At 35.0% G+C, this 72,089-nt stretch overlaps 1 protein-coding gene across 2 annotated transcripts; it reads right to left on the bottom strand.

Annotated features, from left to right (window-relative positions):
* Window positions 1-16,291: 16,291 nt before the first annotated feature.
* LOC114349939 (uncharacterized) lies at window positions 16,292-56,585 on the bottom strand. Of its 2 annotated transcripts, XM_028300537.1 has the most exons (4): window positions 56,497-56,585; window positions 44,355-45,151; window positions 22,488-22,657; window positions 16,292-19,515 (listed from the first exon to the last, which is right to left on the bottom strand). In XM_028300537.1, exons 3-4 carry the CDS (start codon window positions 22,634-22,636, stop codon window positions 16,734-16,736), a joined length of 2,931 nt encoding a protein of 976 aa, XP_028156338.1. In that variant the 5' UTR covers window positions 22,637-22,657; window positions 44,355-45,151; window positions 56,497-56,585; the 3' UTR covers window positions 16,292-16,733. The 2 variants fall into 2 exon arrangements, with proteins under 2 accessions (XP_028156338.1, XP_028156337.1); XM_028300536.1 differs by lacking the exons at window positions 44,355-45,151; window positions 56,497-56,585 and adding an exon at window positions 37,502-37,586 and having other exon boundaries at window positions 16,294-19,515.
* Between the last annotated feature and the right edge of the window lie 15,504 nt (window positions 56,586-72,089).

Raw genomic sequence — 72,089 nt, 5'->3', positions numbered from 1 at the left:
TTTTATATTTTAGAAGTAGGTATATTAAAAGTTTATTATGAACTTATGTTATTATTTTACTACCTACTACCTTTCATGATTGTAGATGAAAAATAGGCTTACCGGTTAAAACAGCTCAAAATGCTAAGGTGCGCAAACAGTGCACTCACCCGGTGTGTAGTGATGCACACGCACATCCTGCACGTTGCACACCAGAAATAGTATTCATTTATTATAATAATATTGTTATAGTCCATCACTGACACAAAATGGTATAAATTGTTAATGTGTGCAAAATTTCAAAAACTTCACAATTATTTATGCACTGTTCAACTTTTACAAAATCCACGGCCCCACTAAATTGTCTAAAGTGTCCATATGTGGTTTAAGATATTTATTTTCTCAAAAGATTACAAAAATCACTTACAGAGAAAATACAATTCAACAAAAATATTAATTATGTAAACGCGCGAACACAAAAGTGGGTACATATAAAAACATTCACACGCCGAACATTCAACTGCTGATCGAGTTCGATGCAGGCGCTAAGGCCGCGGATACATTAACTCATATACGCAACAAAATTAATTCAACTTAAAAGTGACTGATCCTTTAAGATGTGGTCTCTAAGTAACTTTTTAAATGTTAATTGGGTTTTAGCATCTTTTATATTTTTGGGCAATTTGTTAAAAAATTGTGCACCTTGAAACATAATATTATTTTTTCCATAGTTCGTTCGGGGCTTACTCAAGCAGATATTATTTGATTGGCCAGTTCTAAGTTTATGACATTGTGATTTTTTTATGAAAGTTATGTCAATGTGAATGCTTTTGTCCAAAATTTTTCTAATTAAAAGGCAAGTATTAAATTTAAATATTTGAGCGATATTCATTAACTTTGTTTCCATAAATATTACTTTTGTAGGTGTAAAATAATCATATTGAAAAAGTGTTTTGACAATTCTATTTTGCAATGTCTGTAATTTTATTAGATTGGTTTTAGCGGCTGATCCCCACACCTCGATTAGATAATCTAAGTGAGACTTCACCAGTGAGTTATAAATGGTATATCGAACTTGCTTTGGAAGGCTACGTGCTATANTCAGTTTATCAGGACAGGATCTATTGATTTCAAGGTAAATCTGCTTATGATCAGACATGTTGGATTCTATGATAATCATATTGAAAGTATTTTCAGAAAGATTACTGCATACATGATCCAAAATTGTCGCGGAAGACGCTGTTTGCCGAGTACAGTAATCTCTGTTGATTTTATTTAATATTTTTAGGTTGTTCTCTTTAAGAATATTTCTATATTGTTTTATAGCACTATCTTTACTCAGCAGATCAAAATTAAAATCACCAAACACAAGTACCCTTTTTCTTTTTGATAATTGTTCATTGTAAATGTCCAAGAAGTTTTTTGTGTTGGCTGTGGGCTGTTTGTATATCGCTCCAATATCTAGTGAAAGGTTTTTGAGATGGACCCATAGAAAGTGATTTCCATCATCACTTTGTTCATGTAAAGACTNTCCAAGGATCGATCCTTGGGGCACGCCGCATGAAATTGATTGGGGTTGACTTATTTGATCCTTTATTTTGACAATCTGCTTTCTATTATTTAAATAAGATTTAAACATTTCATAGGCTTTATCAACAACACCAATATTACTTAGTTTCATTAAAAGTATGTCATGGCCCACCGTATCAAAGGCTTTTTTTAGGTCAATAAAAACCCCTAAAGTAATATTCTTTTTATCAATATTATTCTTGATGTTTGTTACTAAATCAATAGTTGCCGACAGTGTATTTGACTTAGACCGAAAGCCGTACTGCTTTTTGAAAAGAAAATCTGTATCTCCGAGAAAATGTTCCAACCGATTATACAACACCTTTTCAAACACCTTTGACAAAACTGGCAGTACAGATATTGGGCGATAATTGCCAGGATCTGTTTTATCGCCTGATTTGAAAATAGGACAAACCTTAGCTATTTTCAGAGAGTCTGGAAAGTATGCTTCTTCAAAACACCTGTTGATACACTTGGATAAGTTGACTGCTATGATATTTTTGACGCATTTAATTGCTTTTGTGCTAATACCATCTATGCCACTACTACTATTAGCATCCAGATTATTTATTATTTTTACTATTTCGTCTGGGGTCGTTGGGTTAAATTCTGATAACTTATTTTTATTTATTTTAGATTGATTTGCGCTTAGAGTGTAAGTTTGGTTGTAATTGTGTTTTTTAAGAATTTTATTTGCAAGGTCAGTGCCTATGGTAGCAAAAAATGAATTAAAGCATTCACATATGTCGATGGTTTCTGTAATTAGACCAGATGGACTATTAAGCTTCAACGGTACCGAAAATGTGTCTATTTTATTATTAGTCAGGCAGTTAATTAGTCTCCACATCCTTAAAGGATCATTCCGATAGTTATTAAATGCTTTAAGATAATACTCATTCTTTGTTGTCTGAATTTTAGAAAGAGTAATCTTTCTTTTTTGCATGAAATCCTTCTTCAACTGCTCATCTTGAGGACTTTGTTTCCATTGGTGCCATAGAATATTCCTTTCATTGATTTCTTTTATAAGGCTTTTATTTATCCAATCCTTCTTTGGTGGGTTAAGTATCTTCCATTTTTTAACCTTATTTTTTGCAATCACTTCCAGTAAAGCAGTTTCGAGTCTTGCATAATCTGAGTCGATATTATGTTCAGGAATTTGTTCAGCGCTCTTGTATAGATTTAAGTAGTCAATTGATGAATATTCCATCCGTTTCAGTTTATCAGGACAGGATCTATTGATTTCAAGGTAAATCTGCTTATGATCAGACATGTTGGATTCTATGATAATCATATTGAAAGTATTTTCAGAAAGATTACTGCATACATGATCCAAAATTGTCGCGGAAGACGCTGTTTGCCGAGTACAGTAATCTCTGTTGATTTTATTTAATATTTTTAGGTTGTTCTCTTTAAGAATATTTCTATATTGTTTTATAGCACTATCTTTACTCAGCAGATCAAAATTAAAATCACCAAACACAAGTACCCTTTTTCTTTTTGATAATTGTTCATTGTAAATGTCCAAGAAGTTTTTTGTGTTGGCTGTGGGCTGTTTGTATATCGCTCCAATATCTAGTGAAAGGTTTTTGAGATGGACCCATAGAAAGTGATTTCCATCATCACTTTGTTCATGTAAAGACTCATGAATCATATTATTGTGAACAAATATCGATACGCCACCCCCTCTTGATGTTGGTCTGTAATTATAATAGTGTGTGTAATTAGGTAGGTTTTGCCTTCGAGCTTCGTTTTCGTCTTTTATCCAGGTTTCCGTCAGAATGATGACATGAATTATTGTATCAAAGGATTCTATTACGATTCTTAATTCATCTAACTTTCCGGGTTTAACTATGCTCCTGACATTTGCATACAGAAATTTTAAGGACTTTGCGTTAATCTTGATTTCACTGTAGTTAGAACAAACTGCGTTGTGTACTAATTTTGCTTTAGTTGTATCCTCTCTGGAATTTAGTTTTTTGGTTCTTGTTTAGTAATTATTTTCGGAATTCCTTTTATATATTTTATAATTAAGCCGCTCTCTCCGTTTTCTTGACGTCGTTTCAACTCTTCTTTTAGAGTCGCCATTTTCTTCTGCTGGTAGGGAGTTTGGTCGGAGTAGATTTTAACAGTATTATTCTTGAGGGTTGACTTTGTCTTTAGTATAGCTTTAGCTGTCTCTTGTGAAGTAAAAATGACTTTTAGAGGACGAGCTTTGTTTGGGTCATATTTTCCTAGTCTTATGATTTTTTCAGGTTTGGGACAGAGTGGGTAAAAACTAGTAATAATCTTTGTTACCTCATTTCTATCAGTGTCTCGTCTCACGTTGATGTCGTCGTGATGTTGCTCAGGTATTCCGATAATTATAATGTTCTTACTACGATCTGCACGTTCTTGTATTTCAGCCACTACGTCATCGCAGGCAATTTCTGGGGATGATTTCTGTAGCAACAATGGAGAAGAAGGTTTATTCTGCTTCAGCTCTTGAACATCATTTTCTAGTGATTTCACCTTTTCCTGTGTTTCACTGACAGTGGTTGTGAGGTTTTCTATCTGAGATTTAAAGGTTTTATTTTCAGCTATCAGTTGCTCCGTTGTAGCTTTAATGTCAGTCAACTGTTCCTTGATAGAAGATATATTCTCGCTTATAGTATCGATAGTCTCACTCTGTTTTTTTCCAAACACTTGTAATAAGTCCAAAACCTCTTTTTTAAAGTCACTAAACTGTTTTGCGTAGTCATCATGTGGAACCTTTCTTTTACGGACATTTATATTATTTGCGTCCTGGTCGCCTACTCCCAGTCTTGGCAGGTCGGGTTGAGAGCTGCTTCCTGCTATGTCGCTCATGTTGCTCAATGTGGTTTTCTTTGTCGGGGATCGAAGAGTGCTCATACTCATATAACAATCCGCGCCCGCTTATCGCTCCGCTTGTTAATATCTGCGTGCCGCTTATGGTCCGATCGGCGATCGTGAACGAACTTGCGCCGCCGCCACCGAGCGCTTCCGAATGCTCGACTCGGCGAGGTCTCGTCTCACACACGGGACGACGTATGTGCACTGTCGCTAAGAAGCACTGTATATTCACCGAAGTAAAGTCTAATTTGGCGTGTCACAGTAAAAATAATTTATTAGAAATTGTGTTCGCACGTCCGCTCACTACGCCAGTCGGCGCGTATATTTCGAAGGGAAGTCCATTTTGAAGCTAGATGCCTTTAGCTTGTAACAAAACTTCAGAAGGCAGTCCATTGCTCGGCGGAATTTACCTCCAAGTAAGTAAATAAAGCACGAACTACTGCTTTTTATCAGCTATTGTCGGCTATCTTCTGGAGATCGTCGGTCTATCGAGCAGAGGATATCCATTACCTACTACGTTTGCTGAGAAAACCCATTGACTTTATCTTACGAATTTCTTCTGCGAAAGATTTTATGTCAGATACATAGATACCTATCCTAAGAGATCAATTTAGCCCCCTTTGTTGGTTATGTCCATTTTTACTCATTACGTATTAATTCAAGACCTAGTCAAATTCTCTCTTCATAATTACAGATCCTGACTTTTAAAGTAGGTAGGTACAAGATTTGTTTTTTTCAGGCTCTTGCTAACAATTTTTTTAACATTGTATTTTTTGAGGAATTGAAGCCAAAATAAGCTGGCTGTACTATTTTCTCTACAATATCGGCGCCGCTCGAGATTGGAAGCCAACTTCGGTCGTATTTTAAACCGACGATGTTCGGTACATCTCGGAATGCCTTAATTAACTTGCAAAATTAATAATTTACACATTGATTTAGACGGCTATCCGATTTCAGCTGGTATCGGGTGAATTTTGATTAATGATTGTGCCGGCTGGTATTTTGGTATGCCGATAAATGTTTTGGGTTTTAGTAGCGACAGAGTCACCATCTTTGTTCGCATGGCTGCAAAATACCGGCGAATGTAATTACAATATCTTTAGATATTGGAGACTGATTGAAAGAGGTCAATATGGATTTAATAGAATAGCGATCTAGTATTAATATCTGTATTCACAAATAATACTATGAGGTCTCACAGTGCGCGTAGACGCACAGGGTGACACGCGAACCAATCACATACCTATATTCAACGCTGTGCGTTCGATTTGCTGCTTCACTTAAGCAAGCATCGTTTGTGAATACGGCCGTTAATAATCTTGATAGAAGTGGCAGACAGATGGTGTTTTATATTTTGAATATTTAAGGGTGGATTCGACCAAACAAGAGTAAATATTAATCTCAGAATAAATCGTCAGTTTTGACATATTTCTCATACTGAAACTGTCAATGTGCCAGTTATACCAGGAGTTATTTTCAAATAAAAGTTTGGTCGAATCGGGCCTAAATATTTTCTAGTAAAACCTCTACTTTGTTCCAACTAGAGAATTGTGTACTTTAGATTTCGACAGTTAAATAAAATCTTTTTATTACAATTTCACCGTAATGAGTAAAAGTTCAATAACTTGAAGCCTAGGCACAGATTACAAAGTTATAGTCTAGGGAATAAATGACAAACGACTTTTTGTTAATGTTTGCAGATATAAATCGTTTTTGATAAAGTTATTTGGGTTCCTAAAATATTTGCTAACGACGGCCCATAAAACAGATGCTAAAACTTAACTATCTTGGGAATTAAGGATACAATTTTTCTTATATTTAATAACTAGCTTTCCGCCCGCGGCTTCGCCCGCCTGGAATTTTGTCTGTGACAGAAACACTTTATCGCGCGCGTTCTTGTTTCAAAAACCGGGATAAAAACTATCATAATATCCTTTCCCGAGACTCAAATTATCTCTATGCCAAATTTCATCAAAATCGGTTCGGTGGTTTAGGCGTGAAAGCGACACAGACAGACAGACAGAGTTACTTTCGTAGTTATAATATTAGTGTAAATTATAGATTTGAGATTGTAGTCTCCATTAAACCAGTAAAATAAAAATTTAACATAAATACGTTTTGCGAACATTTCGGCTACTTTGGGTGTCACAAAGTATTTGGCGCTGACTGTAAAAAAGTTATAAACAATTTTTTTTTGCGATATGGTTTCTAAACGTATCGTCAGTATAGCTTTTGTTCTTACAATGCTTCGGAACCAAAATGTGGGCCAGTGCTTGAAAAAGCAGAGAAGACTACGTACACAGTTAACTACAAAGCTTAATAGACATAATGGTACGTGAAAACAAGCCTTAACCTTTAAAAATTAAGATATGGGCACCCGCGAATTAGATTTTCAATATTTATTTTTCGCGAAAAATAACGCGATTAAGAATAATTAAGAGTTGTATTTTTAAATTGTTTTATAGAGCTTATTAAAATTGGACACTGATAACAAAATCACCTGTATAACATCACCCTACAGCTAATAGGGGCGGATCAGTAAAGAATAATATTGCCAAAACGGTAAATATTATTCAAACTACATTCACGCGTACGAAGTCGCGGACACAGCTAGTTGTACTTAAGTATTCTTTGATAAGTAATGTCGATATCAGAATTCTGAAGTGCCTGAGCGGACTGGAGCCGTAAAACAGATGTTTAAACTTAACGGACTAGGGCAGGGTTTCCCAATTTTTTTTTGCCAAGGAACCCTAGTTGATTATACTTTTCCTAGCGGAACCCCCGTACTACTCCGCCCGCACGCCCTGCCCCTCCCTTGTGCGTCAACAAGTCGGTGCGAGCGAACAACGTCGGTCACGAAACGTGGTAATATTTTTTACGGAACCCTTGCGGCCTTTCCACGGAACCCCAGGGTTCCGTGGACCACCATTCGGGAACCGCTGGACTAGGGTATTAGGGCTTTTACGAGTCCCAGCGTTTACGTTCTAATTGCATATTTATTTCGTTCAACTCTTTCTTTTGTTTTTATTAAGAATCTGACCCTAAATCACTTAGGCTGGCTGGGTTGCACCATCTTACCTACTGTAATATACGTCAAAAATCTGTCAAACTTCATACAAAATACCGGTTATCGTTATAGTTGCCGTCAAAGTTTGATGGTGCAACTCAACCATAAGATTATGGTTTTTGTGTTGTGACTCAATGATATTGATTGACTGATTTGTCATTTGCTGTAGTAGTTGAGCGTTTGGTTACCTACCAACCTAGCGATCGGGAGTTTGACTCCGAACTACACAAAAGTAGAATCTGATGTTAGTGAAATGTATCAGTGTGCTTGCTTACCATGAGTTTAAGTTAGGTGTGCTCGCTAGCGACTGCGTAAAAAATGACATAAAATGAATGACATATTGTGCAGCGTCCCTAGCGGCTATTTTCATAAAATATAATCTTTTGAAACCATATTCTTTGAAATAAATTATTCTATTCTATATGTTTTTTTGACGAACTCGCTAGCGAGCACACCTAGCGTAAACTCATGGAAGCACACTGTTGTATCATTTAACTGTAGTTTCTGTTCACGCGATGCGTCAGCGTTTTCCAATATCAATAGGTTTAATTCTTCTAGTGAGATTGTGATCAGAAGCCAACTTATTTAAATTAAAACAACTCTTAATCATCTATGTTTGGTTGAACATTAATATCATTAAACGTATGCTGAATGTGATATCTGACAGTAACTTGTGTTCGTATCACCCGTGGCCATTATTTGTATAAAATAACGCGTCAATGTTGCTGAAATTCAGCGATGACGCCACAGAGTTGCGTATTTTATATTTTATTACGACGCGTCGGTCTACCTAAGTCACGGTTGAAAGAAAGAGATTAAAATGACTAAAATTGTATATTTTGTTACTTTTAATGATAATAATAATTATTTTTCGCAAGTAGTCATTTGAAAGCGTTTTTACACGTCCCCGTATAAATTAAAATCCACAGGATACACTCCTTATAAAGTTCGCTTATAAAGTTATTTTGAGTCTGATCATAAGGTTGACTGGTAGAGAGTGATATACCTACAGTATTAGGTCTGCCAATATTACTTTCATTCTAGAAAATATCGTTTCAATTCATAAATAAGTAAAAAAATCTGATCACTGTGGCGGCCTCAATACCGCAGTCCATCCAGTGAAACGGCTCGTGTGACGGCTAACGACTCCTGACACCGATTTATTAATTCCACACAGTTTACAGCGTAATATTAAAGCAAATGCTATAACCGACTGTGATTTTAACTATAAACACCGCAGTGGACTGGTTCTAATCAGAATGATTTGTAACAATATTGTTGCTATGATTAAACTAGCCAAAACCCCTGATATTATGTTGTCCCAAAGTGATGATAGGGCAAGCTATATTTGGGACGTGTATAAGTATGTAATTTGAAAATACCCTACAAGCTAGACACTAATAATGAAGAATATGGACTTAAATTCCGCTTATAAGTGGTTATTGCTCATCGTTATAACTCTTATGTCCTCTTTTATAAAAAAACAGCATTTAAAATTAGCTTTTAATAGATTCTCTCTATGGGTACTTAAAATTTTCAAGATTTGCACCCGTTTTCTAATTCTTAAATGTAGTATTATGAAATAATTAAACGTGTCTTGAAATATTCATTGCCCCAAACTAAAACCCACCCATTTAAAATTAACCAGCTTAAATACCACATTTTCCAGAGTCCGTTTATTGGTTATAAAATGCGAAATATTTGGCCAAACAATAAAGTTTTGCACTCAAACTAAACGCTTTCACAATAACAATATCACAATAATTTAGAAACAAGTATAAACATAAATGTGACTGCTGTGGCAATTTTAGTGGTAATGACGTCATTATTATCGCCACTGTATTGCGATTTTAATAATAAATTTTTAATTTCTGTGGCGCTTTTAGAACGCCACCGCAGTAAGTTGTTATGTGTCTTGAAAATAATGTTGAAATTTGGTTTATTTAATAAATTTTATTTCATTCCTTTGGCCGTTTCATTAGTAAAGCAAAGGCAGAAACTTGAGTGACGGATAAAACTCGGTTAGTTAATTGGAACATTTGCACACAGCTGATGGGCTGTACTTACTTTTTTTTTATTGCTAGTCTGAATTTGCTTGTGTTACGAGTGGGTTCACCACAATCCACAATAGTCTCAGACGTAGAGGGGTTCGAACCAGCGTATTTTAATACAACTAATTAACATGCCACAGTGTTTAGTTTGATGTGCAATTTTCAGCACAAAAAGTCCTTGCCTATAAATTCAAAAGTCTGAACCCTGTGGCGGTTTCAGTGGTAAAGCCACCGCAGCAAGTCGTGTGACGGCTAACAGCTTCTGACATCGATATATACGCCGCAATATTGCGATTAATTTTAAATTTACACTCGCTGGACTAGCGAGTGGGCACAACTGAGCATTAAGGCCATGATTTCCCAAATTGTCGATANGTATATTCACCGAAGTAAAGTCTAATTTGGCGTGTCACAGTAAAAATAATTTATTAGAAATTGTGTTCGCACGTCCGCTCACTACGCCAGTCGGCGCGTAAGTTTTTTTTTTTTTTTTTTTTTTTAAATAATTATGTCTACCAATTATAAATGTGAAAGTTTGGATGTCTGGATGTTTGTTACTCTTTCACGCAAAAACTACTGGACGCATTTTGATGAAACTTTACAGTATTATTTTATAACCAAAAATAACATATGGGCTATAAATTTAAGACGATCTGTGACAAACTAAATTTCGCGCGGATGAAACCGCGGGCAAAAGCTAGTAAAGTATAAAACCAAGTATTAGATATCAATCATAACAAACCACTTGTATTGATAAAAGAAGTGGAATTATATGGATTACTAGATTCTAAAAAAATATTTAGATAACTTCCAAGAACTATTTTTATCTCAACAACAAAATTAATCCCAATCGGATCAAAGTACCATTAAATATAACCTAGTCTAGTCCTAATTATCGTATAGTGAGCTCCGCAAAAATATTACATGGAGGTAGATATTTTTATACGAAAACATCTGTGGATTTCACACTATGATGAGGCCCTTTATGAAAATACGTATAAACCACACACGCAACAGAACTCTGTAACACTTTTTATTTGATCTATTGGTACACAGCAAATCAGACTACATTTCAGTTGAAAAGTAGCACCTACCCATTTCAACTACAAAAGAACCTATTCTTGACCTGTCATCTGTCGTCATCATCATCATTTTAGCCACAGGACGTCTACTGCTGAACATAGGCCTCGCTTAGTTTGCAGAATGGCCGGTATGGTGGCGGCCTGCATCCAGCGCCTTCTTGCTACCTTTATGAGGTCGCCGGTCCATCTTGTGGGTGCGCTTTCCGGTATGTGGCCTCCACTCCAGAACTTTGCTGCCCCATCGGCCGTCAGTTCTCCGTACAATGTGCCCTGCCCATTTCAGTGTCATGTGTACATTATTCCAAATAACATTAATATTTAACCCTTCACCAACCGGCTCTGTATTTTAAATACACCACAGACGAATTACGGCAAACCTAGAATGCTCACACCATTTTTCCCTCATTATACGAGTACTACAATTAAATTCATTAAATCGGAAGCGTTAATCCAATGATCCCCTTTTCGCGATTAATCCAACCGTAATAAGCATAATGATGTTGACGAATAACCATAACATCAATTAATTTGGCATGCTCATTCAGTGGCCTGCACTCCTTTGTGTTTCACTCTCCAATTATCCATGAAAATGTTTAATGAAAGTTTCCTAATTGTGCTCACCAGTTGGCGCTACTGGCAAGTAGAGTTCTTTCACTTGCTTTTGATAAGATACTTGTGCCAACCGGTAAATGCTAAAGCGGTAGGAGCATGGTGCTATCAATCGCCAACAGCTGAGCGTAGTCTTTTTACCTAAGGTTTTAAACCTTTGTTTGTCACCTGTCATCCGCTTTACAATGGAGGGAAGTCGAACCTTAATTTCGAACTCCTCCTATGTTCTTCTGATTAATTTCGTTGCGGGTCCAATGACAGCTTAACATTCTCCCGGGACAAACTTGACTTTCATTGGTTGGGTTTTTGTGGCGGTCAAGCTGTAGATCCTGGCTACACAGGAGTTACAGTGGTGGGAACGAGAGGTGGGAATAGTCCCGTGCTGAGCGTAGTCAAGGAAACCCTCTTCAAATAAAATGAGGAACATCTGAAACCCTGTTGTCAGACATTGTGAGTTACCTTAGGCTGAGTTGCACCACCTAACTTTACCAGTAACTATGACGATAACCGATGCTTTTTGTATGGAGTTTGACAGATTTTTGACGTTTGTGAAAGCCCTTAATTTGGCAGACTCATTATTTATCAAAAAATAAAAATACATAGTCGGATTTATGTTCTTAGTAAGATGGTGCAACACAGCCTTAGACAAATTAATAATCGTGTCATTCTTTATAATTTCACAAAAAAACATTCAGAACTGGATAAAAACCTCTTTCAAAGAAATCGTTGTGGAAATCCACAACGGCCGGTCCTGCATTGCCTGCATCCAAGTGCTACGACTGACACCAGATCGTCAATCCGCCGAGTGGGCGTGGGTTGGGATCGCTGCGTACCTTAAAGGTAGGTACTATCGATTTAACCCCCTCATTTCTGATTTCATAATTAATATGAACTTCCTACAATATGGATGACAGGTACACAAATTATAAAGTTGGTATTTAATATCTATGAAACATAATTAATATCGTTTGTGCTACCTACGCAACGCGAGACAAGTATTCTTTGAAGACGTCTCATAGGAATAACATGTGGGTAGATGGTTTCAAAATGAACCGCATAGTAAGCTCATTTAAATAAAGCCTAAAATAAGCTTTGATATGGTATAACCTCGTTTGAACGGGAGATTATTATCACTGCGCACAAAACTAATAGTGTAGTTACATTTTGATTAGTACACAATCGATGTTGCAACAGTAGGGTTACACACATAATTCACAGCGGTTAGTGTGGACTGGTCTCCCACTAGGTGGACCGACGTGGTGGAGATAGGGCAAAGTGCCTGGATGCGGGCAGAATAATACCGGCCGTTGTGGAAATTCTTGGAGGCCTCTTTCCTGCAAATATACGTCATTTGGCTGAAACGAACGAGAATTCACAGGAAATTTTCGTAGCGGCTTGCATTCAGCGTTATCTTGCTACCTTTATGAGGTCGTCTTTCTGCCTTGTGGGTGCACGTCTCAAGCTGCGCTTTCTGGTACGTGGTCTCCACTCCAAAACTTTGGTAACCCATCGGCCGTCATTTCCGCATACTATGTGCCCTGCCCATTGCCACTTCAACTTGGTATTCCATCAATAGTACCCATTGAAAAATTTTGCCGTTTGCAACTTTATTAGCCGTTAAATATAGGCCTGAACCTTCCTGAATGCCGTGATCTTACTGGGTCACCTCCATTATGAAGTATTATCATAATTTCACCGTTCACTGCGGCTCGGTGCGGTTAAATTGCGATTCTAAATACGTCTCGATTGTGAGTTATTGGGATATCTCATTTCAAAAACGGGCCCTCCCTTCAGCCACCACACTCAGGCATAGAAAATCCAGAACAGTAAAAGATTCGTAACTACTGTATAAAATATTGTAGATGGCCAGAAGAATAAACAACAACAAAAACAATCTGGATCTGAAGAGCTTACATGAAATCAGTTTGAATATCTTCTAGATTTTTATTCTTATTCAGCTAAAACCTATTTAACAGCTATTACGCCCGTCATCATAATGTCATTTCCGGTCTTATGCGTCCATTAGAACTAAAAGTTGCTGGAATTCGTTACATTAATTAGAAACATTTTCCGGCATAGGACCGGACCTTACAAAATACCATGGGAAACCAGTTTATCCAGCTGTGGGCGTCTTTTGGATAATTACGATCAAATGCCTGGCTCTTCTCTCTTACTTGCGACTAACAAAATTGTACACTAAATTAACCCCTTGAATAAATTAAAGCCTATTGTAGTAACACCGCAGAATGATTTCAACGCGATCTGAACACAAAAGGCTAACAACGGACTTGTTTTTGATACGTATAGATCGTGTTGGTTTGTCGGTCCATGTAAATTGTAGTTTTGAATGGAGATAAATTTGCATGTGGTATCAAAACTAACATTAGATGATATTTGGTTTATTTTGGATTTAGTTTCAATTAGGAAATCCAATCTAGTATTTTTAAAAATTACAGCATCTAACACAGTTTGAATAATATGTAAATCTTTGTTTCTTTACATTTTCACGGTTAAATATTGAAAATATCTTAAGAGACAACTTTTATCAAACTACACAGGTAGAAGGTACTAAGGCAGAGTTGCACCACCTAACTTTGACCGTAACTATGACGATAACTGGTGTTTTTGTATGGAGTTTGACAGACTTTTGACGTTTGTCAAAGTTAAAGTAAGATGGTGCAACTCAGCCTTAGATCTTCCATTGTGGTTTATTGTGATTTCTCTTTATGAAAAATCTTTGAAGATTGAGGAAAAATCATCTTGTTTGAGGCTTATTTTGTCTATCTTGGTTTTGATTAAATTCTTCGGACACACACGCCACAATGTTTTTTTTTATTTGTGTCATAAAGTAAGTAAGTTGATTTTGTTTGTTTGTGTCAAAAACATGCAACCGAATTCAGAACCACATGTCGGTCGAATTAAAATCAAGTTTACCGTCAGTTTATTTCGCCAAATGCCATTTCTTCGATTCTAATAAAGTACATTTTATTGACCATAAGGAGGTAAACGTAATTTTAAAGGCTTCATACAAAACAGGTTGTAGGTTAGAACGTGTGTAAAAGACCTCTATGCTGAAGACAGAAGACCCATAATTCAAAACTGAAAAACTCCTCCGTGATTTTTGTTCAACCCCTCGCGGTCCCTCTCCGGACCTCGGTCCGTTTAACCCCCAAATAACACTTAACCTCCTGTCACTGGGAAACTAAAAGGGTTAATGTTTCCTTCCTGTCACAAAAGACTATTCATATTTGAGCCCGACCTCGTATTTTCTTTTTTTGTATTTTACGATTCGAATGAAACAAAAATGCATGCAGGAAAAACGAAAATTTAAAAATGTTCATGCATGTTGTAGGTAAGTTGTAGGATGTTATTGTTCTCTTTAATAAAGAGCGGAATAAAAAGGTATAATGAAATATACATATTTTAGTAAATAAACAGATGGTATAAGAGCTTACATTGGATATTAAAAAGAGCCATGCTCTTGCAGTGAGAACTAAATGATTTGGCGATGATACTGATGAGAAAAATTTGGAAAAAATCAGAACAACAATAAACAGTTCAATTGAAAGTTGGATGCAGTAAACAGTATTCATAATGCCAACACTTGGTCAAAGTGATACGGAAAGGGGAATATTCAAGTATGTACAAAACAGTCATAAATATTAAGCTTGAATCTATTCCTACTAAATATCGTTTCATAATACGGGCCTAAAATCGATCATCACTATTAATGAATATTAAACCAAACCTAGAGGCATAAACATGAATATTGCTCGCAATCCTATTTCAGTGTGTATTAAATTATATTATCAGCCCTGCCAACCGTATGACATTACCGCATGTCTATTTCTAACCTATGTGTTAATTTGGTGGCCTGTTCGACCGGACAGCACGGGTGGTGATTGTGGTCGTCCACACGCGCATCAGCGACTTGACAATATGCGGTCGATCGCGACCACTCGGCATTGGAGGGTTATGTCCGAGTGAAGTGATAATAATAGGGAAGTGGAATTATGCAATTAATAATTTAGGTGTAAAAGGTAGAGCTTAAAGAACGAATACAATATGAAGTTAGCTAGCTACGTAGCGGTAAGTACATTCTTGAGAGTTAGTTTATTTGTTGTTTATTATTTTATTTATTTACAACATTCCTTGAAAAAATTAACTTAGTCCCTCGTCGTACCTAAGCTAATAAATAAATGATTGTATTGTAATGGGTCCACCACAATAGTTAAGTGTCGGGGTACGAACCTGCGTCCTTCGGATCTCGAATCAGCAAGCCTGACGCCTTCTATTACAGTTAGACCTTCATCAGATTGATTCCTCTTCTACCAAAATTTAACACAATACTTACTTACTTAATGCCTTAATTGAAATGTTATTAATATTTTTTATTGTTACGTCTATTTATAACGAAAAAATATCAAAGCTGTCAAATGTAAATAATTATGTTGAGAATTAAAAATAGAAACAGAGCCATCTGTCAGTACCTAAAAGAACAACGTGAAACTAGTACCTAGCTAGCAACACAAAGAATGCTTGTGGCACTGACGTTTGATTCAAATAAAATCCAAGAGATGTCGCTACTGTACTTTTAGACTATAATCATAATTATATTACATAATATTAGTAGGATTATGTTTATATTATTTTAATTGAAAGTGTCATTAACCATAAAACAGACTTATAAATTAATATTAAAAATATTATTTTAAAGCTTTTGAAGTTTCTTTAATATTTTAAGGTCTGAAGTTATTATGGGATTTTTTAAATTAAAAAATACAAAATGACATAGATTTTTTTATAAAATTATCGTTTCGTTCGTTCCTTCGTTCGTTTCAGCCGAAAGACGTCCACAGCTGGACAAAGGCCTCCCCCAAGGATTTCCACAAAGACCGGTCCTGCGCCGCTCGCATCCAGGCGCCTCCCGTCCCCAAATTATCGTTTATGATGCCGAAATTAAATAATTATGTAGTCGTCATATATTTTTTACGCATACAAAATAATTATTTGTTTCTTTTTTGGAACAAGAATAAAACTGTACAGGTATGTGAAAATCATTTATTTTTGTATTTACAAAACGTATAAAAATGACAGATTTTATTTTAAATACATACATTAAGCACCCCGCGCGTTTCAACAGAAACACCAACAAATTAGCAATTTTTTTCAACACCTAGTTAGTACTGCGAAAAATGCGAACTTAATTAAACTTAAATATTTTAAAATTATCACAATATAAATTCAGTAGGTTTCCCTCAATTTTCTGACCGAGGATAACGTTCTGAAAATATAATTTGTATTTTCTTACACACATTTTATATAATCTTATATTTATCTGCTGAGTGATAAATGATCATGAATGAATGAATGTCATTTTGCAAGATGAATGTAAAGTGTATCAACTTTTCATATTCACTTCCATTCGACATAAATTGTAATAATACTTGTTGATGATTTTGATGTCATTATGAGTATGAAATTAAGTCGGTGAGTATCAATAAAAGCCTATTCTAATACGTAAACTCAATGGGAAGCCTTAGCTACTTTCTGTACTGTGTCTTCCATACTGCGAAGGTATCTGTTCAGATTATCAGAAGTCGTCTGCAAAATGCTCAGTCCAAGCCTGTATTTGAACTCTACTAGCCGTTTGAGGAAAGAGAAGAAACCACCTTCCTGGTTCAATGGGGGATAAGTTATCACCTCAGGATGCATAGTTGGTCGAGGTCTTTTTGGGGGAGAAGACGGTAGTTTGGTCTCAGAAATAGGCGACGGTGAAGGTGGCATAGTAGACGTCGTCTCCGACTTGAACTCTGTAGTCGTTTCCGTCATCATGTTTTTGAATTGGGTTGTCGTATCAATTTTTCCAGATTCATCTTTACCTGTTTGTAGTTTTTCACTTTCTGTTGGATTGTTTGTAAACACTTCGTAAACTCTAAACGCTTTGGTTGTGACTTCTAAATCGTTTGACATTTCCGTCTCGGTTTTATCATTGTTTATAGGCAATGTTGATACGTTCTCAATTAAGACATCCTGTGTTGGAGTTCCTTCAGTGACAGATTTTTCATCTTTAGTAGGATCAACAGACATTGCGTAGACAGTATACACGTCTTTAGCTTCCGGTGTTGTAGTCACTTCGTTTTTAATAGGTGCTGCTTCTGTGGCTGGGGCCAGGTTCCTTATGAGCAGACCGGGGTTTTCATCGATTTCGTTGCTAATAAAAATGTCCTTATTAGCTTCTTTCAACATTTCCTCAATAGATCCAGTGATTGCTCGCTTACGAAAAACGGCATGTCTTCTCTTCCTCAAGTTTCTTGGACCATGTTCAGGCACTACCGCGGGAGTTGCAGACTCTACTAGTTCTTTGGGTACGTTACCAACGACAAACTTATTGTCTACAGCGTCGGGACTAGTATTTGCATTTTCTTCGTACTGCGTGTCTTCCTGCTGTTCTTCATTATTCGATCCTAAATACATTGATGTTGGTGGATACGTCATTGGGTTGCTGGTGGTTTCACTGTAAATTTTCCCTTCAAATGGATAAACGGGTCTGAAATCACTATCTGCTGATGGCTTTACGCCATAAACTACTGAATTAGATGCGTCATTTCCATACGATGAAACTGCTGATGGTCCTGTTTGAGGCGCTGCATAAATTGGCTCTACAGCGGGATAAGGAGTGTAAGCATTTGGTGCCTTATCATAAACGTATTTGCTTTCAGTCGTATATACGTTTCTTGTATCATATTGCTGAGGCCCGTAGTTTATTGGCTTTGAATACACAGCGCCATGGGCGATACCAGTTTTTTGCTGAGGATAATGAACATTATAATTTGGTTCGTAACTTGTCGTCGCTACATGTCGGTATCTGATGTCTTGCTCTTTCTTCACAGGGTATCTGCTTACACTTACATGTGTCTGGCCGGCATAAGGGTTCAGTTTCTGCTTTGAATGAGCCGGCATTCCTGCAAGAACAGTCCCAAGCATTTCTTCTTCTGCTTGACCATTGCCTTCATTTGCATATTCTTCTGCGTTATTTTTGTACAGGTCATCTCTTTTATCAACTTCGAATGTGCGCCTTACGGGTGTTGAGAATGGGTATAAGAAATAGCTAGCTAATCCTACTAAGCTAGCTAAACCTATAACACCAACACCAACAGAAGGCATTACTTCTCTAGAAAAGTAATTGTAGATTTGTGTCGTTATTGGTCCACTTTGTGAGCTGGGTTTTTTCGCTGGCTTTACAGATTTTGTTTTGTTTGCAGTTGTTTTAATTTCACTAACAGCTGTTTCTGCTTCTGGCTTAGGTTTGGAGGTCTTGCGTTTTTTTGTCTTATTCTTCTTTTTGGTAGAGGTCCGTTTAGGCTTCTTAGTTGTTGTTACTGGCATATTAACTTCAAGTTCAATTTCTTGTTCTTTAGGTTCCATAGGTAGTAAAGCTGACTCTTGAATGGGAGCTGGAGTAGTGGAAGTCTTTGGCTTATTCTTGTTTTTCTTCTTGGATGGCTTTGAAGTGACTTTCACTACTGGGATGATTGCTGCTGGAGCTTTAGTAGCAGTTTCTCTTCTTGTAGTTGGAACTTCCGTTGTTGTGGTAGATGTAGTTGTAGTTATAACTGTGGTTGTGCGTTGCGTAGGGGTACTCTTGTTTTTCTGTACATTTGACAAAACTGTATCTTTGATTTTATTAAACACATTCTCATTTATAGCTGAACCGCTAGCAACTAAGTCAGACTTGTTGGTGCTTCCAATGACTGGCCGTTTTCCGCTATTAACCTTGGTAGATTGTGGTCTTTTTGTTTTGTTTTTAAATACGACAGGCTTTTGCTTCTTTTGACTATCATCAATTTTAGTGGGTTCGGTAGAAACTGTGTCATTTTCTTTGCTTGAAGGATTGCTGAGAAGTATCCAAGTGGAAATGCCTTCATTAGTAGTTGATGATTCACTCACTTTATTTTCGGATTCTAATTCTTCCATGCTCATGGGAACAGCGACACCAGCATGAGCATTATCCATGGGTACATCTCCATCTTCATTTCTTGTTTTAATTTTATGCTTGTGACTCAGTTGATTCTTAAGTTTTGGTGGGATTCTTGTATCTGGTACGATTGGCGCATCCAATGAAGCATTTGAAGGTTTTTCAAGAAGTTGGTTAGCAACCATTTTGATTGAGTCTCGTATGACTGGTCCTTTATTTTTGACATCTCGAGAGGTTTCTGATGTAACAGACGGGACGGTTGAAATGTCTGCTGGTTTTGAAGAATCTTCCTTCACGCTGGTTGCCTCCTGAAGTTCTGGACTGCTACTTCTGAAAATAAGAAAAAGTAAAGTTAGAGAACTGTCAGATAATGTTCCACATGTTTTACAATATTTTACAAATAATATAATAATGTTTAATGTTTTTTCTCATTTGACACAATGTTTTAAAAATAAAGTAAGTACAAATACAAAATTATCATACATTTTAAGCTCAATCTTGTCGATTTCGTAACCTTACATTATTTACTAAAAGTAATAAAACACATAATAAATTAAATGATTTATTTTAATAAGTTAACAATGTGTTAATAAATTATAATGAAAGTTAACAATAAGTGTGTCGATAAAATAAATATTATTTTATGTACCTATATTCACAAAATAAAAAGATTTACTACCATACTTGTAATAATAAATAAATAATTAATAATCACATTGATATCATTATATTTAATTCAATCGCATTATAATAATATACTGAAGAGGTGAAATAATCTATCCTATTTGTAAAAAGTTTTTTTCATTAGTAAATATTTATTTTCAACAACTAGCGGCCCGCCCCGTCTTTGCACGGTTGCAATGGAATTTCCCGGCATTTCTCTTCTAATGCATGTTTTATAGGTATCTAAAAACCTTCATCTTGAGTCACTTTATCCATTAAAAAAACCGCATCAAAATCCGTTGCGTAGTTCTAAAGATCTAAGCATACATAGGGATAGACAGCGAAAAGCGACTTTGTTTTTACTATGTAGTGAAAATTCAACAGTTTGAATTTTAATTTTATACGTTTGTATGGTTACCTAGTATCTAGGTGTATTAAGTTAAGTATCAAACTCACCCTTATTACAACTAAGTAAGAAGCTACAGTTTAGCTCGACGTGCCGTCATGTGTACTTAACTATACCTTCGTAATATTAATCTTTTTGCCCATAATTGATATTTTATTGTATTTTTCTTCGAAATTGCAAAATAACGTTTTTATTTATTTCACAATATTTAATATTACTTAATCAAGAGCGATAAAATAATTTACAATACCTACTTCTATACATAAATATTTCAAGTTACGAAGGTTTTATCTTTAAAAATCGTTGGTTCCAATTACTTTAGGTACATCAGACGGACAACTTTTATGATACGTTATAATTTTATTTTAATTGCTTTATTACTATTCCTTACTGTGTACTTTTTATGATTTTTAGTTAACACTGAAACATTTATCGATGCTGCTATTTAATACGAATCGTCCAACTTTCACGTTTCTTTCTCTTATTTTTACGATTGTTATTTATTGAGACTTGAGTTTTATTATTACTTTGTCTTAAAATGTGTGTTGTAAGTTTCATAAAGTCTTTTAATTTCTCAAACGTAGACGGTCTTGCAGACCCTGAATTTGTACTATCCACTTCACCACTGTCCCTAGGTAGACTAGGACTCCATCTTCTGTTATTAGGAAAAGAATGCAAATGCCATGTTTTTATGTCATCATCCCAATGCCAATAAGGTCTGTAAACATGGACTATTTTGGGTGCTTGTCGAGCTGAGAAAGCCCAAGGAGCGAACAATGCAGCTATACCTGAAGTGCCTGCAAAAAGAAACACTAAAGGAGCTAACAGAATTGAGAACAATCCAAAACTCAAGGGGTTTATTGTAGCTAACCAGCCTAAAGCACTTATGGCTGGTTTGAAAAATTGTATTATAGATGATAAGCTAAATGTGTCGTCATCGTCTTTGTGAGGACGACCAGGCTTAGAGATTGAAGATAACACTGAACTCGGAGATCCATAGCCTCCAGGCTCAGCAGATTCAGCTTCAGAACCTGAGTTATAATTGGTCAGTGCCAGCCCTTCAATTGAGGCACTTTCTACCTGCTCTTGATTCTCTTCAGACTCGTAGCTGTGCTCGTTGTGTCCTGTCTCATCACCAGATTCATCACCAAACGGTATTCCAAATGGGTCTGAAAATATTCCATCAGTCTCTTCTTCTTCTTCTGATTCAACGACAACGTTCTTGTTAATAACATTCGTGTTAACAGCAATATTCAAATCAGGGCAAGCCTCTTTTCCTTGCCCTTGAAAAGTATTGTTTAATGTTAGAAATATTGTAGGACATTCATCGGGCGAGGCGGCATATTCTTCCGGCCTAATTACTATTCTGTCTGTGTACGCATTTGCTGGTTGGAAAGTGGTGACCTCAAATTCATGATTTGGGTGCTGTGGATAGTTGTGATATACTGGGTTGTGATAATTATAATGATTTTTTATCGGTTTAGTAACTGTGACAGGTCTCGGTGTAGTAGGATTTTGGTAAACGATTTGAAAATTTGGCGGCCTGGACCACGGTTTTGGGTTTCCTACGTTAGTAATGATTGGCGTAGGCTTTGGAGTACTAAACACATAAATAGGTCTTGTAGAAGGATAGGGGTGGTTGGCCATAACGTAAACATTATCAGATTGTACTTGCATTTCTTCAGAATCTTGTGGTTTTGGTCTTCTATTAATTTTATTTTTTAGCTTATTAAGTAATAGTTTAATTGGTTTACGGTGATTTTTCTTTGATATTTCTGTTGAATAGTCAATTATACTCTCAGTACTACTCAGTTCTTCAAAACTTTCTGTGTTTACAAAAGTCAATTTATTACTTTCGTCTTCTTTAGATAACGTTGTCTCATAGCTAAAGTCTAAATCTTCATATTTTGTGTTGTCCTTCCATTTTGTATTAACTTTTCTAATTTCTGGTTTTTTAGTAGTTTGCGTTAGAGGTACTCTTTGTGTAGGTTTGTTTGTTTGTGCAAGATGAGAGTTATTATTTTTTTGGTTTTTATTTTTAGAGTTTGAAATTATTTTTCTAGTTGTCACACGACTTTGCCTAAATGTATGAGAATTATTAAGACTATTTCTAGCTAAATTATTTGTAGGTGTTGGTTTATTTTTGTGATGTAGAGCGTCTGAATATACATAAATACTTGTAACTAAAGGTAACTTAAATCTAGAACTTAAACTATCATTCCTATATCTATACCTTAACGGGTTTTCTGTTGGTTTATCTACATGTGCACTGTCAGAAACACTGGTGGTTGACGCATCTTGAGGACGCGAATATACGTACTGACACAATAAAACTACCGTTAAAACTAATGTCCATTTTGAAAAAACACATTTTCGCCTCATCGTGGAGAACGCGTTCGCTACCTGTAACAAGAGAAATTATTATTAGTTATTTAAAAATGTACACAAAAAAACACTTTCCGTTGTCTATAAAAGTCAAGTTTTCAGTAAAAAAAAAATTCACAAACTTATCATAAATTGCTTAGTTCGGGTAATTATTTATCGTTCAGGAAAACAATTTTTCTTCAAACAATTAAAGTCCCATTAGCGCCTTTCACATTTCTACTGCGAAGTGTTATTTATCAATTAATAAAAATTGGCCATTGTATTGTCCATAATGATAGCTCAGACTGGGTCAACATAACTATAGAAATATAAAAATAAAACTCTCGGAAACCGGTAAATTAATATTGAAAGAGGAAATAACGATTCCGTTAAACTATCGTTAACCTCAGATATGAGGTGAGCAAACCGTTATCGAATTTATACAGAAGCACGGTAATTTGTTATTCCAAGGATCGTGATGGACATAATTATTAAGTTCCGAAAGGAAATAATAACAACCCTGGATGAAATTTCACATTCTCTGTGCAGCCTTTAACATAATCTCTACTATGTAAAACACATTACAAGATCCGTGCTAGTTTAAGAGACAGATGCCCGTTTTCACCATCAATCCCTAATTTTTAAGTGACCCCTATGAAAATAAATTTCCTGATAAGTGTTACCATAGGGGTCACTTAAAAATTAGGGATTAATGGTGAAAACGGGCATCTGTCTCTTTTATAGGTATAGTAGAACTCAATTTATTTATGTATATGTTACAGGAAATGTATGAAATCCGTCATTCTATACAATTCCTAGGATTTGTGTATAAGTCCTAAAATCACCCGGAAATGTGTGATGTAAATTATATTAGACACATTTCCTAGGAAATTTACACATTTCCTAAACAGCAATCGGAAATGTAATTAAGATTTCTTTTTTTTTCCGAAACTTAAATGGCGCTTCGCGCCGCGGCCGCTGTGTATGTGACAAGGTCGCAAGTCTAACCTAACCTAACCGAGACTTTGTTATCCAGCTACAGGAGTACTAAAACCTTCATGCCAATTATAGTTTCATGAAAGAGATGTTAAAATTAGAGTTTTCCAATACTTCAGCGTAAATGCGTGATGCCGAAAGAAAGGTATGCCAATAGGCGAATATTTTTTTCNGTATATTCACCGAAGTAAAGTCTAATTTGGCGTGTCACAGTAAAAATAATTTATTAGAAATTGTGTTCGCACGTCCGCTCACTACGCCAGTCGGCGCGTATATAGTCGTCCCTAGTTAAAAATTTAGTTACATCTAATTCAATTATATCAACGAAAAATGTTTACTTAAAAAATACCTACTCTAGCCTTAAATCTACACTACACTTAAAAATGTTTTTACTTATAAAATATTCTAATACCTAAAACCACACACACTAAGTACACTTATATTAGAGGAAAGTAACTAAATGTGGGTGGTATATGTTGTTATTTTAATAAAAATAGGGTGTAATAAAGTATCAATCTATGTTATTAGTAGGATATGAGGTTAATTTAATGTTTTTGGATGTTTTACTTATTTGCTTCATGTTATTTTAAAAATACAAGGTTAAAATCTTAATCATGAATTTTGAATATGGGCTATGTTTGGGGTCTTAAATATAGGCTAGCCCATATTTAAGTATCGATACATACAGCGCTAGAGTACTCTTTAATAGTGCTCAATTTTATTTTTTAGAATGGCACCGACACAGTCAAAGCATCTCAGAAAGGATTGGGATGAAGAACAAATGGTTAAAGCCATCAAAATGGTTCGTGAAAAGAAGATGGGTACCCTAAAAGCTGCAAAAACGTTCAGTGTACCAAGAACAACTTTGCAACGTTTAACCCACAAAACTGACCTTACTGCTGAAGAAGCGGCTGCCACTCAATTAGGTAGAAAGACAGTGTTAGGTACACAGTTGGAAAACGTGTTAGTTGAATATGTTTTGACAATGGAGAGTAAGTTTCATGGATTAACAAGGTCAGATCTTCGTAGAATGGCATATAATATGTTGGCAAAACGTAACAATTTGCCCAATCCATTTCAAGAATCTGGATTAGCTGGTAAAACATGGTTAAGACTATTCCTAAAACGACACAAAGACAAACTTTCTGTTAGAAAGCCTACAGGAACGTCATTTGATCGAGCATTTGGGTTTAATAAAGACAACTTTCGGACGAGATTTACGAAAAAAACAAATATCCTCCAAATCGTATTTGCAACGTAGATGAATCCGGCTTAACAGTTGTGCAAAGCAGAATTCTGCAAGTAGGTAATTGGACACCGACGAAAGAGACAAATAGCTGCACTAACTTCAGCCGAAAGTGTAACGGCTCGTTAAATTACTCAACTTAAAACTATTACAACTTAACTTAAAACTTAAAACTACTTAAAAACTAAACAAATATAATACAAATATATCTTATTAACTATATTTACATTGAATTTAACAACTAAAACTGTACATGTTGTAAGCTTAGTCCGGCGCGAGCGCAAAGATGTTATTTAAATTATTTGGATTGCGCGCTCAGTGAACGTCAGATTATGACCTTGCGAGTGAACGCTTCCTATGCATTCAATGCACGGGAGCAACTTACGACCGGCTCGGCCCGGCGCTTATGTCACTCGCAGTCCCTGCGAAGCTTCTAAACGCACGGACGTACACCTCGCTTAGAAAAATATTACTCGCGATCCACGAGGTCGAACTTTTTAATACTTATCGATTTATTTAAATTACTTGTTGTGCTTCCCCAGTCTCGGGTGAGTGTTGTAATTAATTTTAATACCTATCCCACCTAGTTTTAGTGCTTAACTAGTTGCCTAGTAGGTAAGTGCTTACGTAGATATAAGATTATGCTCGTGCTTTGTCCTCGAGATTAGAAATAAGAACTATGTAGTATCACGTACGGTGATGCCAGTTTACGCACTGTTAGTTGAGGATATATTTTTTTTTTTTTTGTGGGTATATCTCACTTTACATCTTATTTGACATTGGTATCCGTCGTCAGTCACGATTCAGTGCTCTGCCAGTTCGCACTTCTTCTACTTAAATACGTACCCAGTGTTAAAAATAGTGTTTTTGTGTCGTCAAAATGCCGAACGAAAAACGTCAAATGAGGATAAGGAACATTTGCTGAAGAAAATAAATAAATTGGAGCAGAAGATATGGGGTGCTGAACGTCGTTCAAGCGGTTCAACAGAAGATCATCGTTACACATTACCATAATGCGAACAACCATCCCGGGTTGTCTCTTTATGCCAGTTGTGTTTTTTGTCTGAGGGTTTGCGGTTTAACGTTTGAGTTCTACTCCTACCAGAAATATTGTGCGGCGTTCGGGTGTTTAAATTCGAAGAGAAATTACCGGATTTATCTTTTTTTTTCGCTTCCCAAAGATGCTGAAAGGTATGTTGGCCATGTAGGTAATCAATAATAAAATTCTAAGGATAGTATAGGATTCTTTTTTTTAATCCTAATTAGGTATATATGAAATGTTATTTTTACTTACCTACATACGTACCTCATTACAAATAAGTAGATTAATTATTTTTTCACTAGACAGCAACCCTAACAGCGTAAGAAGAGTTCAGAGGCACGCGATAGAAAGAGACAAAACTTGTAGGTGAATAAAATTGTAGGTACGTAGTGCTGTGCGAGCTGAATTCCACTGTATCGCGTCGCAGCAAGACTCGCATTTATTTAAATCGTCGTGCGGAGTAATCCTTCTGTACCTGTACTATTACTTATTCTGTGCCAGAATATTATAATTTTGTAGAGATTTTGATAGCTCGAATAAATGACAGATTTGATTATCTAGAGAGTAAGGAAACTTTTATTTTATCAACAACACTAGATCCGCGCTATAAATTGCGTACGTTCTTTCTATAATCCACAACCATTGAGGCGAAAAGAATACTTACCTCCTTAATTGCAAACGGGGATACACATGTTCCTGTAGAGCGTGTAGAGTCACAAAAAAAGCAAGATGAGACTTTCTCAGGTACGAGGGGCGGCTGAAAAGTTTTGAGCCTAAGTATCTTCAAGTGTTATTATTGACTCGCACTAAATTTGATTAATTTGCCAATAACCTCCTTAGTATATGTACAAAGTTTCATTTCATTAGCGTCATCACGTTTTTAGTAATTAATCCGTAAACATCATCATGTCTCAGTCATCCGCGCAATGTACGAAATTGAAGTACACAGTTGTCATAAAATGCCTCACAAAGAAGAACAAAACGCTGACGGTAATATTTGGAGAGATGTCGACAGTTTATGGGGAGTCTGGGCCTTCATTTGCCACCATGAAAGATTGGATCCGATAATTCAAGCATGGCAGGGAGTCGCTAAAAGATGACCGCAAGTCAGGGCGGCCAGATTTCGCCATTAACGAATAAAATAATGAAAAGTTAAAGAATCTTGCTCTAGAGATCCGCGAATTTAAGCTGTGAACGATAGCTAAAGCCATAGGCATTAGCAAGGAACGTATCGGCGATATTTTTCATACTCATTTGCACATGAAAAAGGGGTGTGCGCGATGGGAGTCAAAAATGCTCACGCCACTCGACAACCAGCATCGAGTCACAACTTCGCAGGAGTTTTAGAACATCTTTGGCCATAATCCTAGCAATTTTTTTCTCTCATTGTCACTATTGATAAATAATAGATCCGGCAGTACGATTCAGAGTCAAAACAAGAGTCAATGCAATGAATTGAAAAGGGAAAACGCCGCCGCGGAAATTCAAAGCGGAGCGATCGACACCCTAGCTCATAGCCACTATTGTTGGGATTGTGGAGGAATTTTATTTATTGACTACCTACTTAAAAAAATTACAATAAACGGGGATTATTTTGCTGTACTGTTGATAAGAGTGCGTCAAGTGGTTGTCGAAATAATAAGAGGCAAACTGGTGAAAGGAAATCTGTTATTGCCAGACAATTCGCCCGTGAACACCGCGCATGTTGCAAGGCTTGCCCTGGGTAAAACTGGATTTCAAGAAATTTGTAGGTACNATTCTGGTAAACAAATTTCTGGGAATAACGATTCAATATCCATAGTGCTTTTGGTAAATCAGCCAGTTTCAAAGATAAAATTCTGAAAAAAAATCACAAGGTGTATAGGGACCCCCAGATTACGAAAATCGCTTAATCGGAAAACTGCTGCTATGGCTATTGCGGCTTTATTCCAGGCACCCATCGATATATACACATAACTAACCAGAATGAAACGTTTTTAAACAAAGTAGTCAAGTGATGACGTAGGTTAGGTACCTAAATATAAAATTGACAAAAGAAAACAAACATCGAATAAAGTAAAATTTTATGATTACTCCTTAATCCATAATTTGAAAAAAAAAATATTTTAAATTATCCTGGTCATTAATCTCATACCGCAAAATTGAATACCTTCTTGGCTCAAGTTCAAAAATTTTAGTTTTGGAATTGTTTTGACGTGACACTTTTTTGGTAATGTTTAGCTGAAAATAGCCTTATTTTAAAGCATAAATATAAATAACAGAGATGAATGGAATGGAGTTCAGATAAAGAATTGTGAACCATTTTACAATACAACCACCAGAACCACCTAGAACCTTGAATGTAGGCGTGAACGATGTTTTCCTACAAGTTGCACCTAATCAAACGTTTGTGTGACTTTCGATATTAATTACTGTGTGTGATTGCAGTCCGATTAGATTGTATGTAACACACGACTGATTTAGCAACGTCGCACGACTATTGTATGTTCCTGTATTGTTTATTTACATAGACGATTTACTAATTTTACCGTAATCTTAACGCGTTATGTTATGTTTTTATGTCGATGATTATCGTCACGCCATTTAAATTATGCTTGTTTATTTTGCAATGGCATATTGTATGGAATCAATGAGTCAGTGTTTATTGTTGTGAAGTCGTGGTATGGCAAACTATACTAGGACTTGTAAGTAAAAGTGACCAGAAAACGGTCATAACTCTTAAAAAATTGAAATTTAACTGGAATAAATTTGGTATAAATAAATAAAAAGTTATATTGCATGTAAGAAAGACATAAATGTTATGAATATTCAGAAGAACGTTCGCCCTTTTTCGTTTTTTAGGAGATTCAATTTACGAGAAAGTTTTAGGGTCACGGTTTCCGATCCTTTTTATTAAAGCATTGTGTTTGTACTGAACTGAAAATCAGGCTATCAAGATCCTTATTCAAGTCAAACAATAAAAAATCCGAAATAAAAAAGATAGAAAGATATTCATAAATAAGTAGGTACTTATTCTCCCTTTTCATAAATAAACTGACAATAAAGATCATGAATCGCCAATACAATATTACGATACATTTTACGATAATATTGTGTTGGGAAAAATAGCCCGAAGCGTAGCACCAGCGTAAGCGCAACTAAAAGGTGAACGACCCCGCGGCCCTGACCGTCACCCGCGGTCCGAATGCTCAAAGTCCTCGCATCACTGACACAGTTACCCAAAACTGGCTTTTTGACTCTTTCCATTCCGTTAAACCGAGTTTAACGAATTGGGTGAATCGTTTTGCAAAGTGAAGAAAGTCCTTAACCTTTCGTTTGCGGTCCTTGAAGATGATTCATGTCCATTTGCATAATTGGATGAGTAATAGAGAATGCTACTTGCATACCATTTAAGGAAACCACTTTCAAATTATTTGCGTCAGAATATTTTTTTTTTTTAAATAAACGTTATGAATGCTAATGTTTGTTTTTATATTCCTTTCTCTTGCATTGAACATCATTGCTCAAGTCGATATTGGGTCAATAATAAAACAAAGATCGTCTCAAAACTTTAATTGAGTGCCAATGGAATCAAAACGGTACCCTTCCTTTGTTTTACTCTTTACTTTTTTTCATTTCGTAGCCTCAAAAGCCGCTCTGCCTTGTTATGAACCGTTTCAACGACCTAGAGTAGCCTCTACAATTTAAGGCGCCACTTACTTAATGAGGGCTGTGCTTATGTCTTCAAGATAAACTTCTAGATCTAAAGATACATTTAATGAACTGTAATTACAATTTGCTGTAGCTTCATTAGAAAACTTGTCTGCCTCATTTTCTAAAGCCATAGCATTTTCCCCGGTAAATATAGAAATTCTGTTACTCCTGTTTCCTACAGCTTGTGATGGTTGACCGTAACATTTAGCTTGATTATAGCGTGCAAGGTGCATTCACATCAAGTTTTAAGTGATGAGATGATTGGTGCTTAGTGTGTCTATGCCACTATTTTCATTGTAGGTTGATATAACTGGTGCTAATTTTAAGTGGTATGTTGAAAAAAATATGTTTTTTCCTTTGTGACTCTTATTATTTAGTTCTTGTTTGGCTCTGAGTGAGTTGTACATTATTGAATTCATCATCATTTCAGCCATAAGACATTCACTACCGAACATAGGCCTCCCCCAATGATTTCCATAATGAACGATCGGTAGCGGCCTGCATACAGCGCCTTCCTGCTACCTTTATGAGGTCATCGGTCCGCCTTATTACTGAAGTAATAAATATTAATTAAAAGAAAGTGGACATACTAATAGAAGCATGTCAAGTAAAACTGAACAATTTGATTTAATTGTAATAGATGCTATTTTGCAAAAAAAGATCTAATGTCGCCGCTTGTCAACTGTAGCATTTTAATTTCACAATTTCCATATCACTGTCTGTACTGTGAGTGCATGATTGATTGATATTTCTATTAGTATATTTTATTTAATTGTGGAAAAGTATAAAATATTGTCGATATGTTTAATATTGTTTATTATGTTCTCGCTTTCGCCTATAACTTACAAATAGACGCGCTTGATTGTTATGATAATGCTATAACAGCGACGCGTGCGCATCGGTATGTGATCTCGTTTCTAGCAGACGGAACAGGGAGAAACGTACTGGTTTTATTTACTCTTGTAATATCGTCAAGTCAAATTAACGATAAACTAAATTAGGTATTGAATCAATGAACACTTCAGAACAGTAGGTAAAAATGCGACAAATGATACAAAATTAGAAGATACGAAAAATACAGTTCTATCGATTAATTACGAAAAAGTCTTCATACTCTAATATAGGCACTTTTCTAAGCACATAAACACGCATCAAATAGACGTAGACTGCCCTACCGAGAACATATCGGCAATAGGCTAGTTTCCTAAAAAAATTTTTAGTCCGTCATGTTTAATATCAAAAAATATTGGACACATATATTTTTATTTGTCAATCTAACAAATAATTACATAGTTATGATGGTGCGTTGAAGTTCCGCACGACGTCACAACGTGCGGCACTTTTAAGCACGCATTGACGTCACGGGCCTCTTCTTATGAACTTTGGCGCGCTTTATCTCTTTAAATTTTCATTAGTTTGAAAAAGTGAAAAATACGTGTAGAGTATTTTTTGATAAGTTAACTGATGGACTAATTAAAACTCTTGCTTTTTGGCCCAGGAAACATCCCTATTCGGCAGGTGCTGAGAAAATTGTTGCAGATGAAACTCAGTCATCTTTGACAGTCTCTTAAATGAAATACATAAATTGTTAACTGAATTTTAAAATAATTATGTACTGATAAAAGATCATTGTTCTTCGAAGCTTTTTATTTATCTTCCTTTGCCTCATTATTACAACCTAGTTGAACTCTGGTTTAAGTTGTCATTTAGTATGGAAACATTTTAATCCAGAGTTCATCCTAGGTGTAAGGGTAAATGTTTAGTTTAATTCTGACGATAGCTATAGAGCTATGTCAATAGTGACATCTGACAAGAAAAATCAGCGTCCTTCTATCCAAGGCTAGAACTGTTTACACATAAATTAATATTCGCATATCTAGGTTCACATATTATAATTTTTACAACCAAAGGTTTAATAAAATGATGTAATTCTTCCAACGTATTATACCAACCCGTAACATCATAATAGCCAAGTCACAACAAATAACTGCTTGTGCGCAACACATCCTCGTAATAGGAAACGCTTTCTTTGTGTCATTTTTGCACGCATTCGACCATAAAATACACTTAGTTACCATCAGCTGCAAGGTATAAATAACCTGTCTGCTCCTAAATTAGCCTCGATATGTGACATTTTTGCAACAAGGTTTTTATATTGACGCTTGTCTGACTATAATTTTCATGTGTGTAATTTTTGTGGTCTATTTCCTATGTGTTATGGTCACGTCTTATAAATTGACAAACAAGTGTGTTATAGTTTTTAACGATTTTTTATTTACACTAAGAACAAATTGGGAATTGATTATTATTGATGAAAATCTTAACCAAAACATTTTTGGCTTTAATGATTTTAAAGCTTGATAATATACCTTGATCACTTTTAAAACTAACTAAGAAATATATTTTAGTATTCTTTCGTACGTTTCAGGCAGCCGAACGAGGTCCACTGCTGGACAAAGATTTCTCCCAAGGATTTCCATATAAAGACTGGTCCTGCGCTGCCAGCATCATCAGCAGTACTTCGCGCGACCTTCAGATCGTCGGTCCACCTGGTGGGAGGCCTGCCCTGCCCACAATACGTTTATTACTATTTAGGTAATTGATAATCTACTATAAATTTAAAATACACTATCACCTATTATGATGATGTCAATCTCTAGGTACACTTTTCTATTGTCTTCTGTTGTCAAATTCCACATCTTCAATGGATTAAGACTAAGCACCTTCAAAAATTGAACAATACACACCCATTATGTTATTTTCGAACTATGTCACAATGTTTGTGTACCTATTAAGTCCCGTTGCTGATTCGTGATCGGTATTTAGTTTAATGGGACATAGTGTTTGTCCCACTGTTCTTGAAAGGACAGTCCGAACCATTGTTTTGTTAAGATGTGGGTTAGGCTCTTAGCATGTGAGAGTAAAAGGAAAGCCTGACAAGTTAGGTATCAGTCATTATCTATTGAGTTATAATAATCTTTAATGTTAGATGGGTATTTTAAATAACTAAGTAGGTACATTAAGTAATTTTAAGTAACTAAACATCATAAGCAATATTCTGCCGTGCTAGCGACATCAGCAATAACTCCATTTTTTGGCAAAATTATAATGAGCTCTATTTCAGAATTTTCAGATGAGCTGACAGGAGTTTTTTTAAAAGCTTAATATTGGAGTTACTACAGATATCGCTAGCTATTAGGAAAAACTCTCAACATTTTTAAGGAATTTCCTTTTTTAATCCTACAGAACTCATAGATAAAGAAACAAATGTTTGCGAGAATCCAAAAACTAAAGGTTTAGAGATCAACGTAACTAAACTCTCAAATTTTTTGTTTACCTAATAAATAAAATTGACGATTTCTGATTATATTTGGCTTAGTTCATGAGACAAAAAGTTATGCCCAGTTGATGACATTTCAAAAATAATTGAATAGAAACCCATTTTAAAAGTTACAGTTGTAATAATAATTAATGTTAACAATCTACAAACGCAAGTGAAATTCTACGCTAGCCAAGAAATCGATACAAATCTGCACTCAGATGAAAGTGCCCTTAAAATGGTGCAGAAGGTTTGCAGCGAAAGTGCCCTTAATTTCTAGTTCTAGCACTAGGGCTTTAGATAGTAACAGGTTAAAATTGAAACTCAGGTACGTTAGATACTTAATTTCAATAATAGCTTTACTTATTAGACTGAAACCATCAGTATTTTTTGCCACAAATTTTCACAGGAGAGCTTCTTGAATTCTAAATTTCTTTTCAAATAACCGCAGAATTTTAATCAAGATTTTTGTCTGTAACTCAGATCATAGACTAAGATCTGAGGTCTGTAATATGTTGAATGTGACCATAAGTACTGATCATTAGTGGGAACATAATAATTTGTAAAATCTTATTAGATTCTCACTGTAAGTACCTATACAGCCCTAAGTACCTAAGTGTGGCGCCTGTTTGTTGTTGTTGAGTCTAAGTCTTCACTTTCACCTGAACCCAGTAGGTTTACCTTGATTCTAGAACTATCTTTCTATATAAAGTCAATAAAATCTACTATATGTATTTGTTTCGCCTTATTGATTAAAGAAGGGGTTTGATCTACGTTAATATTTACACAAAATATATTTTAGTTATAGTTTATTTTTAATCAAAGACAATGCCGCTGTTTCTTTGATGCAATCAAAAGATTAAAGCAAAACAAACAATAGTCACAAACAACTCAAAACAATCAACAATGTAGAGTCCACAACAATTTACGTTGTTAAACTATGAACCCAAATCAATTAATAACTTTGTAAGACTTACATAATGTAGACGTTAAAAATCTTAGCATAAAATATTTATTTCTGAAATAAAATTCTTATTTTGTAACAATGTTAGGTCGAGGAATCACCGACTCTAAAAACATTTTTTTTTCGATTTGAATATTCAAACAAATAAACCCTGGACTATTCAATTCCATCCCAGTAGATTTGTTTCTTTCTTTTCCTTAGTTTATCTGGTAGACCCAAAAAGCAATCTTTAATTAATTTTAGAATATTCGCTACAGTTACTTACATCCTTCTGAATAATTTGATTTATTTTACAACTCGTATCTATCTTTTCTGTAAAGTGGAAAAATTTATAGGTCATTCACATACGAAGCCAATAACTCCGGAAGAATTGATGATACAACTGCTATAGAGCTAATAATTTCATAGAAATTACTATTTCTACTCACTTACATTTTTCAATAAGCACTTTCGCAGTATTGTTTTTGTAAATAGTAGGTAAGTAGTACACTAATACAAAATAACGTTTTTAAGTTCGGTGACATTGTTTGCTTACGTCAGTAGTAGGTACTAAACTTTTCATTTTACTCAGAGGTGTAAATTTTATGGTACTACGCACTTCATACCCTACTTACAGAAACGAGTCAAATATATTTGAAGTGTATCCGAATTCGTTTACGTTTTTTGTAGAATGTGTCGAAAAAATACTTATAAACCCTTTAGTTTTTGTGACGTGTGTTATTAACAGTTGAACGATAAAGTAAACACAAAAATTAGTAACATATTGCAAACTGCAATATAAACAAATGTACCAAATGATTTTAAGTACCATTGAACATTAGTAAAAGTAAGTAAACATCTCAAAAATTGCAAATCATATTTGGCAATAGTTTGTACATCGATAATGTTTATTTAGAATGGGTATATTGGGGGTCGTATCAGAAACACAGAAAATGCAAATGTCAGTACCAAAATGGCTCTAATGGCATATTATTACGACCAAGTATTATAGACCAAGTGACCTGATGAGGTCACTTGGTCTCTACTACCTGTACTTATTGAGCACAAACCACTCTAATTCTCCAGAAGCAAATGGAAGATTTGGTGTACACTGCACTACACTTTGATGAAAACAAATTCTCAAATTATGGGATTTTAAGCAAAAGGTGATGAAACAAGTTGAGCAGATCTGTGGTGTAATATTATTATGTACGAGTAACATTCACCAGCATCATGATCATCATTTCAACCATACGACGTCGCGTTCGCAGCTAAAAACACACCTCCCCAAATGTTTTCCATAATGACCGGCTGGTAGCGGCCTGCATCCAACGAGTAACATTGGTGCTTGATAATACCATGAAGTGTTATATCCAAATTAAACAAATTAAGCTTTTCCAAGTGAATTTAGTTTTGACAGTTCTCAATCCACTGCAGTCTACCTTGCACCGGTACAATGTCAAGAATTCAGTGCGTGCGCGCACGCTAGATAACCGTAATGCTCACGTTTCTAGACAACGTACTCTGACGATATCAATATGGCCGAATATAATATTTATTACTACTGGAAAATCTATATTGGCTCTTATAGAGCTGAACCATAACAAACGAAAAATGATATGAAGTTTTTTGGTAACTAACGATTTGCAAAACGAAATAGGTATTACATTCAATACCTGCTCAATAATTTATTGCAAAACCATAATGGAAATGTGGATGTAACAAAATGAGAGTAGCATCCATCTTTATTGAATCATGTTCTTATTATGGTTTGCAGTATTATGGAAGATTAGCCTCTGAGATAATACATTATACTTCTATCATGATAATGATTTTCAACAGGTTTACTTATGTATTCCTAAGTGAGTTCTGTCATGTTGACCATAATGATACACCCACCACTCTTGTAACAGTTGAGATTGAAACTCCAGAATTTAAATAAATAAATTTATCCTTTATGTATGTATCTAGACATAGATAAGGTAAAATGATAAGTTGTGGTGGTAAAATTAAATACAGGGTGTTGATGTTTTCGATGAAAAATACCATAGACATAGATTCTGAAGAGTGGATAATTTATGATGATCTATGACAACACCCACAAGGTGGACTGACGACATCATAAAGGTAGCGGGGAAGCGCTGAACGCAGGCCGCTACCAATCGATCAACATGGAAAGCATTGGGGGAGGCCTATGTTCAGCAGTGGACGTACTATGGCTGAAATGATGATGATGATGACAATGTCAGTGCAGCTGAATTGAGATTAATCTTAGAAAAAGAAGTTATTTATTTAACAAAACACATTACATTACATAGCAAGCAGTATGCACATGATACGACATGGAATAGAAATGTAGACTTACGAAGAGTACATATTTTGTAAAAGAGTGACAAGTTAGGTATCTGCGATTGATCATTTTGGCAGTGAACGGTAGTAAAGTTCCTTTACTGGTAATAAGACAAATTGACAAGCTTCTATCGTGGCAAATGCTGTACCAGTGTTGACTTGAAGAAAAATATTCAGCCTTTAGCCTGTGGCAAAAGTCCTCATCAATCTGTGGCAAAGTCCTCATCAATCTTATAGTCTTAGAAGCTGAGCTTAGGTTCTCCATACACATAGCAGTACTTTCATTGAATACATGTTTTTCAATTCAAAAACGTCGCCACAAGAAATAGAGCAACAATAAAGACTAACGCAACGACCGTTAGCAACGCTCCGTTACCTTAATGACAACTTAGGACCTGCGTGGAAGGTATTACCTCAGGCTATAGGAACTACTTATAGGAAGTTCTAGACGTATTTTACTACCTGTCGTATCAAAGAAGACACATTCACGTTTAAGACGTAGTTCGAAAGTGTAAAGTCTAAAACGTAGTTATTATTTGCTCAGTGGATTTTAGGGCAGAGCTTATAGGAAAGAAACGTATTCTAGGTACATAATTCGCAAGCCTAAATTTTAAGCCTAAAGCCTAAGTTTTGAGATTGTCTTTCTCATATTCTTATTTTAGGTCATATAATGGAACAACAATAAAATTCCTAAATAGAAATTCATTGGTATAGGTCAGTACTTTGGATTATTCAAACAAACAAGAAGTTTACGAAGCTTATAAACACAACAATTTAAAAGAATACGTCAAATTAATAACAGTACTTATAAAGTAGGTAAATCGAAGCTCACTGCTGGAGAAAGCTGAAACTTAAGAAAAAGGTTGTAGTTTTAGTTTTGTTTATCTTAATACAACCGGTCTCGTCGGCGAGCTCTTTTTGTAGAGCTTTCTTCCGATGCGACAGCTTTTATAAACTTTTGAAAGCTTTTACATTGAAACCGTTTTTATTTATGTATAATAAGTATTTATTTACAATAAAAAGTATTTAAGTATGTTTATATCCGTTGTCTAGTACCCATAGTACAAGCTTTGCTTAGTTTGGGACTAGAAGCGTAGTTTAAAATGTCCAAGGATATTTATTTATTTATTTCAATTGATTGATTGAGTTATAAAAATTGACAGTAAATAAGTTTTTTAAATTCACTAATGTATTAAAAAAAATCGAAAAGCGCCACTGATGTATCTAATTCTAAAAAATATGGAACGCTTTTGTCCAGCAGTGGGTCAAAATCCAAATTAAAAAAACAAACTTACCGTGATCAAAAACAAAGTTCACCCCCTATAACGATCACGATAACTAAGACAGAGTCGCGCGTCGTTCACTAACCGCACGGACAGACTGACGGACTAAACGGCATAACGGGACGGTGGTCTACTTCCTCGAGTGTTTTCTTGTTATACATACGTATAGCCACAGTGTAGACACAACCAGTATATTAGGTGTGACAAATTGACAGTGAACCTGTCTTTTCACTGCGCTATGCGTATGTAAATTCTTTGTGATTGACTGAATGAGGGCGAATATAACAATAATACTGTCTCATGTACACCTATATGAACACGTACTATAAAATATACTAGCTTTTACCAGTGGCTTCACTCGCGTGAATAACCGGCCTATCACTAAAAGACTTTGTGTGTGTCTCCCTTTAAAAAATCGGGATAAAACTATCCTATGTTTATGTTGAATTAGGTATCTACTATACCATTTCATATAAATCAGTTCAGTGATAATCAGAAATGGGATTCAAAAGTGACCCAAAATTTCAACATTATGATCATATCAGTCTATAAGAACTGTATTCATTTCTGGTAGGAGACATGTCATTCAACCCATATTTTCATTTTCAACTCAAGCTATGCTTTAAAATGAGTGACATTTTACAAGAAGTTCTTACGTTTATGTAGTCATATTATCTCTAGACGGTAAACTCAATTAACAGGTCTTTAAAATTATGCATGTACACGTAGGTTTTACGTGTAATTCGATTTGGGCACGTGTCAGAGCCATAAATAATACCTAAAGATATACAAGTGTATTTTATAGGCAATATAAGAATAATGGTGGAATTGCTTTTAAAACAATAATGTGAAAGAAAAATTTATTTCCAAATATAGTATCTGTTACCTTTTTAAATGCTAATATTTTATTTTTAAATCATTTTCAACTTTATCAATAGTTAATTAATTAATTTCGTACCTTAATATTTGCGGTATTACGTTGTGTAATGCAAATTGGTAAAAGTTTGTCAGGTACCCTTAAACTTTTAATGAGCTTTATTATGTTAAGTTCAAAACCTTAGGTACCTACTAGATCACGGAACTCCGTCAAATCTGAAGATAATACCAGTGTATTATCTTATCTTATTCTATAAAAAATCACTACCAGATTATATGCCAATTTTATCAGTTTTCATTCAATTTAGACTCACTGCTCTCCACTACACTGTAATGCACCTATACAACGTCCGACGCCCATCTCACCAGTACGTCGCGTCGGCGCGTACGCAGGTTCATCTCATCAGGATGTATTTGGGATGTTTCCGGAATGTGGCATTTATTTACAAAATACATACGAATTAAAACCGTAAATTAGTTAACTGGTTAGATGGGCTTGTTTATTTGAGTAAGTGAATGTTTTTGTTCATTGTTTAATGAAAAGATTTTATACTGCATTATGATAGGTGTTTATTATTTTGATTTATATGCAGATTATAATAATACAGTTAATTTTATTATTATGACCTAACTTTCCGCCCGCGGCTTCGCCCACGTAGAATTTTGTCTGTCACAGAAAAACTTTACCGCGCGCAAACTTTACTGTTTCAAAAACCGGGATAAAAACTATCCTATGTCCTTTCCCGGGACTCAAACTATCTCTATACTAAATTTCATCAAATCGTTTCAGTGGTTTATGCGTGAAAGCAAGACAGACAGACGGAGTTACTTTCGCATTTATAATATTAGTATAGAAGTATAGATTAATAGATTATTGACATCACATACTGTCATAACTCTATCTTATCACTCCGATAAACTCCCATTTTATAAAAATTTATCCAACTGGACTCTACCTGTAGCACATGAACCCTCAGATTACTTTAAGACCTTACCCTCATGAGGTACATACATAATACGAGTTTAAAAAATCAAAAAAAGAATAATTTTCAGGTTAAAATCTCAGTAAAATGCTTGTATGAATACCCTCGTAGAACTCTACTTATTTTATTTATTTATTTGCTTGTCATATTTTAGTATGGTTACCATTGTGTACATGATTAAGCTACTATTAAGTACCTATTTCCAATTACAATCAGCGAGAAACTAACAAAACACTCGTTGTGTGATGGTTGAACTTGGGTTGTGAATGTTTTCGCTTACAAACATGTAAGTATGCTTTACTGCCACCTAGCGTCGACATCACGCACTGCTTCAATAGCATTCACAGCAGCTCACGTCTTGATATTGGTACGCAATTAAGTTTCAAGTTTGGTGGCTAGATGGCGCTTTAACGTTTACGCGATATTTTACAGATGACGTTACATCTCCATCCTTAGCTCTATGTCCAGATTTTATGGAAAAGTATAAATAATAAAACAAATTGTAAAATAATTCAATAATTCACTAAATTGGAACGTGGGTCACAAACCGAGCTTTCATTTTTTGGGATATTGTTAAAAAGCTTTTAAACTTTTAGATATATGCATCTTTGTATAAATAAATAGGTTCATGCTCAGTTATGTGAGTAAAATAGAGGTATCTATCTAAATTAGATAAATTTTATTTAATTAATTTAGTAAAAATAGGCTGAACTAATAAGTTATGTAATAATATTTATTCTATCATAAGTATTTATTTACTTAAAATAATTCCACGATCGCAAAATAGAAATGTAAAAACTATATCATGTTTATTAGGTTAGGATATTGAAAGAGATTTTATCGACTAATTTCCAATATAGGTTTTCATATTAGCAGCGGGTACCGACGGAATTAGTATTATCCACTTCCAAAAGCTTATCGCAAATTATCTCCTGCAACACCTAATAGATAATTTATTTATAGCCATTGAGTTATAATGTAAATATTACTTCAATGTTTATAGCGTATGTTTTATGAACTCGCTTTTTCTCAATTAGCTTGTACAAGCAATCCAATTAGGTGCAAGGTGGAAACCTGTTAAGGCCAATACTTTCATCTTTGATTAAAAACTGATTTTTAATTTTATTATCCTTGGGTTATTGATAATAATATAACAGAGATATTTATAATATGCAAGCAATAGCAGAAAGTCAAGAAGATTTACAAACGATTAATTACTATCTAACATTCAGAAGCTGAGTTGCACCACCTAGCTTTGACTGTAACTTTAACGATAACCGGTGCTTTTTGTATGGAGTTTGATTTTTGACGTTTGTTAAACTGCTGGATGGTGCACAGCCTGAGACTGTTGCAATTAAATCTCTCTACAACTTAGATACGACTTAGTTCTCTATTGGTGACCACGGGCTGGAAGACGTAGTGTGGGCAGGCCTCCCACTAGGTGGACCAAAGATCTGGTGAAGGTGTGACCTTAAGTACCTACCTGGATGAAAATCCTTGGGGGAGGCCTTTTTTCAGCAGTGGACGTCATTTGACTGAAGCGATCTACAGATAATTAAAATTTCTCTAAGCTCAAGGTACTATAAAACGGGACTATTCCCACCTCTCGTTCCCACCACTGCAACTCCTGTGTAGCCAGGATCTACAGCTTGACCGTCACAAAAACCCAACCAATGAAGGTCAAGTTTGTCCCGGTCCCGGTTTGTCAAGATACTATAACTTGGAAAATCTATAAATTAATTCTGTGATGTGACAATTCAGGATTTTGTGTAATACAAAAGTTAACGTTACACTTAACCCGCTCACCACCACAAACAATGTAACCATTAAATCCGCCTAACGATCACATAAACATCACCATCACATTCCCCGATGGTCGCAATCGTGACACAATAAAAAGCAAATTACTCCATGAAAGCGAGTAGAATCCAACCCAGCACTTTCCATGGAACCGGTTGACATTTGTTTGTACCATTTTTCACAGTGGATCAAATATTTCGCGCAAGATTTTTTGCAGTGATTTTTACTAATTTGAACTACCAAAGTAACTACGAGTCTGTTTTAAATCGAATTTGTATCAGGCCATGATGACAAATGCATAAATACTGAATTGCATTGGAATACCATGATACAATAAATACAGTTTTCGTTAACATATTAACATTATACCAGTAAATGGGGCTAAGGTAATGTGTTTAGGATGTGGCTACAAACCATATAATAAGGAATCTACCTTATTAAATTGGTTTGTAGCCTCATTACTCGTTAATTAATAAGTACAAATGGTGCGCATCATTGCAATTACCGCTCTTTTAATAAATAAGCCTACATTGTGTTAAAAGTATTGCTTGATATTTATTAATGATTCCAACTAACCTACTAACATAAAATGTCTAGCAAACGGCCAGCCGCCGTAACATACATAAATGTTTTAACGTCTGTAACTCCTGGTTTTCTCGTAAATGGCCATGCTCATCGTACTAACGTGGCTTTCAACGGATTACAACGAGAGCTTATTTAGTTCGTTCGTTCATATCAACCAGTGATATCTACTGCTGGACAAAGGGGAATACTTTTTTGAGAAGTAGATATCACTCCTACTCCACTAATCCTTTGACAACGACCGGTCCTGCACTGATGGAAAATAAAGCATTGGGGGAGGCCTATGTTTAGCAGTGGANAAAAAAAAAAAAAAAAAAAAAAATGCTCCGAGGAACCGGTCTCAACCACCACAACCAGCGTTATTATTTCTGCGCTCCCCGCCCCCTTCGTCTCGCTCTCCCGCTCGCGCTGCACCCCGCATCGCGCCGTGTCGGCGTACGGTATTCAGGGTCCGCACAGGGTTGCTACCCCATACCGTCCGGCACAATGATGATGATAATGATGATCCTGCACTGAACGGGTTTGACGCAGAATGAGCACTTCGCAAAATTTTCACTTTTCTATGTATCACTAAAATTATTGTACAAACAAACTTTTCAGATTTAACTATGGAAAAGTGCGCATTTTTGGAAGTGAGCATTTTGAAACGTGCACAATTACACATTCTGCGTCAGTCAGGAACTGACACAATCACACCCTGAACACATCCAGGTGCTTCTCGCGACCTTCACCAGATCGTCGGTCCAACGAGAGCGGTTTAGGTAGAAAAAAGATATAAAATATCTGCCTAAACTGGCTGATTATTGCGCACGACTGAGATTTAACCTCTGACTTAAACTTGGCAACTATCACAAACGCAGAATAAACATTGTTTAGGAAAAAAACTAAAATATTGCTAATAAAAGCGCCTCTTTGATACAAAATTCCGTACATATTTTTTGTTATTTTCTGAACATTTTTTGGAATTATTCAGAATTTAAATCTTCTGGAGATTTAGGGCTGATTTTTCAATCGTCGGATAACTTTTATCTGAAGAATAAACTTGTCATTTTGACATATTTTCCATACTGAAGCTGTCAATGTACCAAACTTATTCTTCAGTTAAAAGTTATCCAACGATTGAAAAATCGGCCCTTAGAGTAATAACGACAAAATATTATGAGTATTGTAAACTAGAAAATAATTCTTAAGCGACAAAGATGTATTGGCAATAGTCGCATTTTATTTTAGTATGCGTTCATTTGATTCAAGTCAAATGGATGCCTGAACGAAACTAATTAGCTCATGATTAGTTGGTAAATTTATCGAATTCAGTTGCTTGCACGCAGAATTTATGTATTCTCTTGATTTTACTCGCGGTCAGTCGCTCAGTCTGATATAAAAACATTACTTATTTCGTCTACGTAGGTACATATTGTGATTACAAACACTCTACATTTTTGTGCTGTATTTTGCCTCTTTTTGAGATTTTAGTAATTTATAAGCCTCTAATAGGATCGACTTATTTCCTAGTTTTATTAATTGGAATTAGTTCGTCGTTCAAAATGTAAAAAACACAGACTTATAAGCATTCGCGTTAATAAATAATGGTAGAATCAAAATGAGAGTTTTGAAAACCATATTTGGTTTTTCAGTTTGCATAGTTAAGCTCAATATCAAACTAGTGATTTTATGAATCGTCAGTTTGAAATCAAATTAGCTGGAACATAGAAAGTGACTTTACAATTCTATGATCGATTTGGGCACTTTTTGCAGTCAGCTAAATTGTCAGAGTTTTTAGGTGTCCCTTCGAGATTGTGTAACTAAGTGTAACTTTTACTTATTTTGTTAAGCAGGTAGGTACTACTGACGTTTGATGCTCCGAGAGATAAATCGATAGAACAGATAATTTTGTTTGATAGCTTCATAACAAACATTATTATACTTTAAGCTTTTTTATCTTTGAATAGTTACTGCATTACAGAAATTATTAAATTACCTATTAGACGCTATTATTACGGTACTCATAATATTATTCTCGATTTCGGTACAGTAGTACTGACCATAATGTAACCAGATGAACTAAAGTAAACTCAAAAAAATTCATGGTGTAACTCTCGATACAAATGTCACTAACATTTGATTGAACCATGGAAGTTAAACAGACTGGTGAAAATGAAATTCTCACATCATGAGAAAAGGACGCAAATGATCTACTTTCCAAATGATAATAAAATCTCAACTCAGGACAAATGTTTCTTCCAACTGATTATATCTAAAACTTTCTCAAAAGCATATCTTTGAAAGTACTCGTGAATTTGAATTCGTTATTATGCACTTGCTGACAAAAATAAAGCAGTTTTGGTAACATTAACTATTGCGACAAGACTTGCAAAGCTACTAAGTAGAATGACTTGTAAAAATAGTTAATATGTTACATGTTATATCACACATTGTAGATTGTGTACACAATAGACAATAGACGTAATCCTAAGGAGATGCTAGGCTACATTAATAAGTAGGTTTGTGAACAAAAACAATAGAAAATCCATTAAGTATTTAGATCTGCAGGCGCTGTTCGCTCTATATTAAAATTTTCGCAAAATAAGCTTTATTAACGAGGAATAGAAATTGTAATCACTTACCAGTCAAACTCATTTGTCCAGCCTTCAACAGCAATTCGTGACGAATCCAGCTCTTTCTTCTTCAGACCGTGACGTCATTAAATCTTGAACTATGTTCCGAGCCGTAGTCCCATTCTTGGTCACGTTCCTTGTAAAAGCGCTCATTTCAAATTACAAGAGCACCATGTTTAATTTCCGCATCTCATGCTTTAACCTTTCCAAAGGTTCACCGAACATTTTAACTGCCGTTACAAAATCATCAATTCCGTTGACTTCAAATTTTACATCTTTTATTGGTCGAGCATCCATTTGTTACTCAAATATGCGTTTCGTAATCTTCCCTGGTGATTCACGGATAAAATTTACTTTTCCTTTCATCTAATACCAGTATGGTTCTTATGGTAGTATGTGCTTTAATACGTAACACTCAATTTTATTGGAGATAATTGACACGTTCACGCACCCAATTTGTAGAAATGACTGTCTTTTTCAAGGTTCGTTTATAATTTGTGTATTCTTGAGGGACATCACTCGTCACTATTCGACAGCATTGAATTTTCACTTGCTGGCCTCTCTGATAGGTCTATCAAATTATTCATTGCAACAAATTCTTACATAACCATGTTAATTGTCTCATTCCTTATTCGCAATTGTCATAAACTCGTCCAGTTTATCGTTGCCATCTTAATGAGTTTCTTCAAACGCCTCATACAATGAAATCACAGTGAAAACATGCGTGTAATTTGTATAATTTCCTTTTGCGATTTGCTATGTTTTTACTTTCCACTTTAGCTGTCTCTGGTGATGTATTGGAGTGGCTGTAATAAAAGAAACATAATATGATCAGTTTTACTTTCTTTTGTGTATTCATCATCGCAAAGCTTTTCGTATTAATTTCATAACAAATAGTTACAATTTGATAGTATAATTAATTAAAATCCATAATTGCAATACGAGTAATTATAATTAAGTTCGTAGGAAGTTTAGTTTCAAATAAATTTAGTATACCAAATTCGATTATTTAAAAATTATAAGTCATATTAATAATTATTATGACGTTAATTGTTGTATAATATTCTAAGAACGAAACGTTGAAAACGTTTCTAACTTTCAAAGTCGAAAGATTAACTTGTTTCGTGATGATAACCACCATTATCTAGATAATGGCCGCCGCAGTTTCTATAAGAATAGCATCTGTGTCCGTATTGTTGTTTTCAAAATAGTCCAATTTGTACAAATTTTGCTTTCAGTTATTTTTACTGCGAATGAATGAATGTGGGAATATTTTTGAATGGATCTAACACTTTGGTTTTTGTACGCGTAATAGAATTTTCGTATTCTCAGAGTTACTGCAAAATTGACATGAATTTGAGACTAAAAATGAGTTTCTAAAAAGAACTAGACAGCTTTTTTCGAAATAACAATCTCTCCTTTCTTACTGCGAACGATTAATTATTATCATTATTAGAAGTTGTATCATTTATGAAATGTATGTAATGTAATGTAAGTACTCGTATTCAATACTGTCTCTCATAAGATTGAGCTATTATAATCCCCACCCCATATAGGATGTATAGCATAATTACTATAATTACAATTTCTGATTTGCTCTATCTAATAATTAACCAGCCAATTATGTTTATCATGAAACAGTGTAGTCAATTAGCTAATCATGAGATCTAATTATCCGACTAAGTTTTAATACTTTAATACTTGCTTTTTCTCATCAAATTATAATGATAGAGACATTAATGATATTTTCTATATTGTAAATATTTTCGTTCATTGTTTGTTTTACGTCTAGTTGCTTTGTCATATACGTTTTAGCATCTGGGGCAGCGAACGCACGACTTGCTCAAAATTTGGGTCAAAAATAATCACTTTTAAAAGAAATCGAATATACTGTGGTGTTTTAGTCACGAGGATCGATTAAGGCTCGCAAAAAGGTGTAAGTGATGAAAACATGATAATCATATTGGCTGTATCAAGTCTGTGCGTCGAGACACTAATGAGGGTTTTGATGGCAAGTAATAAAAGTTGATTAAGACGTCCGCTCATTTACATTCAATGCATTTTATGGCATTGGTTATTATTATTCCTCTTAGTTATTTCCTGTTTAAGGTGAAATTTTCAGACCGCACAAGCAATTTCAAAAGTTTGTGTCCGTTTCTTATCTTCACACTAAGTAGTGAGATTATTTTTTTTACGAATACCGCCTACCAGATACTTCGGTTTATTTTACATGAATTTGTAAGTTTGTACATAAGAAATACAAACAATTTTTATGTAGAGTTAGAGTCACATCCTACTAATCCCAACTAATCCCAACTAATATTATAAATGCGAAAGTAACTCTGTCTGTCTGTCTGTCTGTCTGTCTGTCTGTCTGTCTGTCTGTCTGTTACGCTTTCCCGCTTAAACCTCGCAACCGATTTTGATGAAATTTGGCATAGAGATAGTTTGAGTCCCGGGAAAGAACATAGGATAGTTTTTATCCCGGTTTTTGAAACAGGGACGCGCGCGATAAAGTTTTTCTGTGACAGACAAAATTCCACGCGGGCGAAGCCGCGGGCGGAAAGCTAGTATATTATAAATGCGATAGTTTGGATGTCTGGATGTCTGTTACTCTTTCACGCAAAAACTACTAAACGGATTTTGATGAAACTATACAGTATTCTTTTTTATAACCCAGATTAACATATAAGCTATAATTTATGACGATCTGTGACAAACTAAATTCCATGCGGGTGAAGCTGCCGGCAAAAGCTAGTAAAAAATAAGTTATAAAATTAAGCCCCCCCCCCCCCATTCCAATAGGAGGGGGGGCACATATGGGTGCATTTTTGTCGATAAAATTGACATTTCAACATCACCTTAAATTATCGCTAGCCCTATCCCAAACACACTGTATAAAAGACATTCCAAAACAACGACTTACAGTTACTAATAAAGCCAGTACATTGTCGCATTTATCTAAAAGAGCTGTATCTAAACAACTTGTTCTGCGGTCCTTTCACTGAGCATTATGGTAACAAACTTAATATGCACTTGGCGCAGTGCATCGTCCCACTTTGCAGCTTTCTAGGGACACAATGGGACGGAGTTATTTCTTGATGGGTTCTTCGATTTTAGTATGCATATTTTATGGCCGTCATATCGACCCATGAATCTACTGGATTGTTATTTTGCCATAATTTCTGAAGAGGTTCTCAGAATAGTACCGTAGATGCCATGTTGTTGAGAAGAAAATCAAATGATGGAGTGACTTTTGGATTGGACAATATTCACTTCGAGTGGTAACGATATTGTTAATTTTTAAGTCGAATGTAGGCAAAGAAAAACAAACGTCTTCACACAAATGGTAATCATCGTCTTACTTCCAAATTACCTACTTCAATATTAGTAAAGAGAAAAAAAATTATACGGCTAAACTAAAGGTATGTTCACAATTTTATTTTTCCATGGTGTTGGAAAAAATTGTAACATTTATTATCAGTCCCACAATGAGACAACAGTGGCCTGAGGATGCCCCAGCTAGACCGTACCTCATATTATATTATGTCCCACGCCTTGCGCATGGCATACATAGGTACGAGTCATCAGTGTAAATAGTAATGAGTTAAGTATTTGATATAACTCGTTGGTTCAGAACAAAATATTATGCTAAAATTACGTAAAATTTTAAATGTTTATAAACTGTTCGATTAAAAACATTTTAGTGTCGCAGGAGAAATTTTAAGCTTCATTAAGTTACTAATGAAGAGAGACATTTTGTTACCAAATGGCATTTATTTATTGTATGCTTAAATACATTTTTTTTAGTTATTTTTGCATCATTTAAGTGGTAGTTAACAGTGTATCGTTTAATGGCTATCTTTATTTTCTTAATTGATTTGTTATCTTAATTAGTTGAAAGCAATATCATTTTATTCGATTCAACAAATGTTACCAAAAATATTTGTTTTTAATAAACCAAATATGTTTTTATAGATTTTTATCGTTTTATTGATATTGTGCACGTAATTTATTTCAATAAAAACGTTGCTTATTTGCAATAGGGACAATATTATTTGATCCTCTAAAAACTAATTGATCTTTTTTGTATGTGCACTTTTAAAAATAAATGATGTTTTTTATTATATTTTATCTTTATATTAATTATTGGGTCTATATTAGTTGATCTACGGATAAATTATGAATAATCTTCATTAAAGGTAACATAATATTCATGTTTAATATACTCTTTTAATATTCGGTAAACAAAAATAATATTTGATCCTCTTTTTTAGTTATTGATCTTTAATTTTGTTAATTTGATGATTTTTATATCAAGTTTGCCTTTTAATATTGATCACCTAATAAATACATTTCGATCTATGTATAACTTAACTTTAAAATATATTTGATCTAACAAAAAATATTATTGGTTAATATTTTTAATTAAAAAATATCTTTTAATTTACGCGGTACTTTGTGGTTGAGTGACAATCGTCCGTCATTGGTTACTGAGTTGGCCAAGGGCTTAGCGGCCAATAAGCAAGCAGAATGGTACATTGCCATGTTTGTTTAAATTACAAGCTTTGCTTAGTTTGGGACTAGAGGCGCTATGTAAAATAATTTCTTACTTCTGACATCCCTGAACCCGACATCATAATTTTTACCTCTTTATTTTTTTCAAATCGCAAGGTTGATTTTCTCTTAGTATACCGATCTCGACCGTGATCAGTGACCATAAAGTCATCTGTCAACGGGTCGATTAGACACGATAAAAGCACTAAACGATATTTGTTTACTTTTAGTGCGACATCGGGTCGTAAGGACCTGATAAGTTTTTTTTTCCAAATATTTACTGTGTTTGACGAAACAATTGCAAAACAATATTTATATTTCGTACTACTGAAAAGACCGAATATATCATCCCGCACCAACGCATCCAGCACCTAAGGTCAATTTGACCCGATAACGCAGTGTGAACGTGTTAAGTATGCTTTTTTAATAATAAAAAAATCTTTAAACATCAAGTGCCTTTAAATAGTTTCCATCCTTTGACTACAACTTAATAAAAATAAGTACCATAACATAATTATTTTGAAGATTATTTGATATAGACAAAAAATAATTTATACAAATCGAATTATTTAAAAAAGTATCACAATATTGAATATTTGGTGCTCATTTCTTTTATTTTTGAGGACCAACAAGTAACGATCAGATATAATTTTTACATCTCAATTTTTTTTTGCGTAGTTCAAAAGAGGTTAAAATATCGATCGATTTCATTTATTTTATGTCTCAAAGAAAGAGGATCAATCATTAAAATAGATGACCATTTAGATTTTTTTATTTGCCGTTTTTGTTAATTTAAAAAGATCATTTAAATACATGCCTTTGCAATATGTTAGTTACATTTTAAACCAATAATATTTTTGTTGTATGTATAACATTATTTTCTTCTAGAAAATTGATTGATAAAGTATGTATTTGAAAAAGATTTTACTATACCTTTGTTATATTTTAATGGGTGTCTTTAGATTTTAATTTTTTATTTATTTATAGAATCCTACTGTGAAAAATTTAAATCTTTTCCTATTATTATGATCGGTTATTTTAAAGTTAAAGTTGCGTCCAAGTAATTTGGCTTAAAATATTTCTTTTACAGGTGTTCTATTAAATACAGAGTGAAATTGTTAGAAAGTAATTTAATCGATTTACGTAAATATTTTTTTTTTTCATATTTAATTATTTTTTACGCTGCGCGCGGTTTCCTTAATGTCACACGTGGATAATTTACTTTTTTCTTTAAAAAAAATACGTACACACAAGTAACTGCAAAGCTTAATAGACATAATGGTGCGCGAAAATAAACCTTACTCTTTAAAACTTAAGGTATGAGAACCCACGAATTAGATTTTCAAATGTTTTTTCGAAAAATACCACGAATAAAAATAGTTAAGATAAAGTAGTATTGTTAAATAAATTGTTTTATTTAGCTTATTAATAAAATTTGAACAATGTTTGCAAAATCACCCTGTATAACACAGAATTAAGTCAAAAATTAAGTTACGTTATGTCTAACGATACATTCTTTAATACTTTATTACATCTCATTAATTTATTGGTGTCTTACTTTATTAAAATATTGATATAAATATACTTAAAATTAATTATACACCTGTGCTCTTTTCTAGTTCTAGTATACATAAGGTTCAAAATAGGACACAAACTAACATTAATAATGATATTCTAGACTATAAATTTCTCGTTACTTGTCGTTTAGTTCGAATATGAATGCGTTTAGCGTCAAATTAGCGATTCTAAATTTATACATCAGAAATTCATGAGGGTATAGTCTATCGCGCAAAAAACTCTAGTATGCTTGCTGAACAGCTTATAAAAAGATATTGATGTATATAGTCGGAAACTTGAAGGGGTTTGAAATTATAACAAAAAGTTAAACTTTCTTTTGATCATGATACAATCAGTCACGATATAAAGGTATTTCTTTTTACTCGTATTTGACTTGAATATTTTTCTAACATCACCTAGTCATCTTTAAAAAAAAAACTATTGGAGGACAAGCTCTGCTAAAGGCTAAAAGCTCTTCTAAGCTGGGAAACTCTTTAATTGGCTTAGATTTAATGCTCCTCAAACCAACACTAAAACTGTAAAATAAGCTGTTGAGAGTCTAAATAATAAATGCTAAAGCTTGGAGTTTTGTATATGAAACGATGTATTTAAAATTTAAATTGTTCTATCTTATCAAAATATTACGATTGTGATTTTTATTGTAATCGCATATTTCGAAAAACTTTAGTCATCATACTTTACGAACCACTCTACATTATATTTGTAACTTTCTATAAAAAAAAACTGGCAGTAAATTTAGCTCTCACTTGATTTGCATTCGACTGTACTAATGGTAATCGGGTTGAATATACAGCAGAAAAATTGCATATTCCGATGCAGTTATTCCGTGTGAACAAGAATACAATGCGGTTTATACCGCTAATGTGAATGGATGGTCAAGCCCGAGCTGCATTTTGTTTATATCGATTCGAAAGATTAAGCGATTAATCAATCATCATCATCATCTCTGCCATAGGACGTCCACTGCTGAACATAGGCCTCCATGCTGCCCGGTTGGTAGCGGCCTGCGTCCCACGCCTTCCTGCTACCTTTATGATGTCGTCGGTCCACCTTGTGTGTGGACGTCTCCCGCTGCGTTTTCCGGTACGCGGCCTTCACTCCAGAACCTTGTTGCCCCATCGGCCGTCAGTTCTGCGTACTATGTGCCCTGCCCATTGCTGCCCACTTCAGCTTGCTAATCCGTCGGGCTATGTCAGCGACTTTAGTTCGTCGATTAATCAATAAAGATCTCAAAACAGACCGTCCAATTAATCAATCGAATCATTATATTTTTACAAACAAAGAGCCAATTATGATGCAATATTTGATTGCTGTCGTTTTCAATATCAATACTTGATTAGGATTTATAAGTCAATTAAATATCATCTTTAATGTATTTTGTCACGGCTGTCAAACTTATTTCTATAGTCGAGTCTACTCTCTACGTACAAAGTTTTTGATCTGTCTCTCTTACTCGTTGCATGAGTGATAGCGATAGACAGACAACAACGGTAATGATCGTCAGTATATCAATATTAGTTCCAAGCGATTAAATAAGCATGTAATTTTATACAGTATCTTATTAAGGTACGTTTAAATGATAGCAAAATATGAGTACTCATATTACGCAAGTCTAAAGGTATATTTACATTCGACCCAATACAGAGACAAGCATACAGTGGTACCTAGCACTTATTAGGCTATTTATTTACCTATGTGAATATACCTTTAGCGGCCTTTAAGCGGGCGACGGCTTATTCCCAAAGGTCCGCAGCTCTACTGTTTAGTTCATACTTTGATTCCCAACGGGTCCACGACAACAAAAATAGCAAGCATTTTCTATGAACATTTTAAAATTTTCGGACGACATAGACAAATGACAGCTGAGAAAGACGAATGACAGTTAAAAGTACGGATTTATTACTCTCTTTTCTTCATACTGAACCCTAATCCAAAAGAGGTATCACCCCAATATACACATAGGTACTAATCACGGATCGCTAGTAAGTAATTAGATTTTGATGTAGTAGCTCCATCTATGTTGTATTTTTATTGCACTCAATTGCTAATTTCTACCTTAGTTAAGTGCATTATTGTGGGTAATCAATTTACATAGACATCATTCTTTAGCTGATAATTAATAACTAATTACAAGTCTTAGTAATATAATTAGTGCTTATCTTGTAGATCATAATCTGTAATCTAGCTAAAGTATATGGAAGAGAAATGGGAATATGTACCTATATGAGTGTTCAGATATGTATATAGCAAATTGATTTAAATATCTAATATACGTATTACAAGTTTTGAGTCATGTACACTTATGAGTCATTTTTGCTATTGTTTTTGATTTAATTTCTCGTTTTTGATTTAAATTATTGTTTTTGATTTTCGGCTTGATCGTCACTTACCATCAGGTGAGATACAAGCCAAGAGCTTCCTCGTTGTGGATAAAAAAAAACAATAGGTATAAAAAATCATTAGACTAGCGAACCGCCCCGGCTTCGGTTAAAGAAACAATATAAACCTTCCTCTTGAATCACTCTATCTACTGTTGAAAACTGCATTCAAATCTGTTGGGTAGTTTAAAACGTTATAAACGCATATAATTATTTTAATAGGAGTTACTGTATTATCCGACTTCTTTTACTATAACTAAAGATACCTACTTAATATTAAAAAAAACATATGAATTGAGCACCTCTACTTTTTTTAAGCGAACTTAACCTTTTTCTAAGGTAATTAAAGTTCACAGTTGGAGGCCTATTCTTAAAAACACCACGATATTAGCTTCTACATTGCCGTTAAAAATACTACTTATTTCAGAAAACAGCAACTTTTTTGCTTTAGCATTAAATTAAGATTTTATTAACAAATCATTATATTTCTTTACTTTCTACTTCTTAAATTCAAACGAATGAAGTAATACTACTACTGCTTGATTTCATGTAAAAAACTGTCGCGAAAAAACTAAACGTTTGCAATAGATTCTGTTTACGCATTTTTATATTTTTTTCTGGAATCAGGAGGCAATAATAATCGCATGTAGGAATTAAAATAAATTGTGTAAATAGTTTTTTTAAATAATTGTATATTTGTTTGTAAATTAATTAAAATTGGAGAAACCAGACTACTAGTGACTAGTGTTTTTTGTTTTTACCGTTTTTCAGGATAAAAAACATAATGTACTGTTATTACAAATGTAATAAATAAAATAGAATTATTGCAAGTTTTCTTTGACAACTCATGTAAAAGTAGAGGCACTCAAATAATTGATTGGATTTAAAACAAGCTATTAATGAAGTGAATATTACTCTCCGAAAATAAAGAAATTTAATTACGGTATACAACGTAATTGCGTCTGAGATTTTTTTTACCTTTACTACTCTCTATGTTTTTTTTTTCTAATAGTTTAAAGTTTATTCCTTCCATCGCTTTTTAAGTGTATTGTCTCAAGTTTTTATTTTTTTATCACGTATCAAAATAATCTACTACTCATGTAGGACATAATTTATTACTTTATTCGTACATAATATTAGAATGTATTGTGTATTGTACAAATAGGCTCGCAATTATGAAATGTACCTACTCGAAAAATTATTTTTATATGTACTAAAAAGCGCTTACTCTGCCTACGTCCAAAAAACTACTTTGTTAACCCCTCGGCACACGTTGGTTTTCTAAAACAAGTGAAGATCGCCCCAGAATAAACTGGGCCGGTAAACCGAGGCAGCAATTATGGGAGTCGCTCGCTATTATTACACGATACCATCGGTGCAGTGGCTCGGAGCGTCAACTGGATCTGAGAGGCATGATGCACTTTTGCTCAGTGTACCTACCATGAGTTTACGTTAGGTGTGCTCGCTAGCGAGTACGTCAAAAATCTCTATGAAGATTTTGTTTCTTGAAAGTAGCCGCTAGGGGCGCTGCACAATATGTCATACAATTAATGTCATTTTTTTACGCAGTCGCTAGCGAGCACACCTAACGTAAACTGATGGTAGGCACACTGTACTGGATATGACATCACTATAATTTGTTTAGTAAATAAACAAGGTTGCTAGAAGTGACATGAGATTGCCAAACGGTGTGATTAGTAGGTAATTAAATCTTTTTGCGTAAAATGCTTTTGTTTTTTCATTTCAATATCTTGGAAGTTGTTCTTAACATTTTAGTGACATACAGGGTTATGATTCCTTGATATTTTGATTATTTAGGTAGGCAATGAAAGCAATTTACTGTTGTAATTTTAAGCTAGTAATAAGCTCACCCTAAAGTTTTTTACCAAATAAGTGTATCGTCGCTAGTACTTATTTTGTGACTTGCTACTAACTACTTAATTAGTAAGCAAGAACAGTTATGGAATAAATGTTGTAATGGAAAGACCATCTACTTTGAATATTTCTTTAGGATTCGCTTAGTAAAAGTCATCATAACGATAAAAAATTGCGAGTCAAGTATGCGTGATTCACAAAAACAAAATTTCTCAAAACCTAAAAAAGCTACACTGGTTAACAAGTGAAAACAATCAGTTTGAGATGGAAATCGATAGATTTAACTTGTAAATTAAACCATTGTAGCGGTAGTACAATGGCTCCTTGTTATTCATTGTGGGTAGCTAACGAGAAGAAAGTGGATGGAAGCCATGTTTATTTTGGCGAAGTGATGTCAAAAGTCATGGCAAACTACTATACATGCCTAATAAATGATATAATCAAAAGAAATCCATAGGCATATTTTAAAACGCAAGAAATCATGATAAGCTATTTAAATGACATTGAAGCCGCATGGTTTTTTTTCAATAATAATATTTTATTTTATTAGTTAGAACAACCAACACTAAGGCTGAGTTGCACCACCTAACTTTAACGGTAACTATAACGATAACCGGTGCTTTTTGTATAGAGTTTGACAGATTTCTGACGTTTGTCAAAGTTAAAGTAAGATGGTGCAACCCAGCCTAAGTTTCTTGCGCTTCTTCTCAGCTCTGGCCCATTTATTGTCCTGAAGCAGTGGTTGGGTTAATACTAGGACGAGTAAAAGTGCTTTTTAAAAGCCTATTTGCATAAATAAATGAGTTTTTTAACAACACAGACACAAATACAAGCAAATAATTTAAATGCTAGAATAATTATCATAAATCTAGTTGCAAGGAAAAGATTGTAAGTTCAATGCTTACCTAGGGCAGTCGGTTTTCCAGTAAAAATTAAGTAAAGCGATACTTATTTTAATTTGTATTGAAATATGAACACGATATAATTACAAAATGATATGAACTCTTGAAAAATACTAAAATACTATTGCACAGACTGTTTTCATACGTAACTATAAAATAAAAACGTGAAGTAGGACACTTTATAAAATTTAACTTTCTCACCCAATAAATGTCAGATCAAAATATTTCGTGATTTTATACATAATTTTTCGAGATCGTGAACTAATAATTTTAATTAATTTACTATTATTTGTTGCTTTCAGCACCAAATCTTGATACAGCAGTAAAATTGGATCACATTTAACTGGATGTTATGTATTGAACGTTTAGTTTTTCAGTGATGAAAGTTAATAAATATTACGTACAAGGTATTGTGATAGTTCTCTTTTAAATTATTGTTTGAAATAAATATTTTGCTGATATTTTTAAAATAATTGAAATCGACTGCGAATTAATATTACGTATGTGTAGAGTCAAAAGAAATTAATGATGACACTACTTCTACCCTTTAATAAATGCGCATTATGTTATGCTTATTTTGTATCGTAAGAGTTATTTGATTTATGAATTTATTTTAATTATTTATTGATTTTTAGTTTATGTAAGTAATTAGTCAAATGCATGACATAAAGATCACTAGATCGTATAATATGGAGATTTGAAAACACCGTTATTTATAAACACTTTTATTTATTATTGAATGTCTTCTTTATGTTTTAATACGATTTTGAACTTTATCTGATAATTCCAAGTGGAATTTGACAAAATAGTTTCTTGATTTAAAATATAACCAAATTAAAAATAGACTGATGAAATACTCACATTTTCTATGGTTTCACACACACAAAACTTTTTTCACACACACTTGCACTTTTTGTTTCAAACGCCAAAACAACGACTGAACAGTTTCGTCGGTGATGTCGCTATGGTAGACTGTTGAGCATCGGCGTACTGTACACACTCACCTTACATTGTAAACTGAACCGTAACCCTAGCTAAAAAGGTTGACTTTCATAAATGCTTGGTCATGTAAGACTCGGTAAAAGTAAAGTTTTCTTTTGATATATTTTGATTGCAGACGAAGGTCCGATACGGATTAAAGGGCTATTGTCGTTTGAAGCAATTAATTTCGCTCGTGCTATAAAAAAGATTTTTCTTTCACTGATTGTTTGTAGACTCGATACATTAACGATGTTGAATGATAATAGCCACCACTTATTACACCCTGAGATGACATCTTGGAAATTGGGAAGAAACCAGTAAATGTAGAGCTAAAAATAAGGCAGATACTACACTAAAATATGTCAATGTATAGTAAAATTGAAAATCTGTGATTGAATAAACGGTTTTGGTAGTTTTGTTCCCTACTTCATACAAATCTCCTCATTCAATTGTTTTTTACGCATACTTAGAGTAGGCGCACACCGCTGATTTTTCGTCGGCCGCTAGTTTAGTCGGGCAGTTGATCAGTATGGGCATGTATGGGAGTGCGCACACTACGCCGATTCGATTTGGCCGATTCTTCATACAATTTAAAATCGGCCAACTAAAAATCAACGGTGTGCGCCTACTCTTAACAAGGCAGGTATATGACCGCGATCGCACCTGGTGGAGATGCAGTCTATGATGTTCATATCTGTCCTGTAAGTGCCTATTCACTCTTACCTTGAAAATCTAACTGTCTAAACTAGGACAGCCCTCATAAATAATATTTACTATAAAATTGAACATAGGAATCTAATAAGATTTTTAGACCGAAAGGAGTGTTCCTCAAGAGAAATTCTTTAGTAACGAGGTATAGTGTTAGATTTAGAGATAGTCTGAGGCCAGACTAGGTGCAGGACGACCGATCTGTAGGATTAACGAATTATGTGTGTAACGGAATAGTGGGATGACGGATGAAAGATAGTTTATGATTTGAAGGTTGAATGATGAGGAATGATTGGTCCATGGAGGAAACGTTAGGGATGAATGAGGAACGAGGATTGAGAGTGAGAATAGTAGTTATTAACAACATAATCAGGTCATTTATTCTCCAATGCTAACTCTTGCTAATTTCCAGAGGCAAATGGAAGATTTGATCAATCTATCTGGTAGGGCCCAAAAAATAAGGAGACATATAAAGTGCCCCATAAGGGCTACCTCTTCTTTTTTATATTTTACGTTCATAAGTGCCACTTGTGGTCTAAACTGAATAAATGATTTTGATTTTTTTTTATGAGGAGTATGCGCCAGAGGGATTAGAAGAGGTATCTGCTATTCGTACCAAATTCATAACTGCCCCTTTTAAGAGACAAATAATAGCTTGAATTAAGTATGCGCTGATGTGGTAAAGCAATAAATAAAATTAAATATTGCCTTTACGACGTCCATGGAAAAAAATGCAAAGCCTTTTTTCTGACATAATCACAAGCTTTTTAATACCATCAAGATTTTGGTACTAATTGTTCAGATATCCACGACTTAGCGTATCTAAATGCAAAACCTGTCCTTTCTCGATTCAATTTGTTCAAATGCCAACTTACTTAACCTCTGAGAACGCCCACTGTTTAATTGTACTAATTGCCCAGTAATTATTTAGTTACATATCGTGTGATTTATTAAATTTGCAAAAATAATGTGGGAACCAAACTACATTGTTTAGGGTATTATAAAATAGTTATGGGTAGAAGACTGACTCTAGGGCGTTATTAATTGTGCTACAAATTAAAATACGCCTGTAAGTATCGTTCTATAAAGTTAATTGATTGATAGGTATTTACTTTTAGTTTACATTATAAAAACTGTGGGTGCTTTTTATGGGATAGTGCTTGAGTTTATAAACTATTTTGTACATAAGAATTAAGTCATATTTTTTGTACTTAACTTATTGTAAGTGACAATAATTTGACGTCATCATCATTCATTATTTCGACGTCGACAAACGTCAAAAATCTGTCAACCTCCACACAAAATATTTTTTGTTAACACCGGTTAACGTTATATTTACGGTTAAAGTTAGATGGTGCAGCAACTCAGCCTATATTTGCTCTACCGCAGCTCTACCACATCAAATTGCATTATTAAATTGTATCTAACGTGTTATGAGAAAGTGACACATCTTATGGGAAAATTCCATTGTTCGTCTGTGGATTTTTTGCGAATTTCGTCTTCACTTGATGCGCTATTAATTGTGGTTAAACCATTACTTATAAGGTTATAATTTACTTGTAAGCTGAGATACACGATATTAAAAAGACATTTTGTGTTTTATAGCTATAAAATGATGTATTTTTACATCACAATAAGCGCATAAAGTAGCTACATTGTATTGGTGTAATTAATTGTTGGTGAACCAAATAAATAAATAAAAATACATGTGACTCTAAGTGTCTAGACAGAAAATATGTATGTAATCCAAACATTGTTGTTTGTAACGATGAATTGGATGTTTTCTATGTTGTTTAACCGAATATAATAGGTACTTATTATTTACAGAGTGAACAATTTTGTAATTCATAATAAATAATTTAATCCATTTTTTATTTTATTTTACTTATTTATTTTATTTGTTTAACAATGTTTCAACAGCATTTAATTGTACATAAATTTGCAGGAAGATATAACTTGAACATAAGCCAATAAAAGAAACACATTCTACTACTAAAACATTTTTAAATAAGTTAACGTGGGTAGGTAAGTAAACACTAAAACAATTCAAAACATAAGCACATTACCTAGGTGAACTCGGTATTAAATTCCTAGTCACTAATCAAATAATAATTATGTATTTATAAACTATAAATGTGAAAAGAAATATTATAATTATTTGCCCGCTTTTATTTGTTTTCTGTCTAAACTTGTGATTGGCTCTCCTTTAAATGTTATATTTATTCAACTGTAACTTAAAAGTTTTATAATTAAAAAAATAATTAAAGGGGATGTTTTAATTTCAGATGTTTTCCTTAACATTACATTACATAGTAGTTCAGCTGAAGACTGAAAACTAGTAGATACATGAGGCGTCGGGAGGCGCCTGGATGCGAGCGGCGCAGGACCGGTCTTTGTGGAAATCCTTGGGGGAGGCCTTTGTCCAGCAGTGGACGTCTTTCGGCTGAAACGAACGAACGAACGAACTCGTTCATATAAATCACAGGAAGAGTGTGTAGGAAACCGATAAATCACAGTCTTGAAAAATACGGTCACTTATGTAACAGCTAAGCAAAAAATATTAGTTTAATTCGTTGATTTTGTTCTGTTATTGTGTTCAATACTCAATACTCAATACTTTTATTGCATAACCACATTAGCATTCACATTTATAGGTCTTACAATTTAGGCAGTTATACAATGTTATATTAATGTGTTACATTAATTATTCAGTTATTTATTATAATAACAATGCAGAAATGTTTTATTATGAAAACAAGGAAATCCACATTGATAAATGCGAAAGTTTATTGTATATTTGCGTTTAAATTCATACCAAAATCACTAAATCAATATTGATATACGAGTAAAATATTGTCTGGATCTTAGTACAACCCGTTAACAAACACAAGTTAACAAAACATAAGTTAACTGCGCATCTGGCAGCCGTGACGTCACATCGACGCTCTGGTACGGACCGGGCGAACGCGGGGAGGTGTGCGGGTGAGTGCGAGGGAGAGGTATTCCAGTGAGATGCGCAGTTAACTCGATCGGTTTGTAAGTAAGCTAATGACTAGTGAGTGAAGTCTAAATATAACTCAACGGTGACTGACTGACTGATATAGTGATCTATCAACGCACAGCCCAAACCACTGGACGGATCGGGCTGAAAGGCATGCAGGTAGATGTTATGACGCAGGCATACGCTAAGAAAGGATTTTACGAAACTCCACCCTTAAGGGGGTAAAACGGGATCCACGCGTACGAAGTCGCGGGCGGCCGCTAGTATAGGATAAATTCAGTTTGTTTATTTTACAGTTGACACATCACACTATACTTTTGTTGAAAAATAGCCTGTATTACAACGAAATAAGACCCCCGTGAGTTTAACTTATTGTGCGGTCACCAGTACATCCTACATATACATTGCTTCTAAAGTAAGGAACAATCTAAAGTAACAGTTTGTTTAAAATAACAAATTGCAGAAACAACAAAAGATGAAGTTGGTACTTACCACGACTCGGCAACAGTGAAGAATGCATACCTGCTCGATGGACCGATGACTGTTCCTCACTTGTAAAAGAAAACTGAAACAAATACATTCAAAATTTATTGCCTGCAGTAAAGTTTATTTTGCTCCAAGTTAGGTACTAAAAGAACTTAGGTTCTTATCTATTCAAGTTACTTTCTTTTTAGTTCGTGATCTATGGATACGTGTGTGGAATAGGAAAATCTTAGCTAGCTATGCCATTTAAACGTCCTTGACATACAGCTCGAATTATTTCTGAAATCTGTACCTACACAAACCACAAGTAGGTAGTTCAAAAAGATTTTAGTTCGCGGAAGGATTTTTTATTGGAACAATTTTGAAATACCATCGTTTAATGAAAGAGATGGATAGTTCCCTGCATAATCGTTAATCTAAGAAAGTGGGTTCCTATTATAAATTAAAAATTAGAGAGTCAACATGATAAGGTCTAGATTCTAGACCTTTTCTTAGCTCTAGAAAATAGTAATATCTTGTCGATCATGCTTTACATGTATCGTCGTCAACGTAGAATGCCAATAAGTGGTGTGTCACTGCCACGGACTAGTGTATTACTTGTGTACCTACACGCTGCCTCAGGGTATGTTCACATTAACTAGTATTATGTTATCTGTGACATTAGTAACATGATAGTTGCAATAAGTACTAAAATACAATATTCTGTAGTTGCAGGGTACCTAGGACACGCAACATTTCACTGGTTTTTCCCGCGGCTTTTGTTTGCGAAAAGTATTTGGTCTGCCAAAGGCCAGATAAAAATTAAAATTCATAAAATTCATTAATTTTTGCAAATAGGCTTTAAAAAAGCGCTTTTACACGTCCCAATATTAACCTTTAACTGGTGACAAGCGGTCTCACAGGCCGGGCGGCGTCAGTGAAACATTGTTTCACCCCCTTCCCCGTACTTCCAATGTTTCACCGCTTCAGTAGCTTCAAGTTTAGTTGTGTCTACGCCGTAGATAAGGATATTTCCATCATTCAGCTCCAAATCGGCAAGTTACATCGATGCAAAGTTCAGCAGCGGTCTCTCAGACCGCATGTCACCAGTTACGTGACATTTTTTTCATACAGTTTTTTCGTATTTTTACAGTTTTTACTTGAAAAAAAGAAGCGTTGGATCATTAGTTGGGAATATAGTGCCATAGTTTATGAAACGACTTGAAAATTCGCCAGTTGAAAAATGTCCGGAAAAGGAAGACTCAATTGGGTCGGAAGCCGAATATGTTCCTGAAAACATCGTTCTGGAGCAAAGTGACCATGATTCGGAAGCCGAAGAAAGTGTTTTGAAGATGAAGGACCAATTGACGAGAATCAGTCAGAAAGTGAAAATGACGGTCCACTCTTATGCCAAAAAATAAATGTCCTGACAGCCAATAAAAATTACAAAAGTTTCACCACTGCCAGTTTTCTAAAATTATAGGTTACCTATGTGTGATAGGTTTTTTTAAATTGATTATCATTGGAACTATAATAAAAAATACTTATTTTGTTATAATTTGTTAATTTAAATTTCTTATTTGCGATTATCGATCTCATCTCTAGTTTTTTTATTTTTATTACTACATATAATTTAACAGCAAGTTCTGCATTAAAAATGATATTTAGAGTTTATTATTTTATTTAAATTTAATTCTTCTATATGCTAATAATCTGTTTTTAAAGATTGTGGTATGCTACCTTACCTAGTTTCTATGCTACAGTCTTGATACGGTAGCGGCCTCTCAGACCGCACGTCACCAGTTACGTTACACAAAAACCATGTCACCAGTTAAAGGTTAACCCTACCACTGCTTCGGGACAATAAATGGGCCAGTGCTGAGAAGAAGCAGCGCAAGAAACTCAGTCACTATTAATTGTCAGCCTCCTTTTCAAGGTTTTACAGTCTTTAAAATATACAAATTATAGTCATAAGTATTCATGCGAGCTAGGTAGTTAAACATTCCAAACATTTTTATCTTTTATTATAATCATCAACTTTATAGTAGATCTCGTATAAACAATTTATTTGAGAGAAAAAAGTTATTTTTGATCTCTACATCGATCCTCCTAATTTTTAATCACCTATTTCAAGTTCAAGTTGAACTAAAATAGTTAGTAAATCGCATTGATATAAACTTATTTTAGTTAGTGTATAGAGTCCTCAAAAGTGTAATGTTTTTAATGGTCATTTAACTAAAACCACAAGGCAAAGCTGACTAGGTGCTTCGTTTAAGAGATGACAGTGTCGCTAGTCCCATAAATAAATAAAATAATAAGCAATTTGTTTAAGTTGTGCCATTTAACACTTTCACAGTAAATTACAAACGCAATATTTTTATAGGACGGCAAACCACAAGTTTTGCAAACATGTTCACGACTGTGATAAAGCGCCATCTTGTAACGATTTCAAGAATCAGTAATCTCGTGATAACGTTGCTTTTGTAAGCGTTCTATTACGCGGTGATTGAAAGAAAGTAAGTTAATTCTAAGCTCAACGGCTAGATGTCACTTTATCCAATTTTAAAATTGAAAAGCTTTGTTCAATGTATTTTTCTTTTACTTCAAAATCATTTTTCAGTCATAAAATTCCCTTTTTACTCGATATTTTGTATCTACTGACTAAATTCAGAAGAAAATAGAGTTTCTTCAATATATTTTTTACCTTGTCCTGTTTTAATAAGTCTAAATTAAAAGTCTACTTAGCGCAAATATTATAATATCAGCCCTCTAGACTAAGAGCTACTGAACGCCAGACCTACGTTATTTTATAAAGGCTGAAAGTTTGTCAGCGCATGCTCCCAACATAGCTAAGAACCATGGCCAAACATGAAGTTTGGGTCATGGTGGCTTTGGCAGACAGACGGTACTAAAGGTGTGTAAAATACCAACTTAATTACGTCAAAGTATAAAGGCTGATTTTTCGATATTTCCTTCAAATTGTTATTAGAAATGACGTCATTAATTGACAGACACCTACCATGGTGGCAGCCCTTAGCCAGACGCCTTAAAGTTCATGAAAATGTAGTCCTACTTACGTCATACTATAAAGGCTGATATTTACATAAAATATTTGAACTATCATTTGATGAAGTTTCCTCATCAGCCAGACACTTCTGATGGTTCCTTCGCCTTACCAGACAGCTTTTAGGGTGGCTGAAAGTGCGAACGCGAGGCACTATAAATATTGTTTTTTGTACTTTTTCTTAAGTTACTCAAGTATTTGAGTCTGTAAATCATCATCTCATGTTGATAAGCTGATGATGGAAAGTAAGTACAACTCCTTAAGGCTTAGGAGTTGGAGGACAATTCCTTAACCAGTATATATAAGTATAGTTTCTAAAGCTATTTGGGTGTTTGCATCAGCTAGCATCATCCCATGTTGATGGAAGGTACAACTCCTTAACGCTTAGGAGTTGTAGGATAATTCACGTCATGCTCCCACGGCGGAACTACTTTTGATTTAACTAGTCTAGTGTAAGTTTCTAAAATAAATCTTTGAAATGTCTATAAAATTCTAGTCCTATTTAAAAAAAAATGATGTCACAGGTTTCGCCGTATTTTGTTATTGAAAGTGGTTGCGCTGCAGAGTATCCTACCAGCGTAACCATCACGATATATCTATTACTATGCATAGTATAATCAAATTTATGGTATCAAATAATACTATAACAATTCTATATTGAATTAGGACCCCCAAATCCTCACTAGAATTCATATACGCAGAAAATGTGGTGCCGCAAATTTTATCTTCAAAATAGTTGCTAAACGCCTTGAGTAAAGTTCTTAGCAACATTAGCATTAACATAGGTAATGATAATGTTGCTAAGAACTTTACTCTAGGCAACTTTCAGAGGTAATCACTTTAAAATTAGGGATTACCTAAGCCTTAAGGAGTTGTACTTACCTTCCATCATCAACTCATCAACATGAGATGATGATTTACAGACTCAAATACTTGAGTAACATAACAAAAAGTACAAAAAACAATAATTACAGTGCCTCGCGTTCGCACTTTCAGCCACCCTAAAAGCTGTCTGGTAAGGCGAAGGAACCATCAGAAGTGTCTGGCTGATGAGGAAACTTCATCAAATGATAGTTCAAATATTTTATGTAAATATCAGCCTTTATAGTATGACGTAAGTAGGACTACATTTTCATGAACTTTAAGGCGTCTGGCTAAGGGCTGCCACCATGGTAGGTGTCTGTCAATTAATGACGTCATTTCTAATAACATTTTGAAGGAAATATCAAAAAATCAGCCTTTATACTTTGACGTAATTAAGTTGGTATTTTACACACCTTTAGTACCGTCTGTCTGCCAAAGCCACCATGACCCAAACTTCATGTTTGGCCATGGTTCTTAGCTATGTTGGGAGCATGCGCTGACAAACTTTCAGCCTTTATAAAATAACGTAGGTCTGGCGTTCACTAGCTCTTAGTCTACTCCAAAAATACTCTGCGTGCCAAAGTTAATATTCCATTATTTAGAACAAACAGCGTTCCCTACCTTGAGAAAGCCTACTTTTACACAGTGGATATTAAATACAGCGGGCTTGAGTAAGAATTTAAAAGATTTAAATGAAGTTAATCTAACATAATAAAAGGTTGTATTTTCATAAGTCAATCTTGTCTTGTAAAATCCATGGTAAACTATTACTATCCCCAAATATAACTATAGAAAGTTGTCTGCGAGGTGTAAAAATACCTAAAAAGAGCCGAATGGATTTGCCACACTGAATGCTTTTTGCGGTTTGCGGGATCAGCTCAAAGTGAACGCAGCCCGCATCATGTTAATGAGAACAACATCGTCCGTCTGCGTTCATTTGACCTGACCGCAGACCGCAGAACACATCAGTGAATTACAGTGTGACAATGCTTTAAGATCGACTTAGGCCCAGAACAGACGGTGAAACGCAACTGCAACGAAACTGCAACTGCTAGTTACTTTTGAGTTGCATCTAAGTTTCTGCCATAGCGTCCGTTGAGAGACCACGCACACATGACGCGACCATTTTGAAACTTTCAGTTTCAGTTTCAATAATCAGAATCATCAGAAAGTTGCAGTTTCGTTGCAGTTGCGTTTCACCGTCTGTTCTGGGCCTTAGTGGAGGGATTTCCCGTGCTCCTAGCTAGATAATTTTACGAGTCTTGTAGCATAAATTAGAACAGTCCTTCTGAATCTAACTGCATTATGCTTTTATTAAACTTTAGAGAAGGGGACTTAATTAAATTATTTGTTTTAATATTGTGAATTATTCTTTTTGCTAATGGCGCGAAGCATTTCGGTAATGGATACGTAGAATTAGACCCGAGAATGGAAAGTTGAGTCGTTAAGAGCGATGTTTAATGCAGAACACAGGGATTTCTTTAACAATAGTACTTTCTGGAAGTTTTACAGGGTGCTGCCGTGACTGGCACAAATCTTTTTGTCTAGTACTTATTCCAGTCCAGTTTTAACAACTTGAATCTTATTTTCTAGAAAAAAATATAGTTAAGTAAATAAGTAGTACTTATGTAGGTGTTACAAATATTATTTTTACGTACTATATAAAAAAGGTTTTTTCGATAAGTATAGGTAAATCATAAACACGTTGAACGCCACGTGGCTCGCCGCGGTGAGCCTAGAACAACATATAATTTTTATTGTTTCTATCTAGTATCTAGTGTCACGCCGTTCAATAACTAATTATTTTACGTTATATGCCTATTTTTCTAGGTCCTCCATAAATCGAACATAAAAAAGTTAATGTTTTCATTTCCACCAACAGAAAGTTCTCGAGTGGCGACCACGGGCTGGAAGACGTAGCGTGGGCAGGCCTCCCACTAGGTGGACCGACTATCTGGTAAAGGTCGCGGGAAGAGCCTGGATGCGGGCAGCGCAGGACTGTTCATTATGGAAAACCTTGGCCTTTGTCCAGCAGTGGACGTCATTTGGCTGAAACGACGAACGACGAACGACTACCACCAACCTACTTTACTTTTAATATTATTGTGTATCATTTTGTGAATCGAATGTTACCGTCTGAGGTGATATTACGAGAACCTTTTACGTTTGAGACAGCTAAACGTTAGGGCGTGGCGCGTGGCTCAGAATATCTAGTCTAGAACACAATTTGCCATTTGAAACATTGATTTGATTGGTCTTAGATGACTTTTTCTCTTCTATTTCTCAAAAAAATCTCTTTTGATTTCATTATACCTAGTTGTTGCATTTCACGAAGGCGAGTGAGCTTTACATGTGTGATGGCTCGCTACTGTTCTTTTTTCAATCGTTTTGACAGACATTTACGCCCGTTTTCACAAACGATACTTGCAGCAAATCTAACGGACAGCGTTGAATAGAGAGAGCTCTGTGATGGGTTCGTGTCACCCTGTGCGTCCACGCGCATTGTGAGACAGACCTCATAGTAATGTTTGTGAATACGGGCGTTACACTATTGTTGTGTGCATGTACACTTATACACACAAGAAAAGCTCACTGGCCTTCGTGAGTTGCAAGAACTTATACGTTTATATTAGTTCCATTCCTGGCAGTAAAGGCTGAAGAATTTCCAACTTTTTTCTATAAACCAAACCTAAGTATCTCATTTTCGAGATTTACTCATGTGCTAAAATTAGGTTACTCACAATAGGACGTTTTAAGCGTATTCATGAATATCTAAGCACATTAAAAACAACTCAACTGAAAGGTTTTTCCGACCCAAAGAATTCAGGATGTCCCCAAAGGACGGGCAGATTAGACACAATGGGGTGGTGAATTTTTGCAAAGGCAATTAATTATAAAGACAATGGACACACGTCAAGCCTTGTTTTTATACAGAAGGCTTTTACGGTTCTTCTGTTTTTATTTTCGAAGCCATTTTGCGGGGGACTGCGTGTTTTGATTCATGTTGTTTTGGATATAGCATTTAGCTAAGCTATCTATAGCTAGATAGGTACTAATTTTCCTTAGAGCCTGTTTCAAGACTTGGTGATAAAGTCCTTGATAATTTATATTAGGAAGTTATCTCTCAGATAAAATACAATATATAGCCTAGTTACAGAACGTTTCCTTCCTCATGATATTTCAGATATAACTAAATTGCAATCCAACAAATAAAAGTAAGTTCGGAGACCTGTAAAACCAAAACTTGTATAGTATCTATCAGATAAGTTCGTAATAGACTACCTAGCCTAAGAACTTCCTATATTATGTTATTTGATTATGGATTTGTACAAACATTTGGTGAAACAGGCTTTATCATTTTTTTTTCTATCTTTAAATCTACCTTTTCAAGACACTCTAACTACTTGTAATATTTTCTCAGCTTTAAAATAATTTTGAATTTGGGGATCAAGATCATTCCATCTTCCAAATATTCGTTCTCACCACTCTTTTCCTGAACCTTTTTTCTACAAAAACAAAGGAAAAGTTAAGATAACGTCGCACTCATAGCAAGAGGACTCGTCTCAACTCCGCTCACGTGGAAACCCCATGATAGAGGCTTCAAACAAATAAAATCTTTTTTCTTTTGAATATAAATATTAAAGGGTGAAATGCTATAGCTGTATGAACAAGGGTTTAGTAGGTGGTAGTGGTAATATACAGGGTGTTAGGTAAATGGGTATATACCCATTTACCTAACACCCTGTATATTACCTAAGCTAATGGCTAATGGCATAGGCTAATGTCGGCTCATATACCCATTTACCAAAGACCCTGTATAGTTGCAATTCAGTAATCATCAAAAACAATTTTAGACACATAAATTCTGATGATGCTCAAAATTAGATTCTTAATAAAGCTTGTCATTAGTCTAAGGCTGGGTTGCACCATCTTACTTAAACTTTGACAAACGTCAAAAATCTGTAAAACTCAATAAAAAAACATCAGTTAACGTTAAAGTTACGGTCAAAGGTGGTGCAACTCAGCCTAAATGTTGAATCATTGCTTGTTTTGAGTGTCAACATTGCTTTGACTTTGACAAGACCAATGCCAAATACTATCATAAACCACTACCCAAAACTGTAAATACAGACCTACAGTTTCAAATACCAATACAGGGTTAATTAATAAACAAAGCTGCACTAATAAGACGAGTATAATCCGCTCGTCTTTGAAATTACATTAATACCCACTAAGCCTCTTTGCTCTAGGCGCCATCATTATCTCCCGGTTAAGGTGAATCGTTAAGTTATCAGACGGTAGTATGATTTGGTACTATAGATAGCACTAATGTCTATTTTACCATGAGGATAGTGACTTTTGTTAACATTCGGGCACACGATGGCTTGCAGTTAGCAGACTTAGTAAAGTTATTAAAAGTATTGATTAAGGAATTTTGTCTTTCACTGAAAAAGTTTATCACGCGCGTTCCTGTTTCAAAAACCGAGATAAAAACTATCCTATGTCCTTTCCCGGGACTCAAACTATCTCTATGCCAAATTTCATCAAAATCGGTTCAGTGGTTTTGGCGTGTCAAGAGAGACAGACAGACAGAGTTACTTTCGCATTTATAATATTAGTATAGATAGAAGTATAGAATTATAGATGTCGATACGTCCTCATACAATGTCGGGAGGGATGGTGGTAGTTGAAGGCTTGTTATGATTCCCCTCTCATTTAAGGCAGGTGACGCAGTGTGGGACGGTGGACTGAAGACCTCATAAAGGTAGCAGGAAGGCGCTGGATGCAGGCCGCTACTAACCGGCCATTGTGGAAATCATTGGGGGAGGCCTATGTTCAGCAGTGGAACTGTAAATCCTGTGGCTGAAATGATGACGATGAATAAAATTTTAGTGGGTATGACTGGTCCTTCCAATGGGGACAGTTTCTCCCATTAAAAGAAGCCTTCAAGATGGATGCAGCTGATTCTTTCAGACTTAGTTAAGATTTATGGAGGACTAGCTTTCCGCCCGCGGCTTCGCCCGCGTGGAATTTTGTCTGTCACAGAAAAACTTTATCGCGCGCGTCCCTGTTTCAAAAACCGGGATAAAAACTATCCTATGTTCTTTCCCGGGACTCAAACTATCTCTATGCCAAATTTCATCAAAATCGGTTGCGAGGTTTAAGCGGGAAAGCGTAACAGACAGACAGACAGACAGACAGACAGACAGACAGACAGACAGACAGACAGACAGACAGAGTTACTTTCGCATTTATAATATTAGTTGGGAGTTGGGATGGAAGAAATATAATTAATAGGAACTAGCTTTTAAGGTCTAGAAATATAAATCGAGCCTTAAAACCACGATGCTAAGATAACGTGTGGCAAAGTTTATGAAAGTAGGTAGGCGTATATTTACCATTTCTCTCTGAACTCCTGAATTATTTCCAAACATCGATACCAAATATTTTCCTCAGATTCATATCAAAGTTTCCTCGCTACAAGAATAAGCAAAAGTTACCATATGAACACTTATCCTTAGAACTTGTTTACTCAGTCATAACACTCTGAAATCTCTCATCGAAAAATTTACATACACCAAAATTGATTCCGCCATATCACAACGGAAAACCACCCAATCGAATTGAAACCCTAAACCCAGAACGTACAGTTCATATTTCGAATGTTACCAGGGAGTGGGAATATGAGTGATTTACGAGTGTGTCAAACGAAATTGAGCTCTGATGCATTGGTTGTAAGACGCAAATTGTTGTTAATATTTATGAAGGAAGCGCGGCCCGGGGCTCGAACGAGTCCCGTGTATTCGTTCTCGAATAATCGATAGCTGACGTCTGGCCGCCCCCCTGCCCAGGTGATCCCCCGCTCTCGTCCTGGCGCAGGGTACGGTTTCTTCAGCTCGACTTGTCGTAGGTATGTTATTTTCCACTTGAATTAGCTGTGCCTTAGATATTTGTAGTGTTGGATAATATCGCACTTCTAAAGGCATTTGAAATTTCTGACGTTGGTTCGTCATCGTCAAGTGACATGCTGTTTATGTTATCAGATTGTGATCGTCCGGCTTTACTGCTTTACCGGGAACGTGTTTTGACTTCCCCTTAAGAAAAGGGCGTGATACAATAGTCATTAATGCTAAGTAGGTACCTACTAAGTAAAATTATTTTCTTCTATCTTCGCAAGTTACTCAATACTTTATGATTTCACCACATAAGCATTTAGTTCACAACTGTTTTCGCAAAATTCAATATGAGAGCATAATATTATAAATCGTATGCTTTTTTTAACATTTTCAATTTATTCATGTTATTCATGCTAGTATTTTCTCCAGTTATGTAAAGAAAAAAAAATATTTAGTACCACTAAACATGTAGTAACACAAGTGTATTCTTTCAATTCATCTACATGTTTACAAAAAAATAGACAATTTGGGAACAACCTGGCATTGCTCGTTATCCTAATACAGTTCCAAGCTGAGTCCATAATAGAGGAGTATCATCAAAAGAAGACATAAATGAAAGAAAGAAAGGTACATTTATTACAATGGACATCACACAAATACAGGCAATTACATAGACATGACAGTGGCACATAACAATGGAAGAAGAAAAAATAAAAACAAGAGTAAACTGAGCAGTGCCACCCATTCGCCAACAAGATGCCCACTGCAACGGGACCCCACTCAGCATATGCCGTGGCCCACTGTGACGAAGGCCACGGCGCTGGTTTTCAGTGTGCCCCATGCCGAGTGAGGGTCACGGACCATGATGAGAGATATTGTTTATTTAAGTCTCTACTGGAGATTCAACCTCATCATCCAGCCCATCATATCATCTTGATTCCTCTGCCAGTTAAGCATCATCATCGTCCAGCCCTTATTTGACTCTAGGATCTAAAGTCTCGCCCATACAACCACACCTTAACGCCAACAGTGCCGCCACAGACGAGCGTGTAACAACTTCTTGCATGAATGAGCCTGCTACGTGTTGCGTTCCGTAATTGATCTTTGTCTCCCGTCTGCATTGTTCCATAACTAACTTCCTACATCTGAGCTATCTAGATGGAACAGAAGGTAGCTCAGGAAACTGTGAACCGGAAGGATATATCAAAATTCTGCCTGCGACCGACGCAATGAAGCGGATGTTGTCTCGTCTGTCTGTTTCAAAATTAAGCATTTATTCTCGCCTGCATGAAAATGCTCCTCAAAATAAGATACAGTGTGAGTAGCAGACCACAATGTAGTAGATCTGTGGACTGTCCTCTTAATTCCAAATATCAAGTGGCAGTGGGCAGGGCACATAGCTCGAAGAGCTGATGGCCGCTAGGGCAGGAAAGTTCTTGAGTGGCGACCACGAGCTGGAAGACGTAGCGTGGGCAGG

The sequence above is a fragment of the Ostrinia furnacalis genome, unplaced genomic scaffold (assembly GCF_004193835.3).
Source record: "Ostrinia furnacalis isolate ACB-3 unplaced genomic scaffold, ASM419383v2 OfSCF0738, whole genome shotgun sequence".
Taxonomy (NCBI): domain Eukaryota; kingdom Metazoa; phylum Arthropoda; class Insecta; order Lepidoptera; family Crambidae; genus Ostrinia; species Ostrinia furnacalis.
This window is presented reverse-complemented; position numbering and strand designations above follow the sequence as displayed.

Bases quoted from the DNA above. Each gene is read 5' to 3' on its own strand.
- LOC114349939 (XM_028300537.1), bottom strand. From the start codon at position 22,636: ATGAGGCGAAAATGTGTTTTTTCAAAATGGACATTAGTTTTAACGGTA. The intron at 19,516-22,487 runs GTATAGATATAG...TCTTATTTTCAG, and splicing joins CCAACAGAAAACCCGTTAAG to AAGTAGCAGTCCAGAACTTC.